Below are 71,680 nucleotides of genomic sequence, written 5' to 3'. Positions count from 1 at the left end.
CTCCATGTCCACACGGAGGCCCCAGGCGCCAGCTCGCTCCACAGACTGAGGGTGTGCAGGGAGTCTCTGTGCAGGGCATGGCATGCGGTTTCCAGGTGAGCAGTTGAGCTGGGAGAGGGGCAGCCCCTTCAGGGCACCCAAGGCTAATTTTAGCCTCTTACTTTAAGAAGGAAGGAAGGAATGAAGGGAGGGAGGGAAAGAGAAAGAAAGGAAGGAAGAAAGAAAGGAAAGAAGGAAGGAAGGAAGGAAGGAAAGAAGGAAGGAAGGAAGGAAGGAAGGAAGGAAGGAAAGAAGGAAGGAAGGAAGGAAGGAAGGAAGGAAGGAAGGAAGGAAGGAAGGAAGGAAGGAAGGAAGGAAGGAAGGAAGGAAGGAAGGAAGGAAGGAAGGAAGGAAGGAAGGAAGGAAGGAAGGAAAGAAGAAAGGAAGGAAGGAAGGAAGGAAGGAAGGAAGGAAGGAAGGAAGGAAGGAAGGAAGGAAGGAAGGAAGGAAAGGAAGGAAGAAAAGAAAAAAGAAAGAGAAGCAGAGGCCAGACAATAAACATTTTCAAAAGTATACAAAGGCCTATAGAAAAACATTCCCCAAAAAAGCAAAAATAAGCAAGCACATCTTTTTTTTTTTGGTGAGGCAATTGGGGTTAAGTGACTTGCCCAGGGTCACACAGCTAGTAAGTGTCTGAGGCCGGATTTGGACTCAGGTACTCCTCAATCCAGGGCCGATGCTTATCCACTGTGCCATCTAGCTGCCCCAAGCAAGCACATCTTGAAAGTCAGGAGTGAATTTTGTTCTGTCTTTCTTAAAAAGGAAGCAGCACAGGAGATTCGTCACACCTGAGATACTTCCTCATAAGGAGGACACTAGAAGTGCTTCCCTGGGTTCAGTGAGTCGGCAGCTACTCAAAACCATAATCTACAACGTGTTGACTTTTACCAGCTGGCAGATCTGTTCAACAAAGCTTTGGCAGGATGCTTGCAGTAAAAATATTATTTTAATGCCTACAACTTCATAATGGCATTTATTAGTACTGATTAATCATAATGAATTTATTTCAAAATAAAATCCTTTAATCAAGCAGCCTAGCAAGTAAAGTGAGATGAAAAGATCTTCCTCTGTGTCCGTGGGATATATCCTCCTATGGGTCACCATAGCTAACAATGGGAAAAGGGAGTGGAATAAGCTTTTTTTTTTGGCAGGGCAATGAGGGTTAACTGACTTGCCCAGGGTCACACAGCTAGTAAGTGTCAAGTGTCTGAAACCAGATTTGAACTCAGGTGCTCCTGAATCCAGGGCCAGGGTTTTATCCACTGCGCTACCTAGCTGCCCCCTGGAACCCCGGAATAAGCATTTATTAAGCTCCTCCATGTGCCGGGCACTGTGCTGTGTGTGTTACAGATATGATCTCATTTAATCCTCACAACAGCCCTGGAAGGTAGAGGCTATTATTATCCCCATTTTACAGATGAGGAAACTGAGGCAGACAAAAGATAAGTGACTTGCCCAGGCCGTCACAGCTAGTAAGTGTCTAAGGTTGGATTTGAAATCAGGTCTTTCTGAACTTAGTTCTAGCATCTATCTCTGTTGTATTGAACTCAATGACTTCTAAGGTCCCCTCAAACTCCAGATCTGTGATCTGTAGTCCTATGCACCTCACCTGTAACCAGGCCCCATCCCTTCACTATGCCCTCATCCTGCCACTGAGCTCACACACACACACACACACACACACCCTCACAGAGCCCCCATTCTCTTATTGAGTCCCTAACTTTTCACCGAGTCCCCCTCCACTCACTGAGCCCCGATATGCCTTCACTGAACTTTCGCTGGCACAATAAGCTCAGTACAGTAGATCAAAGGCAGTTAAGCACCCTAGCTTGTTCGCTTGCTGCTTGCATGGCATTGGACAGGTGACTTCATTCTCTAAGTATCAGTCTCTTCATCTGTAGAATGAGGGGGTTAGACCAGATCACCTCTCGGGCCCCTCCAGCCCTGTATCTGCATCTTCTCAGCTCTTACCCCCCACACCCATACACACATACCCGCACTGCACTGTCCAGGCCAGGGCAGAGGACACAGTAATCCTTCCCTCGAGAAACGCTAACTGGTTGACACAGGGACTGATAGGGCACTCGATACCTGCTGCAGAGAAACAAAGATGTCTAAGTGTATCAACATTTCCAGCCCCCAGAACTGGCCCCTGACTCACCACGGCCAAGGGCCTTGGCCAGTAGTGCCAGGATCTCTCCCAGGAAGTGAGGGGCAGAAGCAAAGCCAGGTCCCTAATCAGTTTTCACCTGATCCTTTTCTCAGGCTGCCCAGGGAAACTGGAGACCTTGAGAAGGTGTTGACAGGAGCAATAAGAAGTCACATGCCCCCTTCCCCTTGTTTCCTTGGCAGCAGGCCTCCAGTTTCAAATACAAATGCTCTGCTTGGTATTTTAAACCCTTCCAAACCTACTCCCCTCCTGTGTTTGTAGTCTTCTCACACCATAATCCCAACAGATACTCTTTGGTCCAGTGACACTAGTCTCTGCTATTCCATGAAAAAAAGACACATCTCTGGGCTCCAGGCATGTTCTCTGGCTATGTCCCATGTCTAGAATACTCTGCCTTCTCATCTCCACCTTCTGCCTTCCCTGGCTTTCTTCTAGTCCCAACTAAAATCTCATCTTGTCTTTATGGTACAACCAAGTAAACCATGACAGCCACAATTAATTCTACAATGTCTGGTGGTCTGTAGCACCCTCTATTGACAATATTATTTCTATTTCTGCCTCCACTGTTTTTCACATTTCTCTCCACCAAGATTTCCCCTTCTACTTTCTTGAATATATTTTCTTAATATATGTAGCACCCGAGGCATCTTGAACTTGGGACCCCCAGAAAAGCTGACCCAGGGTCAAGACACTCAAGATACTCAAAACCATTATTCAGAGACCCTCATCAGTGTATTTCCTTCTATTACTCAGCCAAAGGAAATAGTTCACCTCAAAACAAAGTCATTTAATGAAATAGGATTTTGTTTTAAAAGTAGAAGCAGGGGGCTGGGGGCAGCTAGGTGGTGCAGTGGATAAAGCACCGGCCCTGGATTCAGAAGGACCTGAGTTCAAATTTTACCTCAGACACTTGAGACTTACTAACTGTGTGACCCTGGGCAAGTCACTTAACCCTCATTGCCCTGCAGAAAGAAAGAAGGAAAGGAAGGAAGGAAGGAAGGAAGGAAGGAAGGAAGGAAGGAAGGAAAGAAAGAAAGAAAGAAAGAAAGAAAGAAAGAAAGAAAGAAAGAAAGAAAGAAAGAAAGAAAGAAAGAAAGAAAGAAAGAAAGAAAGAAAGAAAGAAAGAAAGAAAGAAAGTAGCACCAGAACATTTACTCCCATAGACTTGGGATACTGCAGTCAAGAAGACCAAAGTCCAGATCCAACTTCAGACACTTTACTAGGTCTTGGACCCTGGGTAAGTCATTGAACTTCTGTTTGCCTCGATTTCCTCATCTATTAAATGGAGATAACAATAGCATTTACCTCCCAGGGTTGTTACGAGAATCAAACAAGATAATAATCATGAAACATTTAGCAAAGTGCCTGGCACATAGTAAGCACTGTACAAATGTCATTGTCGTTGTCGTCATCACCACCACCACCACTATTATTATTATATACTCTCCCCATAATACATACAATGTCAATGAAAAGAGCAGACTGCTTCTGAACACTTGTATCCTAAGGAGGTTTCATCAGGAGCAAAAAGCCCTGGATGTTTGGAACAATCAGATGGTTAAAAAATAAACCAAGATATAATTAAATCAGCATGGTATGGCAGCTAGAAAAGCCACTGGGTTGAATGAAAGGACATAGCTTCCAGGAATAAGGAAATAAGAGTCTCACTCTGCCCTTATCAGATCTTATCTGTAGTAACGTATTCAGTTCTGGGTCATGGTTGTAGAAGGATATTGATAGTGCTGGAGCATGTCCAGAGGAGGGCAACTAAGTTGGCAAAGGGTCTTGACAATTGGTCGAAGCAACTGAGCATGATTAGCCTAGAGGAGAAATGAACTAAAGGACCACCATGTCTTGAAGCTCTGAACATCCCCCAGCTTTCATAATAGTCCTCCTCATACACTGTCCACAGTAACAGCAACATTGTGCCACGATCAGCCATGATATATGTAGCTCTACTCAGCAATACAATGATCCAAGACAATTCCCAAAGATTCATGATGAAAAAATGCTCTCCACATATAGAAAAAGAACTGTGAATTCTGAACGCAGATGGAAGCATGCTGTTTTCATGTTGTTTGGGTTTTTGTTTATTTCTTTCTTGTGGTTTTTCCCTTTTGTTCTGATTCTTCTTTCATAGCATGACTAATGTGGAAATGTTTAACGTGACTGTATTATATTACCTATATCATAGTGCTGTCTCAAGGAGGGGGGAGAAAGGGAAGGAGGGAGAAAAATCTAGAACTCAAAATCTTACAAAAATGAATATTGGGGGCAGCTAGGTGGTGCAATGGATAAAATACCAACCCTGGATTCAGGAGGACCTGAGTTCAAATTCGGCATCAGACACTTGACACTTTCTAGCTGTGTGACCCTGGGCAACTCATTTAACTCTCATTGTCCCGGGGAAAAAAAGGATGCTGAATTGTGTGATGATCAACTCTGATAAACCTAACTCTTCTCAGCAATACAACGATCCAAGACAATGCCAAAAGAATTATGGTGAAAAATGCTCTCCATATTCAGAAAAAGAACCATGGAGGCTGAATACAGACTGAAGCATACTATTTTCACTTTTGTTGTTACTTTTTTGTTATTGTTCTTGTTTATTCTTTCTTGTTTTTTTCCCTTTTGTTCTGATTAATGCGGAAATATGTTTAACATGATAGTAATGTATAGCCTATATAAAATTGCTTACTGGCCTCAGAAGGGGAGAGGGAAGGGAAGGTGGGAGAAAAATTTGGAACTCAAAAAATATCTTTACATGTAATTGAGAAAAATTTTTAAATTAAATGAAAAAAAAGAATGTTGAAAAACATCTTTACATGTAATTGAGGAGAAATAAGATACTTTTGAGTGAAAAAAGCTGGTTCTCTTTCACAGCCTGTGTCCTTGAAAACTGCGTTTCTTCACATTCACGTTTTTATCTGTTGTTAATAAATAAAAATTGTTTCCCTTCCCCATCAAGCTGTTCACACACAAAAAGGGCATCAATTTACATCCTTTACAAGGTTAGGGTTAGGGTCAGGGTTAGGGTTTGGGACAGAGCCCACATATGTTATCCCATTTGATCTTCAAAACTCCATGAATGAGGTACTATTATTATTCCCATTTCACAGATGAAGAAACTGAAGTTTAGAGAGGCTAAGGGGTCACACAACTGAAGATGTATCTAAAGCAGGATTTGAAGTTAGGCTTTTCTCACTCCAGTCCCAGCACTCTATCCACTGTACCACCTAGCTGCCTTTGAATAAGGCACATGCCCCTCAGAACTATTTACATCATGGTTCTTATTGCACAAAGTGGGGTGTGCAAGTGTTTGCACATAGTTGTTTTCATGTTCTTTCCCATTATACTGTGAGCTTCTTGAGGGCAGGGACTGTCTTTTTCCCTTTTTTATAAAAATCCCCAACACACACTTACTAGCTGTGTGACCCTGGGCAAGTCACTTAACCCCAATTGCCTCACTTTAAAAAAAAAAGGGGGGGGGTAGCTAGGTGGCACAGTGGATAAAGCACCAGCCCTGGATTCAGGAGTTCCTGAGTTCAAATCCGGCCTCAGACACTTGACACTTACTAGCTGTGTGACCCCAGGCAAGTCACTTAACCCCCATTGCCCCGCAAAAAAAAAAAAAAAAAAATTAAAAAAAAATCCCTAACACCAGCAGTGCCTACCCCATGGTACCTCTTTAATAAAGGCTAATTGACTGAGTGACTAACCAAGTCTCAGTGATTCTTAGAAGGAAAGTCAAATTTGCTTCTTGCATTGGGATCTCTGGTTCAGTGTTCTTTGTTACCCATGACCACCATTTTTGTTTGTTGGCTTTCTTCATTGTTGGGACTGGTTTCTTCTATTTTTTTCTCTTGTGAATATCTAGTATTCTTCTTCTTCTTACATCGTAGCTTCCCTTTATAGTATTCAACTTTGTAGATATGTATGGGTGGTTTTCCTCCCTTTTATCAATTTAAACCCCCTTAGTATATACACAAGACACAAGTGCTTTATCTACTGCAACACCTAGCTGCCCCCTGAAATCAACTTTTGATTGGCTGCTGAGCCTGATCTAAGAATACATACAAGGGGCAGCTAGGTGCCGCAGTAGATAAAGCACCGGCCCTGGATTCAGAGGGACCTGAGTTCAAGTCCAGCCTCAGACACTTGACACTAGCTGTGTGACCCTGGGCAAGTCACTTAACCCTCATTGCCCTGCAAAAAAAAAAAAAAAAGAAAGAAAGAAAGAAAGAAAGAAAGAAAGAAAGAAAGAAAGAAAGAAAGAAAGAAAGAAGGAAAGAAAGAAAAGAGTACATACAAAAGGCTCCCTTGGGGACAACTTGGTCCTTTTCCTTTTCTTAGTGTCCATTGAGAAGAACAAACATCTATGGGCCTCTTGGTGAAAGCCATTATATTTTGGGGGGGGGGGCATTATCTTTTTTTGTGTGTGTGAGGCAATTGGGGTTAAGTGACTTGCCCGGAGTCACACAGCTAGTAAGTGTTAAGTGTCTGAGGCTGAATTTGAACTCAGGTACTCCTGACTCCAGGGCCGGTGCTCTATCCACTGCACCATCTAGCTGCCCCAGCCATTATCTTTTTAAAAATATTTTTATAGTTATTTCAGTATAATTGGCTTTCTTTGTACTCCTAGGTATTTTGCTTCATGCATTTAAAAACTTTGTTCTGGAAAAAAAAAAACTTTATTCTGAGAAGGGATACATAGGCTTCACCAGGCTGTGGAGGAGGTCCATAGCACCAAAAAAAAAAAAAAAAAGTTAAGAAACTTTGATCTAATGGTAGTTAGGAAGTTAATTCCCCCTGTGGTCATCAGTTTCTTATCCAAGACTTTATAAACTATTGGCGATGCTTTCTAGGTTCGTTCTAGAAGTACAGTGTGTGTCCAAATGAATCACTGGAATCGGGCTGTCTTCTGTTTTGACAGGACTTGAAAGATTCTCTGTCACATCTTGGATACATGCCCAAGAAACAAGCAGACTGCTCTATTGTTGTTTTCAACAATTGGTAGACAAACAGCTGCCTCAATACTCATCAAGAGGGAGTCACTGCTATTCTTCTCTTCCTTGGACCTCTTAGTGGCTGATCTCTCATCAATGGCCCCTATGGAATTATGGTTATCACCCCTCAGAGGATGCACTGATGGTTTCTCCTCAGAGAATCCATCTCCTTCCTCTGAAGAGAGTCCAGCTCCCCGCCCTTGTAGAAGAGACTTACATTTGTTTCCAAGTGTTCGGCAGTCCTTCCCCTCCTCCCCTCTTCCTCTGCATCTTGTTTTTTATCCTCTAACTTTGTGACACAGGATTCACCTCTGCTTCCTCAGATCCCTTTTCCCCCCTTCATTTCCACACTAAAATCCTTCTGTGGTTTTGAAAGAACGATCTATTGCCCTGTTTTTGTTGTTTGTCTTTCATTTTCAGAGAGGGTCGTGTCTTGACATATGCATGAACTGGACTTAAGTGAGACACAGTCATCTGTTCTAGTCATCAAAGTCCAGTGGCAAAACAGAAAGTCAGGATGGCATCTTCCATGTCTGCCCAAGCTCTGAGCACTCCACAGTGCCTGCTTCAGTCACCTTCATGACCACTGGAGCAAACTGTTCTCGTCTGCCCGTTCTACCAGGGGAAGTCTTCACGGACAGGTTTGAGGACTATTGATTACCCTCAACCTAGTTTAGCCCATCTGTTGATATGCTTTACTGGGGTGTGACCTCTGTGCACACTGTAGCTTACTGGAGCCCCAAGTGAGGGTTGGGTGAAAGTGGACACCAAAGGTAGATGAGCAGCCCCAAGCCCCCACACCAGAGGTGTTAGCCCTCCTGAATACCCCATTCTCTTCTTCTTCTTTTTTTTTTAGCGAGGCAATTGGGGTTAAGTGACTTGCCCAGGGTCACACAGCTAGTAAGTGTTAAGTGTCTGAGACTGGATTTGAACTCAGGTACTCCTGACTCCAGGGCCAGTGCTCATCCACTGCGCCACCTAGCTGCCCCCCATTCTCTTCTTGTCCTTACAAACTTGGAGTATGGAGAAGTGTTCCTTGAGTCCCTCCAGTCAATTCTCTTCTAGGAGGGAGCCAAATTCACTGCACTCTGAGCACAGACAACAATCTCTTGGCTATGGTATGTGGCCATTACATAGAAACATCACAAGGTGAGTAAAGGTCTCTGGGAATTCTCCCTGTTCTTCATATATGCTAGAAGATGGATCCATAGACTTCATCTTTCTCGCTAGTACCTCCCCTGAAGAACTCAACTATTCACTCTGAATTTACCTTGTTCATTTTTTTTTTTTTGCGAGGCAATTGGGGCTAAGTGACTTGCCCAGGGTCACACAGCTAGTAAGTGTCAAGTGTCTGAGGCCCGATTTGAACTCAGGTACTCCTGAATCCAGGGCCGGTGCTTTATCCACTGCACCACCTAGCCACCCCCTACCTTGTTCATTTTTTTTTTTTTTTAGTGAGGCAATTGGGGTTAAGTGATTTGCCCAGGGTCACACAGCTAGTTAAGTGTTAAGTGTCTGAGGCTGGATTTGAACTCAGGTACTCCCGACTCCAAGGCCAGTGCTCTATCCACTGCACCACCTAGCTGCCCCTACCTTGTTCATTTTTAATTGGAATCTTCTTCCTTCTCCTCCTCTTCCTCTCTCTCCTTTTCCTCTTCCTCTCTCTCCTTTTCCTCTTCCTCTCTCTCCTTTTCCTCTTCCTCCCTCTCTTCCTCCTCCTCCTCCTTTCCATCTGTCTGCCTCTCCATCAAACTAAGTAATGACTTCCAATTGTTAGTCTTTTAAAAAAAAAACTTTGCTGTACCAATCTTTGTCTTCAGCTTTAGTTCTACTCTAATTTTCAAATTTCCTTTGTGATTCTTTTAGGCTTATTAATCTGTCAGTTTACAGGGTTTCTTTTTAAATGCACATTCTAATCATTACTCTTCTTTTTCTATTTCATTAATATATCTTTTCAGAGACATAAAGTCATCTTGATTTCACCCCCAAAACATGTACCATCATGTCTCACAAAGAGGTGGCATCCAAACTTGAAGGTCCGGTTCCAATGTTTTGCTTAAATATTTCCAAGAAAATGGATAGCACATGTTGGCAAGAAAAAAATGGACACACACCTTTTTTCCATTGAGTCCTGAGAAAAACCCCACTTGTATTCTGTACATATCTTGGGCTGGTGATAAGAGCTCCAGTTTAAGTAGGACTTCCCTGGGGATAACAGTCTTAACAGGAAATCTTAAAGGAAAGGTGCCATGATCAAGCTTCTGTTGGTCTCAGTGCTGGTGGCTGGAGGTAAAACTTATGCCTGGGAGGGAGCTGGGGAAGGAGAGAATGGAAGATTCAGTGTAGTATAGCAGAAAGCAAAATCATCAGAGACTTGAGAAGCCATTAGGTCCCGTGCCCTTATTTGACAGATGAGGAAACTGAGGTACAGGTTAAGTGACTTGCCCAGAGTCACACAGTAAGTATCTAAAATGGAATTTGAATCCAAGGGCAGCTGTTTATCCACTAATCCAGGATTGTCAGGATCCCTTTATACTATTAAAAATTAATGGGGGGGGGGCAGCTAGGTGGCGCAGTGGATAGAGCGCCGGCCCTGGAGTCAGGAGGACCTGAGTTCAAATCCAGCCTCAGACACTTGACACTTACTAGCTGTGTAACCCTGGGCAAGTCACTTAACCCTTGTTGCCCCGCAAAAAAAAAAAAATTAATGGGGATTTCTCCCCCTCCCAAAGAGCTTATGTGAGTTTTGTCCGTTGGTATTTACCACATTAGAAACTGAAACATCAATGAAATTATTATGAAAATAATTCTGAACTCGTTGACTTCCTTGAAAGAGACTCGAGGACCACACTTTGAGGACTTCTGTATATGCATGTGTGTATGTGTGCATACGTGCGTACATACATGTATATGCACATGCATGCGTACACATGCATGCATATGTACTATATACACACACACCAGGCTGCCTCCTTTATGCCCTGCTCTTACTTACAGATAAGGTACCTGAGTCCCAGAGAGGCAGTGACTTAACCCAGTTCAAACTGGTCAGGAGCAATAGAGCCAGAATTCAAACCAATTTCTCTGTCTCCAATTCCAGCATCCTTCCATTATACCATCCTGCCTTAGATGAGATTTGTAATCAGAAGTGACCTGGGTTCAGAACCCAGACTGGTTTTTACTGGCTGTGTAAACCTGAATAAATCACTTCTCCCCTCTTTGTGCCTTAGTTTCCCCCTCTGTAAAATGGAGATCATAATACGTGTACTACCTATGACGAAGGGTGAGGCGAGCCAAGTATTTGATTACTTTTAATTTGTTATAGGACTGTGAGCTATCATCATTCAGTCACTTTGTTCTGGGCTCTGGTCTTCCATATTCCTTATCGCCTGGGCCATCTCTTCTTTGTTATCTTCTCTTCCATGGTTCTCAGTCTCGTGGGGTATAAAGAAACTGGAGGGGGCAGCTAGGTGGCACAGTGGATAGAGCACTAGCCCTGGATTCAGGAGGACCTGAGTTCAAATCTGACTCAGACACTTGACACTTCCTAGCTGTGTGACCCTGGACAAGTCACTTAACCCTCATTGCCCCACCAAAAAAAAAAAAAAGAAAGAAAGAAAGAAACTGGAGAGGAGTTTCAAGGGATGGATGGGTATTGAGGCAGGGAGATGGTCAAGACAACCTCCCACAGTCCCCATTTGTCTATGTACTCTATCATTACAGGTCTGACATCGGGGCTAGGGTTAGATGATGTGGCTCTGTGGTTGGATGATATCTCATCTGTCCTTTTTAACTCTCTCTGTGTGTTTTAGTTCTAGGCTGTGGGGTCCCCACCTACCCACCCAACTTAAGCAGGGTAGTTGGAGGTGAAAATGTGCTGCCCAACAGTTGGCCCTGGCAGGTCAGTAATCCCCTCTCCCCAGCCCTAGCTGGAATTAAGGTTAGGCAGGATGGGTTCCCATCTAGGGTGGGTGGCAAGGGGTAGCTTTTGTGTACCTTTTTATAAATGCACATGTTATTAGTGTTACAAAATCCTTCTCTTACCAGGAATTATTATGTGATAAGACAGATCACTTGTGTTCCAAAAAGGCTTTGGTGTATAGTAATTGCATTCATTATTTAATTGGTTGGAGTGGGAAGCAAGATGCATAGGGAGATGGGAGATAGTTTGTCTTAAATTTAAGATACAATAATGCTGGGGCAGCTAGGTGGCACAGTGGATAGAGCACCGGCCCTGGAGTCAGGAGTACCTGAGTTCAAATCCAGCCTCAAACACTTAACGCTTACTAGTTGTGTGACCCTGGGCAAATCACTTAACCCCAATTGCCTCACTAAAAAAACAAAACAAAACAAAAAGATACAATAATGCTACATCATCACTTGTAAAAAAAAAATAGCTTCTTCTTGGCCTTCTCCAGCACCATTTTCCCAAAGTTCACTAAGTGCTCAGGGCTATTGCCTAGACCTACCTTGGTATAATCAGAGATACAATAGTTGGATGGGAAGCTTCTAGGTCCTACTTCACCTTGATCACTTGCAGGGGAGGAGGAGGGTAGAGTGAAGAGGGGAATGGGGAACCCACCGGCCCTTCCCATATAAACTTCTTGTTGTGCTGTGGGACGGCTCTTCCTGTCTCCAAGGGTAGCATTCTATCCACTGGTCACTCCCCCCATGTCCCCTGTCACTCCCTACCACCTTTAGAAATAGAGGAAGAGTATGCTGATCCAAACAAATGTCCAATAACTGCCATCTCCAGCTTTGCCTCCATCCTCACCAAATGATGCTGCCCCTTCCCTCCCAACCTTTCCCCAAATTTTAACCCCATGATGACTACAGAAGTCTCTGGAAGACAGGACACCAGAGTCCCATCGAGCAGATCACTGACTTCAAGGACTTTTTAATACAGAATTTCAGTCTGGTACCACTCTGGCTCCAGGGGTAAAAAGTTGATCCATGTCAACAGCCTAAGTCTTGGTCAGTCTGACCTGGGAAGCTGGCCACTGGATAATACTATTAAAGAAGGAAGCCTGTCCAAGGATCTCTGTACCCGGCTTTGGCCAACCTCTTTAGCTTAATTATAAGCCTTCATATATTCCTTTGCTCTTGAAGGCATGGTTATAAGCTTTAACCTCTGGATGTCACATTTTCTCTATATTTTCCTTTCTTGGAACCTTCCTTGAATTTCCCTGACCTGTTTTATAACCCCGTAAACAATCAGTAATTTCCAGATTGGACACTCAGGGTGGCCCCAGTGGTGCATGGAGTTCATATCTCTATATGTGTGTATGTGTGTATACCTTACATGATGTATATATCTTACTCTCTCTTCATATATATGTGTGTGGATGTATATGTGTGCATATATACATAAATACATATATACACATACATATATTACATTATATACACATATATTGCATTATATATACAATGCGTATATATATACATTATACATTTATACAATGTGTGAGATTCAAAATTGGATATATGGAGCATCAAACTCCCCCTTTAAACTTTTCCCTTTTGTATATATCTCCCCTACCACTAAGAAAAAGGAGCCTCCAAGCATTAATCTGTGAGGGATTAGTTTTTATTGCTTGGGAATTAATTAGACAACAAAAGGTGATACCAATTAGGGAAATAGGGAAGTAGAAATATAGATGAATGGCCTTAGATCTAAACTTAGTCTATTTTCCTTTATAAAACTCACCGAATCCCAAACTGCCCGCCAAGCTGCAAACCAGCACACCCAAAGCCGAACACCAACCACGTGTTTCTGAACTCCTCTCTCCCGCGCGTGCTGCCATGGCTAAGTTTAACAGCCAGAAAATGCCAACTTCCATTCTACCCTCACTTTTAAGTTCGTGTCCCAGAAGTTCCTGGCGTTCTCGAGTTTTCCTCCCAAAAGGGGAGGTCCTTCAAAAGCTGCTTCAGTAGCATGTGCAATCTCTCAAATGATTCAGCTAAAACTTCCGATATTAATCTTTACCACAAATAATTTTTACCACAAATGTAAGGTGGGATTAATTGAATAAATCCATCAAATCACCCCACCCCATTTAAAGTAATTGTCAGGAGTCCAATGCATTTATCAGGTGAAAACATAGCTTAACTGCTAACTAGGTAAGATCAAGACCTGGACACCATCTTGAATCAATGAAAGGCATGGCAGTTAGGTGCCCTGGGGAGTCTGCTCTGATTGAGTGAGGTCATGCCCTGAGGAGCTCCTATAAAAAGCAGAGTGAGTGTGGAAGAGAGGAGAGGTTTCCAGGGTCTGGCAGTGAAGAGGAAGGAGTGGAAAAGTCGCTAGCAGAACTGGCAGCACAGGGACAACTGGAGAAAGGGAGAGAAGGACTGAGCTGTTGCAGAGAAGGGAGAAATGAAGGGTCTTGGAACCAAATAAATGTTTCCTGAATGGAATGATTGATTAATTCCACAGAACCCAAAGTCACTAAAATGGCTGAGACTAGGGAGCCCCAACTCTCAGAGGGAAGGGGATATGATTCAGTAGGAGAAGAGAAGGAGAAAAGCAGATGGCACCACTCTGGTGTGGACCTTTATCTTCTCATATCTGGACTAATAGCCTACTGAGGGGCGTGCCTGCCTCAGGTCTCTCCCCACTCCACTGCTCCATTCAGCAGCCAGATTGCTTTTCCTAATGTGCAGGTCTGACCATGTCACTCCACTCCATACTCTGTAAACTCTGATGATTCCCTATCACCTCCAGGACCAAATATAAAAAGCTTCTTCTTGGGTCAGTTAGGTGGCACAGTGGATAGAGCACTGGCCCTGGATTCAGGAGGACCCGAGTTCAAATTCAGCCTCAGACCCCTAACACTTACTAGCTGTGTGACCCTGGGCAAGTCACTTAACCCCAATTGCCTCACACACACACACAAAAAAGCTTCTTCTTGGCATTCAAAGTTCTTCATAACCTACCACCCTCTTATTTTTCTGGTCTTCTAACACTTTACTCCCCAATAGGGACTCTTCAATCCTTTGGCACTGGCCTCCTGGATGTTCCCCTAACAAAAGGCTCCATCTCTTGGCTCTGGGCATTTTCTGTGGCTGTCTCTCACATCTGGAATGCTCTCCCTCCTCATGACTTCCCTGGATTCCCTCAAGTCCCAGCTGAGGTCCCTCCCATCTTCTATCGGAAGCCTTTCCCAACCTCTCTCCATCCTATTGTCTTCCCTCTGTTGATTATTTTCCATTTATCCAGCATATAGCTAGTTTGTACATTATTTGCACATTGTCTCCACTATTAGATAACAAGCTCCCTGAGGGCAAGCGCTATTTTTTGCTTGTTTTTGTACCCTAGCACTTAGCACAATGCTTGGCACATAGTAATGAATGTTTTATTGACTGACTGACTGACTGACTGACAGAGACCTAGATTTTCCAGGAGCTTTATTGTCTCCATTTTCTCCCCAGGTCTCTCTTCAGTACGATTACAATGGTGTGTGGAGACATACCTGTGGGGGATCCCTAATAGACAACAACTGGGTACTGACTGCTGCTCACTGCATCAGGTAACTGTTCTAGAATTCTATCCAACATAGGTCTCCCACCATTTCCAAACACTTATTTCTGGGGATTGGGACCAGAATGATCTAAACGTATTACCAGTGTGTCTAATTAAGCTCTTTAAAGGAATCTTGCAGATGGTTACTTGCCCAAAGTGAATTGAATTATGTTGTGGGAGGAAAAACAATTGCTATTTGCAACTTAGGGTACAAGTCAGTAAAAAGGCTTTCTTTCATTCAGAGTTCTAAGCCAAAACAGAAAGAAATATTAGTTGGTACATTGAGAAGGGAATCTCTATAGAGCAAGTAGGCTTCTGAATCCAAGCCATTTCTTCACCAAAATTGATTACATGCAAAAAAAAAAAAAACCCAAAACAAACAAACAAAAAACCATAGCTCCATGCTGGGTCCCCAACCAATTAGCCACTGGTCTTGGGGGACAGTTTGTGTTTTAGGAGAGATAGAGACTTCCTTATGTTAGTCATTGGCCTCAGGGGTCTGAGACAGGGCTGATTCTGTCTAGTTAGCTTCTTCTACAACCAGGAGTAGAGAAAGGCAAAACATAGAGTTAGATTGGACTACCCATTTACACTGAAATGGAGGCATATTATTAAATAGTATTACTCACATGTCAAGAAAGGGAAAATGTAATGTCCTCTGTCTGTCTCTCTGTCTCTGTCTCTCTGTGTCTCTGTGTCTCTTTCCCCACTTCCTTTTCTTCCCTCCTTCTTTCTCTTTCGCTCTCTCTCTGTCTCTCACTCTCTCTCCTCCCTCTTTCTGTCAGTCCAGCTCTGTGTCTCTGTGTCTCTGTCTGTCTCTGTCTCTGTCTCTCTCTCTCTCTCTCTCTCTCTCTCTCTCTCTCACACACACACACACACACACACACACATACACACTTCTCCACTAAAGTTCCCTTCCAACACTTCACCTTGATGTAGCCATGGCTTTGTGTTCTTAAAGGCTATGACAGTAGACCTACTTGGAACAGTCCTCCCAAGTTCTAGAGATTTCAAGTTCAGGTCCAAGAATGGACAGAGTGTCTGTCACCTGAAGGCCAGGCAAGGCTCAGCACCAGAGGATGGACCCATACAATAGAAGGGACTTTGGAAATCATCTATGGGACAGGGATGTTCTTAACCTTCTTTCTCTCCCAGACCCCTACAGAATTATGTTTTTAAAAGCACAAAATAGAGTACCGAAGATTCCAAAGTTAGGCTAAAATAGAGTTATCAGAAAGTTTTTAAAAAGAAGTTCATGGTCCCCAGGTCAAGAACCTCTGACTCCAGTCCATCCCCCTTAGTCTCCACAGATGGAAAAAGAGGCTACAAGAAGGGAATTGGCCTGGCCAAAGTCCCACAGCTAGCAAGTATCAAAGCCAGAATTCAAACTGAGCTCCTAAAGTCTGGATTGGGCACCCTTCCACTGCACCCTGACCTAAGTTTGAGGGATGTTTTTGAATCTGGGGACAGTCACTCCCCAAACCACTTTCTAGGGCAGTGCTTCTCACATGGTGTGACAAGGAACCAGGACACACCCCAAATTTCTTGTCTGTTTTACAATGAACCTTATTTTGTTTCTTGTTGCTCAGATACTTCAGCCATGCCTGACTTTTCATGACCCCATTTAGGATTCTTTTAGTAAAGATACTGGAGTGGTTTGCCATTTCCTGCCCCCAGTTCATTTGACAGATGAGGAAACTGAGGCAATCAGGGTGAAGTGACTTGCCCAGAGTCACACAGCTTGTGTCTGAGGCCAAATTTGAATTCAGGTTTTCCTGACTCCAGGCCCAGCTCTATCCAACGTGCCAGCTGCCTATATGTTGTTTCTTAGTAAGCATTAAAAAATAATAATTTTACAAGGTTCTACTACAAAAGGTTTGGCCAAAGTGTTTTCTGGTTTGGGGTAAGGAGTTGTATTTTGTTTTTAATCATGTTTTTAACCATATAGCAAAGTTTGAGAACCACTGAATGTAAAAGAGTTGGGAATTCCTGGATAACTATAACCACAAAAACACAGATCATTTCAATCTTTCCCAGAATCATTGAAGAAAACTCAGGGCAGGAGCCCACCCAATAGTATTTTGCAATAATTGCCACAAGGGGCAGCTAGGTGGCATAGTGGATAGAGCACCGGCCCTGGAGTCAGGAGGACCTGAGTTCAAATCCAGCCTCAGACACTTAATACTTACTAGTTGTGTGACCCTGGGCAAGTCACTTAACCCCAATTGCCTCACACACAAAAAAAAATTGCCACAAGCCCTATGCATACCTCTTGGAAACCTGTGAATGTCCAAGATGGGTCTCAGACATGAAATTGCAATGCTCATTCCCAGTCCTGATGACCATAAGTCCTGCAGAGCTGACCCTCTTCTCCTATCACTTCTCTGTTCCACAGCTCTTCTAGGACCTATCGGGTGCTGCTTGGAAGACAAAGCCTGTCCACTGATGAGGAAGGATCTCTTGCTGTCCGGGTTACCAAACTGGTGGTCCATGAGGACTGGAACCCTAACAAGCTTTCCAATGGGTACCTTAAGGGCATCTTCTCTACTTTGGGTTGAGTTGGGAGGAGGGAAGGGGTTCTTCTGGAAGGCAGTAAGGCTAAGAAAGAAACAACCAATCTTCTCTTGGGAAGAAGATGCCCTCTGGCCAGTGCCTTAATCTCCTAGGAATGGAACAGATGAACTCAGATGAGAATATACTTAGTGGGAATATTTGGTAAGGAATGCATGAAAATGTCTATAATAGGAACAGTGATAGTCCCACTAGACAAACCACAGATCATAAGTCACATCTACAGCCAAATTTTAGGAAGGACATTGACAACTGGGGCATGTTCAGATGAGGGTGACCGGACAGGGAGAATACTGGTTAGAAAGGAGGATTAGGATCATAGAATTTCAGAGTTGAGAGAGACCTCAGCAGACAACCAATTCCAATTGTGGGAAAACATCCCCTGTAGAATTTATCTGAGAAGTAATTTTCCATTTGCTTAATTTGGTACAAGGGTACGGGGGCAGCTAGGTGGTGCAGTGGATAAAGTCCCAGCCCTGGATTCAGGAGGACCTGAGTTCAAATCCAGCCTCAGACACTTGACACTGACTAGCTGTGTGACCCTGGGCAAGTCACTTAACCCCCATAGCCCTGCCCAAAAAAAAATGGTACAAGGATCACTTGGACTGGGAATGTTTAGTTTAGAAAAAATTGGGGGGAGATGTGATTACCGCCTCCAAATATTTGAAGCATTTAATAAATGCCTTATCTATAATGAAGGTCTGTCCCATGGAAGTCAGGCAACAAACATTTATTAAACCACTAATATGTGTCAGGAACTTGGCTAAATTCTAGGATTACAAAGAAAGGCAAAAAAAACCAAACAACAACAACAACAACAACAAAAAACAGTCCCTGCCCTCACAGAGCTCCTATTCTAATGGAGAAGACAAACAAACGTAAATAACTAGATTCCTATGAGATCTATACAGAATCAATGAAAAGTAATCTCAGTGGTGAAGACACTAGCAGCTGGGGAGGACAGGAAAAGGTTGCCTGCAGAAAATAGGACTTGTGCTGAGTCTGGAAGAAAGCCAGGGATTCTAAAGTAGGATAAAGGGGAGAGAGTGTGGATAGAATTGTAGATAATTCCACTTGGACTCATTGTAAGAAAATACTTCCTAACCCTGAGAACTCTCCCCAAATGGACTAAGTCCCTGTCCCTTAAAATCACAGTATCATAACCACAGAAAGGTAGAGATTAGAGTCCATCTAATACAAGTCTCTCATTTTACAGATGAGAAAACTGAGACATAGAGGGGTTAGTGATTTGTCCCCACAAGTAGAAAGTGACAGGGCTAGGATTAGAACTCAGGTCCTTTGACCCTTAGGTAAGAGTACGCTATGTCCAACAGTCTATCCTCTGTGATACACTGTCTCCTGTTGTGTTGAACTCCTGGTGGTTTAGAAATTTTCAGTGGTGTCAAACTCAAGTTGAAATAGATTCCTGCCAGTGTTATAGTGACTTAGAAAAAAGCTTTTGAAACAGTGAGTCATGACCCCACATAGGGTCAGATAACTGAATGTAGGGATTGTGAAAACAATTGTAAAAGGTTTCTGGATGCGCAACAGCATATATATACACATATATAATTATTATTAATTAGAAAACCACAAATTAATATTACCTATATGATACTATATTTTTAATTTTTTTCCCAGTTCCCAATTATTTCCCAATGTATTTCTCGATTACATTTTTTTTAAGTGAGGCAATTGGGGTTAAGTGACTTGCCCAGGGTCACATAGCTAGTAAGTCTTAAGTGTCTGAGGCCAGATTTGAACTCAGGTACTCCTGACTCCAGAGCTGGTGCTCTATCCACTGCACCACCTAGCTGCCCCCTCGATTACATTTTTTTTTTCTTCTCTCTCTCTTTTTTTTTTTTTTTTAGTGAGGCAATTGGGGTTAAGTGACTTGCCCAGGGCCACACAGCTAGTAAGTGTTAAGTGTCCAAGGCCGGATTTGAACCCAGGCACTCCTGACTCCAGGGCCGGTGCTCCATCCACTGTGCCACCTAGCTGCCCCTCCTCGATTACATTTTAATCTGGCTTGTGTTGCACTGGGGAATTTTGCTGGTCTGTATTCAGCATGGGAGTTTGACACCTCTGGATGACTTCCAAAGTCCCTTTGGGCTCTGATAGACTGTGATTCTCTAATGAGGAGTCCTTCCCCAAAGTAATCTAAGCAGGGAGGGACCCAAGGAAACCAGTGCTTTAGCCATGTTCATTTGGCCATGGGATGAAGGATAGATTTGAGAAGGAAGGGACAAGGGTCAAGGATAACTACTGATCTGATATCTCCAACTACCTTCCAAACATCCCCCTCTAAGGGCTTAGAGATCACCGTTACTCTAAACCCCACATTTCAATGGATCCGTGAGCTCATGTACATAGGCACTCACTTCAACAATACAGGTTGCACCCCATTGCTGCTTAACCATTTTGCGTGTGTGTGTGTGTGTGTGTGTGTGTGTGTGTGTGAGAGAGAGGGGGGGGGAGGGAGAGGGAGAGGGAGAGGGAGAGGGAGAGAGAGAGAGAGAGAGGGAGAGAGAGAGAGAGAGAGAGAGAGAGAGAGAGAGAGAGAGAGAGAGAGAGAGAGAGAGGGAGGGAGAGAGAGAGAATTTAAATGAGGTATGGCTTCATTAAACCATCCAGGATTAATGGAGAGGAGACAAGACTGGCTGTTGTCTGAGTTTTGTTGGGGTGAGCTCAGGTCAGAATGAGGAACGAACCTACCAAGAAGCCAATCTCTCCTCAGACTCTCTTTTCTCTCTCTATCATACCCAGGAATGACATCGCCCTGCTCAAACTGGCCAGCTCTGTCTCTCTGACTGATAAGATTCAGCTGGGCTGCCTGCCTCCTGCAGGCACAATCCTACCCAACAATTTTGTCTGCTACGTCACAGGCTGGGGACGACTGCAAAGTAAGTGGGAGCCCAGAAGTGACAGCAGGTTAAAGGGTCCGGGAGGGAAAGGAGGCAGTCCCCACCCAAGGCTCTCTCCCCACTCCATTGCTCGAGGCTGGCGAAAGGTAGCCGGGAGCAGAAGATGCTAAAATAAGGTTAGAGGAAGAGATCCCATGATTTAGAGAGTGTAGTGCCAATCCCCTGATTATAAAGGGCCAGAGAGGAGGAAGTTATTTCCTCACAGTCACCGAAGTCCTAGGTGGCAGGGGTGGGGTTTGAGCCCAGATTTTCTGATAACAAACCTAATGTCATTCTGTTAAACCACCTAGCCACAGATTGGAATTGAGAGCAGTCACTGAGCCTGGAACCCTGCAAAAGGTCTGAGGGTCCAGCAACCCTTCTCACTTTCCCCCTGGCTCTGGGCATCCCTGGGTCTTCTTCTGATAATGCAATTCTGGGGTCAGAAATGCAGGCCAACATTATTAGATAAGGAATAATTCTAGAAGGAAGACTACAGGATCTGAAACGGGAAGCAGGGATGTGCTGGTAAATGTTTAAAAGCTGACTCTCTGGGGAGGGGCAAGGCAGGGAGAACACCTTTTTATGTTTCCCCTGTAGTATTAATATCTTCTCCAGCACTTTCTTAAGTCTGGACAATTAACAAAACAATCAATCTAACACTGATTGGTAAGTGGCATTTGCTGATTGCCATGATATAAATGCTCACGTGGAAAATTAAACAATTGGCTCTCTGAAGCCAGCAGGAGCTGACCCAAGCACACTCTTGGCTGGAAATCACTTCAGAGGCCATTGGTTCAAACCCCAAGATTTTACAGATGAGGAAACAAGGCAGGGGAAGTGGAGTCAATGACCCAAAGTCAAGCAAGTTATAGATAACAGAATCAGAATTTGAACCTAAGTCCTTTTAACTCCAAATCCGGGTCTCTTCCCATTACACCTCAATACCTCCCCAGTTGAAATGATGTCCCTTGGGTTCACCTTGAATAAGTGTCTCCAGGGTCTAGGAAGAGAGATACAAATTTTATGCAAATTATTATTTGCCAGTGAAAGGTGGCATTGAAAGGTGAAATTGAAATCACATGTTAAGGCACTCTAAAATAATTTTCCCAGAGTCCCATAGTCTGTGTTTCTATGTCATCACCTCCTGAGGCTCATAATACCTGTGTGACCTTGGCCAATGCCCATGGGCCTCAGTTTTCTCATCTGTAAAATGAGAGGGATGGGGGCAGCTAGGTGGCACAGTAGATAGAGTACCGGCCCTAGAATCAGGAGGACCTGAGTTCAAATCTGACCTCAGACACTTGACACTTACTAGCTGTGTGACCCTGGGCAAGTCACTTAATCCTCATTGCCCCCCCCCAAAATGAGAGGGATGAACTCCAAGTTCATTTCTATCCCTAAATCTAGGCTCCTATGATTTTGAGAAAGATAATATGGACTCACATCCCTGCTTTGCCATATACTAGCTGTAACTGTAAAGGAGCCACTTCTCTTTGAGACTTGATTTCTCCATCTATAAAATAGATATAACAATATTTGCACTCTCTCCCTCATGGGGCAGTTGTAAGGAAAGAACTTTTCAAACCTTATGGTGCCACAGAAATGCAAACTACTAGTATTACAGTTAGCATTTTGTGACCTTCCAGAAAACTGTAGTGGAAACCTTTTCCTGACCCTGGGGATCCAAAGATCACTTGTCTCTCAGAAGATCTGGGTTCGAGTCCCATTCACCAGTTGGGTGACTTTAGTCAGGTTCCCCTCCTTCCCACAATTCCCTTGCCTTCCTCCTCTCCCTCCTCTTCTTCCTCTTTCTCTTCCTCCTCCTCCTCCTCCAATCATTTGATGCTTCCATAATTTCTAGAGCCCCACGTTTCTCACAAGATCACCTCCCCATTAACTAACTGTGTCTGTCTCTGGTCTCCCTCCAGCCAATGGAGCTCTCCCAGATATCTTACAGCAGGGTCGCTTACTAGTGGTAGATTATGCCACCTGCTCTCTCCCCACCTGGTGGGGCAGCTCCGTGAAAACCAACATGGTGTGTGCGGGTGGTGATGGAGTGATCTCCAGTTGCAATGTAAGTATGGAAACTGGGCAAATTTTCCCTCCCCATACATACCCCGTTTTCTGACCAGAAATGAGTTGTGCAGCCAAGGCCTCACTTGCTTCATTCCAGATGGATGAGAAACTGGCTGGCCAGGGGATTAGAACCTGGGTCCAAAGCCTCCTGGGTTCTTATTGACTATATGACCTGAAGCAACCTCCCTACGTTTGTTTCCTGTTTGAAAAATGAGGAAACTGGGGGCAGCTAGGTGGAGCAGTGGTTAGAGCACCGGCCCTGGATTCGGGAGGACCTGAGTTCAAATCTGGCCTCAGACACTTAACACTTACTAGCTGTGTGATCCTGGGCAAGTCACTTAACCCCAATTGCCTCACCCCCCCAAAAAAAAGACATCCCCCTCCCCAAAGACCCTTCATCCAACCTCATTGAACCCTTGTTTTCCCGCAGGGAGACTCTGGTGGCCCACTGAACTGCCAGGCAGCTGATGGTCACTGGGAAGTACATGGCATCGTTAGCTTTGGCTCATCGCTTGGCTGCAACTACTACCACAAACCTTCTGTATTCACCCGGGTCTCCAACTACAATGACTGGATCAGTAACGTAAGACCTTTCCTCCTGTTTCCCAGGGCTGGAGCCCAAATCCTCCTCTGCTTTCCTGGTATAGCATGAAGACACACTAGAAAGATGGGCACGTGAGGTCTTAAGAGAAGCCATCCTGCCTGGTGGTGAAGGAGCTCCTTCCTGAGAGACAGAAAGGAAACAAGTTATATAAAAGAACATTAGAGCTAGAAGAGATCCTAGATCACAGATTAGGAGAACTCAGAGGGACCCTGAAGTGAAACATTTGAGGACTGAAAAGAACCACAGGACATTGAACATGAAGGCTGAAAGGGACCACTAGAGGGTGTCAGAATTGGGAGGGCCCTTAGAACAGTGGATGTCAGAGCTGGGAGAGCCCTTAGAACACAGGATGTCAGAGCTGAGAGGGCCCTTAGAACACAGGATGTCAGAGCTTGGAGGACCCTTAGAACACAGGATGTCAGAGCTGGGAGAGCCCTTAGAACATAGGATGTCAGAGCTGGGAGGGCCCTTAGAACACTGGATATCAGAGCTGACAGGGTTCTTAGAACACAGAATGTTAGGGCTGGGAGTGTTCTTAGGACACAATGTTAGGGCTAATGGGGACTTCAAAATACAAAATGTGAGAACATAAACTATTAGAACATAGATCATAAAAAGTTAGTACAAAGAATATACCTTGAGAGAGGAGGAAAGGAATGAAATCCAATATGCAGGTTGTTCCCTTGGGCTGAGGACTCTCCAGACAGTGGCAGAAAAGTTCTGATTGTCGTTCCCCAGGATAGCCTCTGAACACATGACAGGGCAAACCCTAGCTTTTGAATATCAAGAGAATTCTTGATGGGGAAAGTCAAATCAAATCAAACTATTGAAGAACTGAAATAGCAGACCTAAACATGTAAGAAGCTTTCAGTGAAGGAAATGATATTACAAAGGCCAAGTTCGCCCCAAGAGAAGAGTTGGGAAAATGCACATCTCTCTACTCTTTGAAGGGGACCAGGGGTGTGGACAAGTGCATATTCTGGCAGACATGGTTGATGTATTGATTAGTTTTGTTGAACTGCTTTTTAAATCTTTTATTTACAACAAATGTCTCACAAAAAAGGGATATGAAAGAGAAGTGTTTGAAAATGAATGCTATACAATACCACTTTTAGGTCTTTTTCCCAAAGAAATCATGGAAAGGGGAAAGGGACCCACATGTACAAAAATATTTATAGCTGCTCTTTACGTGGTAGCAAGGAATTGGAAGTTGAGGGGGTGCCCATCAATTGGGGAATGTCTGGATAAGTTGTGGTATATGAATACAATGGAATACTATTGTGCTGTAAGAAATGATGAGCAGGAGGAGTTCAGAGAAACCTGGAGGGTCTTGCGTGGGCTGATGATGAGTGAGATGAGCAGAACCAGAACATTGTACACAGTATCATCAACATTGAGTGTTGACCTACTGTGATGGACTATATTCTTCTCACCAATGCAATGGTACAGAAGAATTCCAGGGAACTCGTGATAGAAGAGGATCTCCAAATCCAAGAAAAAGAAAAAAACTGCGGAGTATAGATGCTGAATGAACCATACTATTTCTTTTGTTTTTGGTGCTGTTGGTTTTTTTTCTATTTTGAGGTTTTTCATCATTGCTCTGATTTTTTCTCTTATAACAGGACTAATGCAGAAGTAGGATTAATGTTATTATGTGTATATATATGTGTGTGTATATCTATAGCTATAGCTATAGATATATAGATATATAGATATAACCTATATCAGATTACCTGCTTCTAGGAGAGGGGGGAGGGAGGGAGGGAGGGAGGGAGAAAAATCTGAAATTGTAAAGCTTGTATAAACAAAAGTTGAGAACTATCTTTACATGTAACGGAAAAAATAGAATACCTTATATGTAAAATTAAATTAAATTAAATTTTTTTAAAATAGTATAATATTAAAAAAAGAAAATGAAAGCTATAATTTAAATAAAACAAAATTAGATAAAAGTTTTTAAAAAATAATGATCTGGATGAGAATTTCCATGATTTAGATATTAAGGACACAATATGAAGAGTTAGTGAAAGCTGGAATTATTTCTTTCCTGCTCCCCCACCCTCTAAAAATATTAGAAATAGGGCAGCAGGGACAGCTAGGTGGCACAGTAGATAAAGCACTGGCCCTGGATTCAGGAGTACCTGAATTCAAATCCGGCCTCAGACACTTGACACTTACTAGCTGTGTGACCCTGGGCAAGTCACTTAACCCCCATTGCCCTGCAAAAAAAAAAACACCAAACAAACCACAAAACAGAAATAGGGCAGCTAGGTGGTGCAGTGGATAGAGCACCGGCCCTGAAGTCCGGAGTACCTGAGTTCAAATCTGGCCTCAGATACTTAACACTTACTAGCTGTGTGACCCTGGGCAAGTCACTTAACCCCAATTGCCTCACCCCAAAAAATAAATATAAATAAATAAAAATATTAGAAATGTTCAGAGTATAGTTGGGCCATCTGCTATTGGTAGACAAGTTTGTAGGGCAGAGAGGAAATTCTACAAAAGCCCCTTCCTACCTAAGCTGCTCTTTTCTATCTTCCACAGGTGATAGCAACAAACTAATCAGAGAAGCCTGGGAAATGGGTCCATTATAAAGGAAAAAGGAAATAAAATGGACGTAATGAGAAACAAGCTGACAGAGTTGGAGTGGTCTCTTAACCAACCATCATGTCCTTCCCCTCTGGGGACCCTTTAGGAAAGTGGGCCCTGTGGGTCACAGGCAACACTGAGGTGGTGCCCATGGTTTCTGACATGCTCCCCTTGTAGTCTGATTCCAACCTTAAAGAACACAGACCAACACTTAGGTCAGATGAAGCTTTTCAAGAAAAAAAAAATACATTAGACAGCCAATAGCCCAGGGGAGGAAGAACTCCCTGAACCTGGAGTCAGGAAGACCTGAGTTCAAGTCTGGCCTCACATACTTACTAGCTTCATGACCCTGGGCAGTTGTGTAACATCTTTCTGCCTCAGTTTCCTCAACTGTAAAGGGGGATAATAATATCACCTAACTCCTAGAGTCATTGTAGGGATCAAATGAGATATTATTTGTAAAGAGCTTAGTAAAGTATCTCCCACATGGTAGACACTATAGAAATACTACTCAGGGCAGCTAGGTGGCGCAGTGGATAAAGCACCGGCCCTGGATTCCGGAGTACCTGAGTTCAAATCTGACCTCAGACACTTGACACTAGCTGTGTGACCCTGGGCAAGTCACTTAACCCCCATTGCCCTGCAAAAAAAAAAGAAATACTACTGGTGGTGATGGTGATGGTGATGGTGATGGTGATGGTGATGGTGATGGTGATGATATTGACAGAGGAACAAGTAAAAAGAGTGCTGGGTCTAGAATCAAAGGACCTAGGTTTGAATCCCTGCTCTGTTTTGGGGTGAGCTTGGACACTCATTCTCACTAGGTTTTTGTTTCCTCCGTTATAAAATAAGAGGGTTGGCCTAGATGATCTCTGAGTTCCCTTTTTGCTCTGAATTCTTTGACCTAAGAGAAGACCTGGGTTCCAGAGCCCTGGGTTCTAGTCCCAGCTCCCATACTTACATGGCATGGAACACACAGCTAGCCAGGGTCAGAGGTTGGAATAGAGGGGTCAAGGGAGTGATGAGACAAAGTACTCCAGATAAATTGAGGAGGGAGAGAGAGCACTGGGGGGAGAGGGCGGCTCATAGAAGACCCAGACTGAAGCCCAAAGGAAAAAAATTCTAAAAGAAGGAGGTGAGCAGAGATGGATGACTTCATATCACTTCTTAAAATTTACTCTGGGGTTTCATGTAATGAAGGTTAATGGATGAAAGAGGAGGTATCAGGCAAGAAGATATGACAATTGAAAAAAACCTCAGACAGTTTCTGGGTAATTAATAATCAACTTCTTAATTAGACTAGTTAATAATTAATAAATTGATGGTCAGTGGTTTCTCTTGGCCATTAAAGACCTCCAATGGAGACATCGAATGCCTTAAATACCTTTGTAAAAGGTAATGCTCCAGGGGCAACTAGGTGGCGCAATGGATAGAGCACCGGCCCTGAATTCAGGAGTACCTGAGTTCAAATCCAGCCTCAGACGCTTGACATGTACTAGCTGTGTGACCCTGGGCAAGTCACTTAACCCCCATAGTCCCGCCAAAAAAAAAAAAAAAAAAGGTAATGCTCCAGGGGCAACTAGGTGGCGCAATGGATAGAGCACCAGCCTTGGAGTCAGGAGGACCTGAGTTCAAATCCAGCCTCAGATACTTGACACTTACTAGCTGTGTGACCCTGGGCAAGTCACTTAACCCCAATTGCCTCACCAAAAAAAAAGGGGGGGGGGGAATGCTCCTGACAAGTGAAAATCAACCCTGATGGATGGACATTTAATGAGGAAGTGACCTAGAGATCCTTGGCTCCTCATGCTGAAAACGTGGCTCGATGGTGAGACTCAGCCACCTCTAACAATCAGGACACGGAAATTCATCTCCATCCAGACAATTCTGGTTGTTTTCTCCTTCAAGAGCTGGTTCACACCAAACTCTAATGAATAAAAAATAAAATAAAATAAAAAATAAACTCTAATGAAGAGGTACAAGGACAGAAGATAAGAACTAGTCCAGACTGGTTATTGTTCACACTCTCAACAGAAGTAAGGTCTCCTAGTTGGGTCTGTACAAGATTTAAGAGCACGTTCCCCAAGGATTAGGGGTAATCTCAATCAGCCATTTCCTTCAGAGGCTGACCTTCCATAGGAGCTGGGCCTCAATGAAGAAACAGAGGAGAAAAGGCCTGGATCCTAATTTAATAATTTATTATTAATATAATAGAAAGATAATTTATCTCAAAGGTGAACAAAAGCCTAAAATGTACAAGATTAAGATCCAATCCCAACTTCAACAAGGACCTTGAGCAAATCATTTTCCATTCTTCACCTCAGTGTCCTCATCTATAAAATGGGAATAGTGGTCACATATCTTGTCCCCCAACTAGCCAGCCACACTGGAGGAGATATCAACATCCAAGGTGATCTCCTTATCCCTCTTTTCTCATCATTGGACCTACTGCTCCTGGGATTAAGGTCGCAGAGCCAATACCTCCCAAGGTCACACACATATGTTACCATACAGGGTATACAAACTATTTAGAATTGGCACTGGAGAAGGCATTTCAGGGCCTATTTCTAGGTTGGAAAGTCAAGGGACATTGCCCATAGGTATTTGCAGGCATGGAGAGGGGAGACTTTGAGGTGGGAAAGAAGCACTCATTCTCAATTAGTTTTTTGCATGTGTGTTGTTGTTTTTTGGGTTTGTTTGTTTTTGTGGGGAAATGAGGGTTAAGTGACTTGCCCAGGGTCACACAGCTAATAAGAGTCATGTGTCTGAGGCTGGATTTGAACTCAGGTCCTCCTGAATCCAGGACCCGTGCTTTATCCATTTCGCCACCTAGTTGCCACCCTCAGTTAATAAAAAACCTTTCAAGAGGAAATTAAACTAGCCAGGAATTGATTTGAATGTGTCCTTGCCAGACAAGGCATTAGACACACAAAAACAGAAAGGACAATGAATTAACTCATCAGAGAGAAGTAACAAGTCCTTACAAGGACTGGAACCTTCTTCGAAATCAGTAAACCAAGATGCACAGGTGTTTATACATACATATGTATGCATGCATACATGTGTATATACAAATATGTATATATATGATATAGAAATTATTGTATGTATGTGTATTATAAATATACATTAATTTATATATATATATATATGTCTATGCCTATATACACGGTGTCCCAAAAGTTTTAGTGTGGTTTTAAGCTTATTAAATTATTTGTTAGGTGAAAAGAAAGAAAGAAAGAAAGAAAGAAAGAAAGAAAGAAAGAAAGAAAGAAAGAAAGAAAGAAAGAAAGAAAGAAAGAAAGAAAGAAAGAAAGAAAGAAAGAAAGAAAGAAAGAAAGAAAGAAAGAAAGAAAGAAAGAAAGAAAGGAAGGAAGAAAGAAAGGAAGAAAGAAAGGAAGAAAGAAAGAAAGGAAGAAAGGAAGGAAGGAAGGAAGGAAGGAAGGAAGGAAGGAAGGAAGGAAGGAAGGAAGGAAGGAAGGAAGGAAGGAAGGAAGGAAGGAAGGAAGGAAGGAAGGAAGGAAGGAAGGAGGAAAGCTAGATCACAGTTTAAAAACTTTAATTACCACTGGGTCCAAGGCTGGGGCATTGCGTGCTCTCCCGCTCCAGTGGTAGGGGCCCTTTTCAAGGAACTCATCCAGTAAGTAGACTGGACCACGTTTAGTTCTTGGGGGAGCCTGGCTTCTACTGAGAGAACTTGGGCTCCTTTTCTCATACTCTTTCTCATACTTTTGCACTCCACCCTTCCAGCCAAGAGTCCTAAGTAAAAATTATGTAAAGTTTTGGCTTTCACTTTGTGTTAAGGGTCTTCCCAAAAGGAAGACTAAAAAGGTATTTGGTATACAATATGAATCAGGTATGGGACATGTATTTATTTCTGCCAGACAAAAGAAATGCCGAACACAAAAGATGTATTAATGCAAGCATGCATTAATAAAGAAAAACCATAAAAATATGATAACAGAACTACTGTTGTACTCTCCTGGGAAGTTAAGACTTATACATCAGAGGGGCAGCTAGGTAGTGGAGTGGATAAAGCACTGGCCCTGGATTCAGGAGGACCTGAATTCAAATCCGACCTCAGACACTTAACACTTACTAGCTGTGTGACCCTGGGCAAATCACGTAATCCTCATTGCCCTACACACACACACACACACACATGACTTGCACATCAGAATATGAAATAGTTTGTAGGAATGCTGAATCATTTTCTTACCTTTCACCTCAGCTTTACACTGTCCAAACAGTTCCTTCCAAATCCATGTCTTCTAGACCTGGAAGGCAGGCCATGCCTCCCCCCTGCCCCCATTAGTGGTCATCTTCTTCAGTGAAGAAATTTCCTCTGCCTTCCGTGAGCTCCAAACCAGAGAACCTCTCAAACTCACAAAGCTGCCTTCAAGCCTAGACACAGTCATCTTAAAATTAATTTTCAGTCACTCATGGTTTTTGAAGAAACACAGAAGAAACAACACGAGGTCCAAACTCAAACTCAACCAGACATGTTTTTCAACTGACTACACAGTGGGACTAAGGGCACCAGCCTGCTCACCCCTCACCCCGACAAGAAGCTTGAAGACTTTAGCCACATTTCAAAAATGAATATGAGAGCGTCTGATGGTGAGTCATCTCCATTTAAAGATTTAAGCATTCTTTAAGGGTCTACTATGTAACAGCCATGGTGTTAGGTTCAGGGGAAGCAATGACAAAAAGTGAACAGTAACTACTCTTAAAAAGTTTACAATCTAGCCTAGGGAGATAGCATGTACGTAATTTTGTTCAGTTGTTTTTCAGTTATATCCAACTCTTTGTGACCCCATTTGGGGTTTTCATGAGAAAGATACTGGAGTGGTTAGTCATTTCCTTCTCCAGTTCATTTTACTGATGAGGAAACTGAGGCAACCAGGGTGAAGTGACTTGCCCAGGGCCACTCAGCTAGTTAGTATCTGAGGTTGAATTTGAACTCAGTGTTCTATTTGCTATAACCTCTAGCCACCCTATGTACATATGTGGTAATATAAAACATAGATACAAGGTAATATGCAGACCCATTAAAAACCTCCTATTCAAATAAAAATATTTTTTTAAAAAATAGATATTTCTCTAGTTTAAAGTACTGTGAGGAAATGGGGATTGATCTCCTCTCAATAAGAATATAATAGTCGGGGCAGCTAGGTGGTACAGTGGATAGAGCACCGGCCCTGGAGTCAGGAGTACCTGAGTTCAAATCCGGCCTCAGACACTTAACACTTACTAGCTGTGTGACCCTGGGCAAGTCACTTCATCCCAATTGCCTCACTAAAAAAAAAAAAAAAAAAAAAGAATATAATAGTCACCATTCAAATTACACTCCTCCAGACCTGTTTGAGGAAAAAGGTCTCCTTCTCCTTCCCCCCTCCCCCAAACAAAATCACATGGTTCAGGGAAACCCTGAGCTGGTCACAATTAGGTCCTGAGCTATGTCCATATAAGAGAAGAATTGAAGAACTGTCCCTGTATCACCTCTCCTATTGACTAAGAAATACTGCTTTCTGATTAGCTAGTTTTTGCCCGTAGATTGTGACCTTTGAGTAATCAGACCAATGATGAAAAAGGGGAGGGGCCATTTTGCGTTAGGGATTAGGAGATAAAAGAAGGTCTGTGAGCCTCCATTTTTTGTCACTCACCAGACTTGAAACTGGGACTCTGACCCAGGCTCAAAAAAAAAAAAATCCATTGCTCTTTCCATCTGGCCATTCTTCCTTTCTTATTATTATGGGTGTGAACATAACAAAATTACCCAAATCAACCAAAGCTAGTCCTTAGTATTCAAAAACTTTTTTTCCCTCTAAAACAGTTTGCTTTTTTTTTTCTTTTTATTATCCCTTTGAAACAAACAAAAAATACCACTATGGTAAGAAAAGGGAGTTGGGAAACTAAAGAAAATAGTTCTCCACCTTAATGTTCTTACACTCCAATTTGGGCAAAGTAACCCTGTTTCCAGTAATTCGAAGGGAATGTAAGATTTCCATTCCCTCCTCGTACCCTCCCACTCCCTTTTAAGTACACATTGAAAATTCAGTCAGACTGAATTTATTCATAGATTACAAAAATGTTTCTTTCTGGGATTTTCCTTTAAAACACACACACACACACACACACACACATACACTGAGCTCTTTCATGGGTGGTAACAAAGCAAAGAGAAAAAGGGACCAGAGAGGTCCTGCTTCAAGTGGGGCTTCAGAAGAAAACCAAGGGGGCTGAGGGAGGGCAGAGAGCCAAAAGAATAGTGGGTGGGAGGGGGTTCAAGCATTCCTCTATTTTAGCAGCGAGCTGGGAAAAAGGCCAGTTTCAAGAGCAGAATGGTCATGGGGAGCCCTGCCCTTGGCATTAAAACTGAGCTACCCCTTTGGGGGGGGGGAAGGGCCCATTGCAGAGCGAGGATTTACAGCTGCTGATACCAACTGAATTCAGTTTTTGCCAATAAGTAAACTCTTCCAGTGTGTTTTCCTAAAATAATTAATATCCCTATAGTCTTAGAGTGTTTCAATAGTTGTCATGAAGGGGGCAGCAAGGTGGCTCAGTGGATAAAGCACCGGCCCTGGATTCAGGAGGACCTGAGTTCAAATCCAGCCTCAGACACTTGATACTTACTAGCTGTGTGACCCTGGGCAAGCCACTTAACCCTCATTGCCCCGCAAAAAAAAAAAAAAATTGTCATGAAGGGACACCAGATGGTTAGAAATGCTAAGAGAAAGAACCTTAGAAATCATCCAATGGAACCCCCTAATTTTCCAGAAAAGGAAATAGACTCAGAGAGGGGGAAGGGATTTGTTCAAGGTTACCTAACTAGAAAGGGAACTAGTTATTTATCAAATGCCTACTATGTGCCAGGCACTGTGTCTAGGACATAATTATCTCATTTGAGATAATAAGAAAAGGATCTTGTTTTATCTTCACATCAATGCTGGAAGATGCTACTATTATTCCCATTTTACAATAGAGGCAGACAGGGGTTAAGTGACTTGCCCAGACTCATACAGCTCATAAGTATCTGGGCCCAAATTTGAACTCAGTTCTATCCTGATTTCGGGTCTAGTGCTCTAACCACCATACCACCTAGCTGTCTCTAAACCAATAAAAGAACAGCTGGGATTAAAACCCAAAAGACAGGGGCGGCTAGATAGTGCAGTGGATAGAGCACCGGCCCTGGAGTCAGGAGGACCTGAATTCAAATCTGGCCTCAGACACTTAACACTTACTAGCTGTGTGACCCTGGGCAAGTCACTTAACCCCAATTGCCTCACTAAAAAACAAAACAAAAAAAACAAATCAAAAGACAATAAGTATCCTTTCCATGCACTTGCCTATGTGACAGAAAGGTTCATATTGGAACCAAAAGTGGCCTGGGTTTGATTCCTGCCTTTGATACTAGCCATATGAGCACTGAAAAGAACCCTAATCACTTTAAGCCTCAGTTCCCTTCTCTGTAAATGGAGATAACACCGGTGTAGTAGATTGGTGGAATAATGTAAGCCTTAAAGTGCTTTGGAGATGTTGGCTCTTTTTAGAGGCAGCTAAGTGGCGTGGTACAGTCAGGAAGACCTGAGTGGGTTCAGATGCTGCCTCCTGTATTTATTTATCAGCTGTGTACCTCTGGGCAATCCCATAACCTCTGCTCTGCCTCAGTTTTCTCAGCTGTAAATTGATGGTCCTTTGCAACTCTAACTCTACTCTCCTGTGATTAGCACAGTTTTAACGAACAGGTGGTAAGCACCTACGGTGATCCAAGTATTCTACTTACTAGATGCTGGGATACAGAGGCAAAAATTAAATAACCCCAGCCTTCAACAGTGAAGTGGTATCTACCCTTCACGCACCTTCTCTGTGGAGAGACAGCCTGTACACATATAAGTATATACAAAATCAGTACAGTTGGGGGCAGCTAGGTGGCAAAGTGGATAAAGAACCAGCCCTGGATTCAGGAAGACTTGAGTTCAAATTTGGCCTCAAACACTTGACACTTGCTAGTTGTGTGACCCTGGGCAAGTCACTTAACCCTCATTGCCCCGTCAACAACAACAACAAAATCAGTACAGTTGATTTCAAATGAGTGCCTACTGTTTGCCCAGCTCTGAGTGGTGATGGGGGGGGAGAAGGGGGAGGAAGAAAGTCATATAAAATGTATCCCTCCCCTTTTTTGTGGGGCAATAAGGGTTAAGTGACCTGCCCAGGGTCACATAGCTGGTAAATGTCAAGTGTCTGAGGCTGGATTTGAACTCAGGTCCTCCCGAATTCAGGGCCGGTATACACCGCGCCACCTAGCTGCCCCCTGATGCAGCCCTTTTCTCCAAGAGCTTATATATACATTTATGTTGCCATAGAAGGCATTCTTGGACCCCACAGTGGGTTGGTCTTGACCTTTGAGATTCTTTTCAACCCCAATATTCTATCATTCTTTCTCTATAGCTAATCACTACCTGTATACATGCCAAATCTTCTCAACGATATTGTAAAGCCTTTCCACAGCAGGACCATGCCCTGTGCTTCTTGTGTATCCAACCCATAGCACTGTGCTAGGCACATTGTTGTAACTCAGTGAATCTGTAAAACTATTTTTTATGGATGCCTTCTCTTCACAACATTTTGAGATAGCTAGTCTCCTTTCTCCCACCTCCATAGTGAGCCCTGCTCATAACAAAAGAACGGTAAAGAAAATCAAACAGTGACCCAGTCTGGCACCTTATGTAACATTTTGGGCTTTTTGTTTTGTTTTTCGTTTTGTTTATTCCCTTTGCTTACTTACTGTCAGTTGCGGGTGACTCACCCTCCCCGATGGAACCTTTATTTGTAATAAATAAATTGTTGAGCCATTTCATTTGCGTCTGATTCTTTGTGACCCCATTTGGAGTTTTCTTGGCAAAAATACTGGCGTAGTTGGTTTTCCAACAGTGGAAAGGCTGGGTAGTGCCTAGTTAGGGTTTTGGGGAAGGGACCTCAATTGTTTCCAAACAGCTACATGGTGCAGTAGATAGAGTGCCAGGCCTACAGTCAAAAAGACTCATCTTCCTGAGTTCAAATCCGGCCTCAGACACTTATTAGCTGTGTGATCCTGGGCAAATCACTTAACCCTCTTTGCCTCAATTTCTCATCTGTTAAATGAACTGGAGAATGAAATGGCTAACCAGTTCCCCTCTGCTCAGTATAACTTCCCTGTGTCATTAGAATTTGCGTTCTTTTTTTTAAGTATCAAAAGCTAGTTATTCTGGATGAAAATCTTTTCCTACAGATGACATAGTTGCTGGCCTCCTCCTCTGTCTCCTTCTAAAGTTGGCTTTGTTTTTACATCACTCTTTTTTTTTCTTTTTTCTTTTTTTTGGGGGGGGGGGTGAGGCAATTGGGGTTAAGTGACTTGCCCATGGTCACACAGCTAGTGTCAAGTGTTGAATTTGAACTCAAGTCCTCCTGAAGCCAGGGCCAGTGCTTTATCCACTACACCACCTAGTTGCCCCATTTACATCACTCTTCGGATGAGCTTCTGCTGCCCTGCCTTACTGAGCCTTCCTGGTAATCCAGGAAAAACCATAATTAACAGCCTTCTTCACTCTCCCTGCATTTCCTGGGGGCACCTGGGAGGTAGCCCCTCATCCTGGCTTACTCACCTCTATGGAAGAACTCTGTACCCTTTTTTTTTAAGTCAAAGTTGGCCAGAGATAATTTATTAATAAGCTTCCCTGTTTGGAGAGTGTTGCCTGTAGGCAGTGGCTCTTGCTACCTGGAATTCCTGATCACTCAAATGATTTCCCCTTACATTTTATAATTGTCCTAAAACAGAAGACAGCATGCTGTAACAGAGTGAAACAAACTGCATAGTGTAAACTCAGCTTTTGGGGGGGTGAATTTAAATAGAATAATAATAATGTTAATGTTGGCTCATCCTTAGGAGAAATATCTTCCTGAACTCCTTTTTAACTATGGGCCTTTCAATCTGGTCAAAGGTGAACAAAGAGATTCTTCTCTAGATTGGAATAAACCAGAGGTTATCAAACTTTTTGGTCTCAGGACCCCTTTACCCTCTTAAAATTATTGAAGAGCATCACCCAAAGAGCTTTTGTTGATGGGGGTTTGATCTCTCAAAATTTACCATATTAGAAATTAAAACAAATATTTGCTTATTAATACAGGTAAAAATAACAAAAAATACCCATTACATGTTTTCATAAATACATTTTAGTGAAAAATAACTATTTTTCAAAACAAAAAAAAGTAGTGAGATGAATGCATTGCTTTCATTGCTTTTCAGAGTTTTTCAAACCTCTTCAATGTCTTGCCTTAATAGAAGACAGCTGGACTCTCAGATTTTTTTTTTTCTGCATTCAGCCTCTTGGGTTATGTTGTTTTCATTGGAGTATTTCAGGAAAATGTGGCCTCACACAGGCACAGGGAAAAGAGAGGAGGATTTTAAGAGGTAAATGACATCCTAGCATCATCAGGAAAAGAATTTGGACCTTGCAGACCTCCTCAAAGGGTGTTGGGCACCTCCATGGGCCACTGACTCCCTCTTTGAGTTAAACAGGTTAAACAGACACTCCCACCTTGAATTAGGGCCCCATAAATAAGTCTGAGCCTCTTAGTTTTAGAGAATCCAGTTCCCTTCCTGGAACTGAATAAATCATTTCAAGGAAGACTGACGAGGTCTTTGATCCAAGGACTCCTGGGACTCTGGCACAATATTGTTTCTTCACGTTTCAGACCACAGCCGAGGCCTTGGCCTGTAAGCTCTTTAGGAATAGGGATTGTTCCATTCTTTGCATTTGTACCCCCAGGGCCTGGCACTGTGCCCAGCTTAATAAATTCTTTTGATTCGTATATTGGTTTACCTCTCTCTGTTCCCTGCTCAGTTATGCCAGGGTCATTTTGTTGCTATAACCGACCAGGGCCCTGAAGGAGGGATAGACGTATGTGTAGAGGTGCATCCTGGTGTTCTGGAAAGAGTGCTGGGCAAGCCCTTTGACCCAATGATACTGATGTTAGCTCTTGGTTTACCCCCCTTTTACACTGTATTTCTTTTGTACATATGTACAAAATGTACACTCTGTAGAGCAGCATGGGTAATGGAGAGGGAGCCAGCTTCTGAGCCTCAAAGAGCTGGGTTCAAATCCTGACTCAGATACTTCCTAGCTGTGTGATCCTAGGCAAGTGATGTCACCTCTTTTGGTCTGTTTCCTCCTCTGTAAAATGGGGTTGATAATAATGCTGAGAAGACCAAGTGAGATCCCTAGGGAAGGGGTTTTGCAAACACCTTTCCACACTGTGGATGCTGGTTAGCATAGCCACTCACTGAGCCATGGAGTCCAACCAAACCTGAACATGAATCCCTCTACAACATCCCTCCAAGGGGCTTCCCAGCCCTTCCCCAAAGGCCTCCAATGAGGGGGAGCCCTGGAAGCCCCACCTTCATGACCCAGATCCAGTTGTTAGGAAGTTCTTCCTGACATCCAATCAGAACTGACCTTTCACCCACTCTTCCCATCCACACTCCCCCCATGCTCTCAGAGGAGGGCTGAAGTATGTGGTGGGGTCACTTCCCCTGTGGGGCCCCAGTTGTCACATTTCTAAAACAGAGGCCTGGGCTGGATGGCATGCAAGGCCTATATATAAAGAGGGGCAGTAGTCCCTCATAGCGTCACTGTGGGAAAGTGCTTTGGAAACCATAAAGCTCCATAGAAGGAAGAATGAAGTGTTGTCTCTGTCATTGCTTCCTCAGGCCAGTCACATCCAGTTTCCCGGAGCCATCCACAGCACAGATGGAGCCTCCATCTCAGTGGAGAGGATTGTGAACAACTTCAGTGGGTCCAGATGCCCCAGCTTGGGAGGGAAGCCCAAGCTTTTCTTTATCCAGGCCTGCAGTGGGGGTAAGCACTCCCCCCATCTCCCTGTTCTTATCTTCCAGGACCAGGGGCATTGGAAGCACAGGCCAGCTAGCTGGCACAATGGCTAGAAAGCTGGGTCTGGAGTCAGGAAAACTCATCTTCCTGAGTTCAAATCTGGCCTCAAACACTTCCTAGCTGTGTGACCCTGGGTAAGTCACTTAACCCAGTTTGCCTCAGTTTCCTCATCTGTAAAATGAACTGGAAAAGGAAATGGTAAAAAACCCTCCAGCATCTCTGCCACGAAAATTCCAAATGGGGTCACACACACACAAAAAATCACAGATAACTGAACAACAACAAACATCTTAAGCATTTAGCCCCAGGAGGAGGCATTCAACTAATTTCATCCCTCCTAGCTCTCAAATCAATTCCACATGCTCCACCTCTCATCCCCATGCCTTTGCCCCAGCTCTCATCTGTGATCTGAATGTTCACCCTTCTCACCTGGACCTCTTTGAATCTCTGGCTTCCTTAAGGACTCAGCTGCTGGCCAGCATTGCTGGTCTACTTGACCATCTCTTTTCCTCATTTCCCGGTCTCTGTCATCTAAAGACATTTATCACATGTTTATTTCAGCAACAAGTGAAAACAAAAGTTTTCAAAGGGTCTCACAGGATTATCCGCTAGGTGCTGCAGCCAGTGATACTTACAAACACGCAGTGGCATTGTGTTAACTGGCTATTACATGCTCAGCACAGACTTAGGGAGTGACTTGTCCAAGGTCACACAGGTATTAAGCATCTAAGGCAAGAATTGAACCCAAGTCCTCTGATTCCAAAGCCTGTGCTCTCTATTATGTATGTCTTCAGTTGCAGTTCCTGTATTGGGAATTTGTACCAGGCCAGACTATGCCCCCTACTATAGGGATGGGGTATCAAGGACTATGTGGCCTCCTTTGCCACCTTAGCAAAGTGGGATGCTATGGTATCTCCCAATTCAGGCTAGATGTCACTGCCCTGGCACAACTCTAGATGGCGATGTGGTGGGGGTGGGGAGGCTGTATTCTGGTTCTGACTCTCCTTCTGTACTCCAGGGCTGGGAATCTATACAGACTCCTTTTGCAGTGCCAACCTTGGGGCAGCATCCATCCCTTGCTGCCATGCCCATCCAGGAGGCCCCCGACTTCACTTATGCCTCCTGAAACAGCCCTGACCAAGAGATTTGCTGGCTTCAAGTCAGGCACAGCTTGTACAAAAGAACTGACCTGGAAGATGAAACGTTGTGTTCTTGTGCCAGCTCCTCTCCATCCTGGGTTCTTTCCTTCCATTCCCCTTCCACAGTCTTGTGGTAGAGAATAAAAGTCAACTTATGTGAAAGCATCTTGAAATAAACCACAAAAAGTCCAAGTCGGGGGCAGCTAGGTGGCTCAGTGGATAAAGCACCAGCCCTGGATTCAGGAGGACCTGAGTTCAAATCCAGCCTCAGACACTTAACACTTACTAGCTGTGTAACCCTGGGCAAGTCACTTAACCCCAAATGCCTCACTAAAAAAAAAAAAGTCCAAGTCACTTCATTCTCTGGGCCTTAATTGTCTCACCTGTTAAATGGGGATGAGAACGCCCAGCTTGGACATATACAGAGATGTTCTAGGGATAAAACAAGATAACAGATATGAGGAAAAGCATTTGTGAAAGTTAGCATTGGCCATGCAAACCTGAGGAGGAGGCAAATACTGTTCAGTCCAAATAATAAACAAAGAATTAGAATTTATAGAAGAATTCTTTTTTTTTTTTATGAAAACTACAAACAGTAGAAAAAACAAGCCATTTCTAAAGTATTTTTTCAAGTTTTGAGATTTCCATTCTCTAGGATCTGGTAGCACCCGTCTTACTTATGGAGGAGTTAAGACTTCCTGGAGTGTCTGAAGCCCCCAATTCTAAAGACACCAAGTCACCCAGCTAGCCAGACACACTATGCTGGGCATTAACGTCCATGGTCCTTTTCTTCCTCCACTCCTTTTAATCTCTGGCTCTGCCCATCACTGGACCTACTGCTGCTGATGGGGCAAAGGCCAAGAAGCCACTATCTCCAATGGCTCCAGGATCAGTGACACATGTAACAAACCAAAGGAAGTTTTTCAGGGGGTGGTAGGAGAGGCCACCCATTCCTAGGCAGGAAAACCCAGAGCCCTTGCCTGCGGCCGCTTCCAAACAAAAAGAACAGTGTTTCAAGTAGGAGGAAAGAAAAGTCGTAGTCATCCTCACTTGGTTTTAAAGAAAAATCTTTTCCGGAGGAAATTAAAACAACCAGGAATCTGTTTGAATATCCCTTTGGCAGACACAGCATTAGACACCTGTGGAAAGACAAACACAAAGAGGACTGTGAACTAGCTTGAGGAGAGACAGGCCCTCACCAGGGTGGGGGACCTTTGTTAAATCAGTTCAAAATCAGCAACTGAGGCCCAAGTCTCACCTTTGACCCCTGACCCATACTGGCTACGTGACCCTGGGTAAGTCACTAACTTCTCAGTGGTTCTAAGGCCATTATCAGTTGCAAAAAAGTCCCAAATTGCATCGATGAAGGGAATTTCCTCATCAAGAGGAATGATATAACTAATAATAATGATATAACCAATAATATCACTGTGGGTCCTGTTCAAATTCAAAATATATTCTTTTTTTTGGCAGGGCAATGAGGGTTAAGTGAGTTGCCCAGGGTCACACAGCTAGTAAGTGTCAAGTGTCTGAGGCTGGATTTGAACTCAGGTCCTCCTGAATCCAGGGCCGGTACTTCAACCACTGCGCCACCTAGCTGCCCCTCAATATATATTCTTTACAAATATATGTATACAATATACACACATGTGGGCAGCTAGTTGGCACAGTGGATAAAGGGCTGGGCCTGGAATCAGGAAGCCCTGAGTTTAAATCTGGCCTCAAACACTAACTAGCTGTGTGTCCTGAGCTAATCACTGAACCTGTTTGCCTCAGTTTCCTCATCTGCAAAATGGGGATCACAATAGTGCCTACTTCCCACAGTTGTGAGGATCAAATGAAATATTTGTTTGTTTGTTTTTTTAGTGAGGCAATTTAACCCTAATTGACCCGAATTTGAACTCAGGTACTCCTGACTCCAGGGCCGGTGCTCTATCCACTGCGCCACCTAGCTGCCCCTATATGAAATATTTGTAAAGGACTTAGCACAGGGTCTGACAATGGTAGGCACTTAACTGCACATTCCAGTCCTTATCCCATTTTATTCAACACCTACTATGTGCAGAGTACATCCACAGACATCCTCCTCCAAGATCAAGGCATGGCATAATGGTGATCCTGGGTTCCCAATGCCTAGACCAACATTCATAATCAACTATAAATTATCTCAATGTGAAGGATCTTGTCAAGCTCGACACCGAATTTCTCCATCCTTTTGACTTCTATCACAGATGTTGTGCATTCAGTAAAATGATGTTCCTTATGCCTTTTGCATACACAGTGAAAACCAGAACTGACAAGTCCAGCATTCATCCACCCAAGAAGGAGAATCTATATGCCTTTCCTTCCATTTAGCTGTAAATTATTTATGTCTTCTGACTTCAGTACATTAACAAGAATGTGAACAATGACCCCTAAAAAATCCAGTTCTGATGATTGACATAGGAACAAAAATGCCACCCAAAGAAATCAAGAAAGCATTGCTACGAATTATGAAGTTGTGAACAAAACAAACAAACAAAAAAACAACAAAGACTTTTAGGGTCCTGGGAGGTCTTCATCAGTACTGCTGATGGAACAGCTGGCTAAGCTGATGATGTCTGAGAATGGAATTTGAATTTCTGGACCGAGGCTTAAAATATAGGAATAATAATAGTGACTTGGCTAGGAACGGCACAGCCATGAAAAGGGTTTATAACAGTATCTAAATAAGAGAGATATAGACTAAAAAGGGGTGGAGATGGCGAAAATGGCCCAAATAGAGCTGATGAGCCTGGTATCATGAACAGTAAAAGGTACAACCCAAGAATGACACTAAAAAAATCCAGATCTTCTATGTCAAAGAAAAGGCATGGAGGAAGAATTCAAGGACCAATAAACCAGTCAGCTTTGACTATATAGGAGAGGAAAGCACAGGATGTAATAATCTTAGGATCAGGAAGTCAGCTTGGCTTTCAACTATTCTCTACCCTTGTTTTGTAACACTTCCCTTCCTCCACTCCAATCCTTGCTTATTTTCCTATTGAATGTGATGTACTTCTTTTTTTTTAATTTATTTTTCAAAAATGTAATAAACTGGGGGCAGCTAGGTGGCGCAGTGGAGAAAGCACTGGCCCTGGATTCAGGAGGACCTGAGTTCAAATTCGGTCTCAGATACTTGACACTTACTAGCTGTGTGACCCTGGGCAAGTCACTTAACCCTCATTGCCCCACCCCCCAAAAAATGTAACAAACATTTTTATTTATAGTTTTGGGTTCCAATTTTTATCTCTCCTTTCCTCCCTCTATTCTCCCCTCCCTTAGGAGGCAAGCAATTGGATATGGGTTATACATGTACGATTATGTAAAACATTATCATATTTGTCATTTTGTACAAGAAAACTTGATTAAAAGGAAAAAAAATGAAAGAAAGTGAAAACTAGCATGCTTCAGTCTGTTCCATCAATATCAGTTCTTTCTTTGGAGGTGGATAGTATATTTCATAGATAGTCCTTTGGGATTGTCTAGGATCATTGTGTTATTGATTTGATGTACTTCTATGTGTGTCTATGTGTTTGTTCAATTCTCCTTTGTCAAGTTCAGATGGCAGTGAAGTCCCTAATATCAAAGAGCTCTAATATGCATGACATATAGGAAATTAACATGAATATTTAAGACCAAAAGCCCTTCCCCAAAGGGTATGAATAAATCAAAGGATATGAATAAATGATTTTCAAAAGAATTACAAAGTCCCAGCACCCATATGAAAGCCTAATAAAATAAGTAATAATAAGAAAAGTGCAAATTAAAACTGCTAAGAGGTTTTACTTCCCACACAGTAATTTGACAAAGAGGACAATCAGTGCAGGAGAGAATGTGGGAAGCTTTAGAACTCCCACCCAGGAGCAGCGGCTGAAGCTATTCGAATTGGTGAGTGATTAAGCAGAAACTCATGTAGCCCCATCCTAGCTAGCTGGCTCCGGGTTATGCTTCATATCTCATTCATGGCAGTCATCTTCTTGCTACCTGCAGAGACCATGGTCAGAGGGACTTAATAGACTAAGCTTTGGAACTTTCACCCTAGAGCTGAGTTATCCAGACTGGTGAGTGAGTGGGTCCCTGGACCTCCTCCCACCTTTCTGCACGGACCAGGCAGCAATGTTCCTTCCAAAAGGGGCTTTTACATTGTGAAATGATCAACTGTGATAGACTTAACTCTTCTCAGCAATACAATGATCCAAGATATTGCCAAAAGATTTATGGTAGAAAAAGCTCTCCACATTCAGAAAAAGAACTATGAGTCTGAATACAGATTTAAGCACACTATTTCCACTTTTTTTGTTGCTTTTTTGTTATTGTTCTTGTTTATTCCTTCTTGCTTTTTTTTTCCTTTTGTTCTGATTAATGTGGAAATATGTTTAATATGATAGTAATGTACAACCTATATCAAATTTCTTGCTGCCCTGAAAGGGAGGAGGGAAGGGAGGGTGGGAGAAAAATTTAGCACTCAAAAAAAATCTTTACATGTAATTAAGAAAAAGTAAAAAAAAAAAAAACAGAAAAAACAAACAAACAAAAAACAAAATGAGCTTTTAAGGAGCAGCTAGGTGGCACAGTGGTAGAATCAGGAGGACCTGAGTTCAAATATGACCTCAGACACTAGCTGTGTGTCTTAGGCAAGTCACTTAATCCTGACAGTCTCAAAAAAACCCAAAAACAAACAAAAAGGGGCAAGGGAGCCTTTAAAAGTTGCCAAGCAAGATGGTGGAGAAGAGGCTGTGACTCCCACAAGCTCCAGATAAACCCATCCACTCATGCCCAAATAATGTGGTAAAAAAAAACAAAACCCAGAACAGCCTAATGCACATAAGAACAGAGTGAGACTATTTCTCTGCAAAAGAGGACAATTCCGATCACCTACTGATCAGGCTGAACAGTTCAGCACGCAGTCCAAACCCAGCCAGGGACAGTGCTTCCAGCTCTTATCAGTCTTCAGCACCAGCAGCTTCTGAGGCTCTGATCATGGACTGGTGAGGGGGTTTGGCGGTAGGTCGGGGTGAAGTGGAAGCAGTATCTACTGGAGTTGGGGCAAAGCACCCTGGGTCTGAACCAGTGGGCTGAATTGAGTAGTGCTGTCCCAGTGGGGGAGGGACAAAAGCATGCCAAGCTTCCGACCATAGAGAATCAGAGTTCAATCAGACTTCTGTTTCCAGGTCAAAGAGAAAGCGGCCCTGATTACTCATAAGTCAGGCAGGCTGAGAAGAAGCCCAGTCACCCCCTGGGCCGCTCTGTAGCATGAACAGTGTGTCCTGGAAGCAGTGCTACACTTTAAGAAGGAGTAAAAAGCCAAGAAATAGTAAGCCAGGATGAGTAGGCAGAGAAAGCAGAAGACCATCAAAAACTTCTTTGGGGGAAAGGTAGACCACAAAGAACCTCAGAAGAAGAAGATAATAACAGGGTCAAAGCTCCAACATCCAAAGCTTCCAAGAAAAATATGAACTGGTCTCAGGCCATGGAAGCTCTCAAAAGGGACTTTGAAGAGAAAGTAGGAGAGATAGAACAAAGATGTAGAGAAAGAGAGGAAGGAATGGAAAGAGAAATGAGAGCAATGCAGGAGAGTCATGAGAAAAAAGTCAACAGTTTGAAAAGCCAAATGGAAAAGGAGATTAAAAAACTGTCTGATGAAAATAATTGCCTAAGAATTAGGATTGAACAAATGGAAGCTAGTGACCAAGACACAGTAAAGCAAATCCAATTGAATGAAAAAATAGAGGGCAATGTGAAATATCTCCTTGGAAAAACAGCTGACCTGGAAAATAAATCTAGGAGAGATAATTTGAAAATCATTGGACTACCTGAAAACCATGACTTAAACAAGATCTTAGACACCATCCTTCAAGAGATTGTGAGGGAAAATTGCCCTGATATTCTAGAAGCAGAAGCTAAAATAGAAATTGCAAGAATCCACTGATCACCTCCTGAAAGAGATCCCAAAAGGAAAACCTCCAGGAACATTATAGCCAAATTCCAGAACTCCCAGGTCAAGGAGAAAATATTGCAAGCAGCTAGAAAAAAGGAATTCAAATACTATGGAGCTCCAATAAGGATAAAGCAAGAGCTAGCAGATTCTACATTAAAGGACCAGAAGGCATGGAATATGATATTCCAGAGGGCAAAGGAACTGGGACTACAGCCAAAAATCATGTACCCAGCAAAACTAATCATCATCTTTCAGAGGAAAAAATGGAATTTCAATGAGAAAGAAGACTTTTAGGCATTTGTTATGAAAAGACCTGAACTGAATAGAAAATTTGACTTTCAAATACAAGACCCTGGAGAAGCATAAAAAGGTAAACAGGAAAAAGACTTCATGAGGGATATTAAAAGATCAAACTGTTTATATTCCTACATGGAAAGATAATACTTTGAACTCATAAGAACTATCTCAGTAAGGAATTCACAGAGGATACAGGTCTGAACTGAATATGAAGGGATGATATTTGTAAAGCATTTATGCTTTGTTCTTTGTGGGGCAGACAGGGTGGGGTATCTTATGTCTGGGGCCGGATTTGGGCTTGGGGCCTACTGGATCCAGGACTGGTGCATTGTCCACTGTGCCACCTAACTAACTCATGATGACGTCTTCAAAATAGGGTTGAGGTATGGGAGAAATAGACTGGGGGAGGGGGAAGGGGAGAGATGGTCTGGGGAGAGGTTATTCACATGAAGGAAACAAGAAAAAAGCTTATGGAGGGGAGGCGAAGAGGGGGAAGGAATAGGGGAGTGAGTGAACCTTAATATCATCAGAATTGGCTCAAAGAAGGACTAAAATACATACTGAACTAGGTATAGTAATATATTTTTGCCCTGAGGGAGGGGAGGGAGATAAGAGTGGGGGGAGAAGGAAAGGAGAGAAGGGCAGATTGGGGGAGACAGCATAAAAAGCAAAACACTTTCAAGGAAAGTGAAGATGTTCTGCATAACTGCACAAGTATGACATATTGAATTGCTTGATTTCATAGGGAGGATTGAGGAGGAAGGGAGGAAGAAAATTTAGAACACAGAATTAGCTCAAAGACCTTAAACTCATCAGAGTGGGCTCATGGAGGGAATAACATTTACACTCAATTGGGAGGAGTAGTCTATTTAACCCTACAGGAAAGTATGAGGGGAAGAGGATAAGGAAGGAAGGGTGAAAAAAAGGGAGTGCAGAGTAGGGGAGGGGACAGTCAGAAGTAAAACACTTTTGAGGAGGAATAGGGTAAAAGAAGATAGAAAATAGAGTAAATATCATGGGAAGGGAATAGAATGGAGGGAAATAGTTATGATGATTGATTATAATGGCAAAATGTATGGTACCTACTTTGCTGGGCTAATATGAAGAAAATTCTTTGTCAAGTTTAAGGTACTTTATACAGGTTATGATGAACAGGATACTATCAGAAAAACCTGGAAAGACCTACATGAACTGAAGCAGAGTGAAATGTACTGTATACAAAGTAACAGCAATAGTGTAAGATGATCTGCTGCGAAGCATGAGGTTATTTTCAGCAAGGCAATGATCCAATATAACCCTGAAGGACTTATGAAAATGGCAACCCATCTACAGAGAAAGAAGTGATAGTATCTGAAAACAGATGGAAACACTTTTTTTTTCCTCTTTGACAATTCCTCAATCTGAAGTTTTGGGGGTTTTTTGACTATTTTCTCTCACAACCTAGCTAATGTGGGAATGTTTTTCATGACTACTCATGTATAACTTATTTTGAAATGCTTGAGTTCTAGTGGGTGGGGGGTGGGAATGGAGGAGGAAGAGAAGTCAGAACACAATTTTTTTAATTGATGTTAAAATTTGTTTTTACATATATTTTGGAAAATAAAATTCTATTCAATAAGATTAAAAGTTGCCAAGCACTGCTCCATGGAGTCCCCAAGAAACTATCAATCTAATCCTAAAGTATCAAATTCAGCAGCAAAACTCCCAGAGTGGCCTTAATTTGCAGCTTTTTAACTGCAAATTAAGGGATCAGTTTCTATTTGAGTTTGACACCTCTGCTTTAGGCCATCATCGCAGGATTCTCCTCTCCCTCAAGCCCCCACCCATGAAACCCAGAGAAAATCAGACATTACCATGAGAAGAATACTCAGTAAATCTTCAGAATCCGCCCACACCTCCAAGACTCTATCCAGGGTCTCTATGTACCATGAACCATGCGCCTTATCTCTCCAGGAGACAAAACCTTAGGAGAAAAATGAACAGGCTGCATTATCTGGACTGTACCTAGGAAGCCCAGGCTAGCAGTACAAAACATGCCTTCAGCTGGGATCAAACAGATGTAGGGGAATGGAGGCAAGAGACCTTATTCAAACTCAGTATCTGGTGGTTTCCTATTTTAAGTCATTACTCTTGCTAAAGTTGGGACTAAGTACTGTTGTTTCTTTCCTGATGGATAACTAAATTATTATGAGTGCCCTCTAAATTTGGTGCCCTGGAACAGGACCCTGGCTGCCCCAACCTCATTACAATTATGTCTGTCTGTGGTATCCGAAGTTTTGACTTTAACTCAGCAAATCTCTGAGTATCACCTTCCCACTCTGAAGCTCAAGAGCTCAGAGGACCAGCCCAAGGGCTTCCTCCTTGTCCCAGACCAGTCTGCTCCCAAGGTGATCAGCTTTGTTCCAGCTTGATCTCAGAAGGGAGGACTAGGCCCAATGGCTGGAAGTTACACAGAGGGACATTTGGGCACAGTTTAAGAAGGGACTTCTTTTTTTTTTGGTGAGGCAATTGGGGTTAAGTGACTTGCTCAGGGTCACACAGCTAGTAAGTGTCAAGTGTCTGAGGCCGGATTTGAACTCAGGTCCTCCTGAATCCAGGGCCGGTGCTTTATCCACTACACCACCTAAGCCCCCTAAGGAGGGACTTCTGGCAAAGCTCTGTCAGAGCTGTTTATGAACAAAATGAATAGTGGTAGTGAGCTCCCCATCATTCGAGTAGAAACCGGATGATCACTTCTCAGGAGAGGCTGTTATGGAAAGGATCTGTGCTGCACATTATGTGACAGTGCAGAGAAGGAGAAATTTGCCTTTTGGAGATGAGGGCTTTGATCTCTTACTAGCTGAGTGGCCACAGGCCACTCACCTCTCTGAACCTCAGTTTCTTTATCAGTCATAACTGTGATCTTTACCTCTCAGGGTGAATGAGAAGGAAGCACTTTGCAGACCTTAAAATGTTATGGAAAACTGAGCTGAGGTTACTTTTATTCTTCCTCTCCCGTCCAGCTGTCCTCTTTAGGAATTCTCCCATCAAGCCCCCGTTCATCAAGAACCTCCTTGTCCTGTGAGATCCATCAGCCTTGGCACTTACACCTCAGCAGCATCCTCATTACCTTCTGCCCCTCTGATTGGAGGGTGGAACCAGGAGCTCCTCCCCAAACCTCCACTAAAGGAGGACACCCAGGCGAGCTGTCTCTTCATCCCCTACCCAGCTGCACTCCTTTGGATTTCTCCATCAGCCCCTGAGCACAGTTACTTTCTCCCACTCGCACCCATTGGTACTTGTTTCTTCACTTTACTTTTGTGTGTTGTGTTCCCCCATTAGATTCTAAGGGCAAGGATTGTCTTTCTTTTTCCTACTCATATCCTCAACACTTAGAACAGTACCTGGCACATAGTAAGCACTTAATAAACGAGGCAGCTAGGTGGCACAGTGGATAAAGTATTGGGCCTGGAGTCAGGAGGACCTGAGTTCAAATCCAGCCTCAGACACTTACTAGCTGTATAACCCTGAGCAAGTCACTTAACCCCATTTGCCTCAGTTTCCTCATCTGTAAAATGAGTTGAAGAAGGAAATGGCAAACCACTCCAGTATCTCTGCCAAGAAAACCCCAAATGGGGTCACAAAGAGTCAGACCCGATTGAAATATGACTGACTGAAATAAATGATTATTGATTGGTTGTCTGAGTGCAGTAAACACCTCTACGGTCCCTTCCTACTCTGATAGTCTAAGCTCTTTCCTCAAGTCCAGTTGGAAAGAGACAAGGGAAGAGGGAGATTTCTTCTAATGCTCTCTCACCAGGAAAGGTGGAATAGGACACCAAGATGTCACTGGGTGTCGGTAAGCTGGCCACAGCATCTGGCTGATCGAAGCTTTTTTGAAAAGGGTTGGCATCTGTCTCGGGGTTGCTGTAAGGAGACTTGGCCTCAGGGGTATCAAAAGACATCTGGAATCCACGGTCTCTCTGATCTGCAGGAAGCAAGAAGAAATAGCATCATGAAAAGTCAGCAGCAGGCAGTGGCACGTTGGTAATGTTTAAACACCAACTCCCTGAGAAAAAGAATGTGTGCCCATGACATACTTTGAAGCTTAATCTGTTTTCTCCACCACTTTCTTAGCTGTAAGCCATCAAAAAAACAATGAATCAAGCCCTAAAATGTAGCATTTGTCAAATAAATACTCATGCTGAAAATTTAGCCATCTGTGCTTGGGAGCCAATTCCAGCTGACTCTAGCACACCCATAGCTTCGATGTTCCTCTGAAAAGGAGTATTGGGGGCAGCTAGGTGGCACAGTGGATAGAGCACTGGCCCTGGAGTCAGGAGGACCTGAGTTCAAATCCTGCCTCAGACACTTAACATTTACTGGCTGTGTGACACTGGGCAGGTCACTTAACCCCAATTGCCTCACCAAAAAAAAAAAAAAGGAGCATCAAGGTAGCAAGGAATTAGAAATTGAGAGGTGCACATCAACTGGGGAATGGCTGAACTAGTTAGGGCATGTGCAGGAGAAGGAATACTATTGTGTTGTAAGAAGTGATGAAGGGGATGGTTTCAGAGAAAACTGGAAAGGTTTGTATGAACGAATGCAAAGTGAAGAGAGCAGAACCAGGTGAACAATTTAGAGGCAGCTTGAAAGCAAGTGGATAGAGCACTGGGCATAGAGTCAGGAAATTGTGAGTTCAAATCCTGCTTCAGACACTTACTTACTTAGCTGGGTGATTCTGGGCAAGTCACTTTACCACTGTCAGACTCAATTTCCTCAACTATAAAATGGGCATAAAAATAGCATCTACCTCCCAGAGTTGTTGCAAGAATGAAATAAGCCTCACACATACTAGGCACTTAATAAATGATTGCTTCCTTCCTTCCATTCTAAATATAAACGTTTTTATATTTAAGAGAGAAAAATGCCCAAACTAATAAAAGTCCCCTTGGATCTTTGAACATCTCTCTAACTCCAGTATCATGATGTCCCAATTTCATAGAATTCTTTTTTAAAAGCATATTTCAAGGCAGCTAGGTGGCATAGTGGATAAAGCACCAGCCCTGGATCCAGGAGGACCTGAGTTCAAATCCAGCCTCAGACACTTGACGCTTACTAGCTGTGTGACCCTGGGCAAGTCACTTAACCCTCACTGTCCTGCAAAAAAATAAATAAAATTTTAAAAAGATATATACTGTAAAAATATACTATAAATAATTTTTTTAAATATATACTATATTTCAGAGTCTCCACTGAGCAAGGGTCCAGGGTTTAGGGAGAAGTTCATTTTTTGCTTTATCAAATGGAGTAACAGTCACTTAACCTCTGACCCATCCTTGCATTATCATTTTTCCTAAAACCATTCAATCCCTTTCATTACTCCCTTCAACTTTTCTCTCCAGCTGGTCTCAAGTGAACGTGACTGATACTTCGCTACCTGAAATAATCAGAGAATTCTTCGTTCTCTTAGGTGCATTATTAATGATCCTAATCCCTTTGGGACACTCAGGAGACAGCCTCCTGCTTTTAGGTGGGTCAATCTAGATTAAAGTCATCTAGCAATGTGGTGCCCTGGAGAGAGCTCTTAACTTGGAATTAGGAAGACCAGAGTCCAAAGCTGGTCTCTGACACTTTCCCAACTAGGACAAGTGCTTTCACTTCTCTCACCCTCAGTTTCCCAATCTGAAAGATGGGGAAAATAATAGCAGTTCCCTCATGGGGTTATTGTGAGGACCAAGCTGTAGTTGCAAATTTCAAAGCACCTTATGGGATACTAGCCATCATCATCATCATGTCATGTCACCTCCCTGATTACTTCAGACAAAAGAGCTTCCCTCAGCTAATCGGGAAAGGCTAAAGAACAGCACGTTATTTAAAGGAAGACTGATGCGGTTTTGCTTTCCCATTACTCCAAAGCCTTCAGACACGCATACTATTAAAAATGCCTTCTCAGTATTTCTAAAAGAGGGAGTGGGTGGTTGAAAGGTTCGAATGCTGTGTTCAAGGGAAATGCCTGCTGAGTTGATGTGAGAGGAAGGAGAGAGAGGATCTGTTGATGCCTCTTCCTGGGGCTGGATGCTTATGATGCCCCTGGTCCTGGAAGATAAGAGCAGGGAGATGGGAGGAGTGCTTACCCCCACCACAGGCCTGGATAAAGAAAAGCTTGGGCTTCCCTCCCAAGCTGGGGCATCTGGACCCACTGAAGAGGTTCACAATCCTCTCCACTGAGATAGAGGCTCCATCTGTGCCGTGGATGGCTCCGGGAAACTGGATATGACTGGCCTGAGGAAGCAATGACAAAAACAACACCTCACTCCTCCTTCTACGGAGCTTTATGGTTTCCAAAGCACTTTCCCACAGTGACGCTATGAGGGACTACTGCCCCTGTTTATAGGTGGGGAAACAGAGGTTCTGAGAGGTTAAATGTCTTGCCTGTGGTCACAAGGGCTTACAAGGGGCTAAGACAGGATCTGAACCCAGGTCTCCTGGCTCCGGGTAGGGTGCCCTCTCCTCAAAGGCTGAGCTGCCTCTGAGAGAACAAGAGTTCTTGGCACTCAGCCCACAAGGGGCCAGGACTCTTGTGCCCTGTCAGGGGCTCCCAGAAGGGGAACCTCTCCTCTGTAGCTCAGGAGCAGTGCTGTCTGCCAGGGGCAGGGATGTGGACTTGTGCTGTGCCCATGGGGGAGGCTACCTGCTCTCCCTGTAGGAGGTGAAGCCCTCTCCAAGGGGAAGAGCTCCAGGGGCACAGGCCTGGAGCTGGAAGGGGCCTTGCATGCCATCCAGCCCAGGCCTCTGTTTTACAAATGAGACAACTGGGGCCCCACAGGGGAAGTGACCCCACCACATACTTCAGCCCTCCTCTGACAGCATGGGGGGAGTGTGGATGGAAAGAGTGGGTGAAAGGTCGTCAGGAAGAACTTCCTATCAACTGGAGCTGGGCCATGAAGTGGGGGGCTGCCGGGGCTCCCCCTTATTGGGGAACTTTGGGGAAGGAGTGTTTTTGTTTGTTTGTTTGTTTTGGTTTTTTTAGTGAGGTAATTGGGGTTAAGTGACTTGCCCAGGGTCACACAGCTAGTAAGTATTAAGTGTCTGAGGCCGGATTTGAACTCAGGTACTCCTGACTCCAGGGCCGGTGCTTTATCCACTGTGCCACCTAGCTGCCCCCAGAGGAGTGTTTTTACCTGACAGCCGTGAGACAGGATGACCACTGCACAGCAGTCCATGGCGCTGTGGTCCCTTGCGGCCAGCCTCTGCAAGGTGGCTCCCATTTCCTGTGGACAAGAAGGCCCCTGTAAGTCAAAAGGCCCTGGGCTACCTCAGACATCCCCCCGAATGACCCCCAGGCCCAGCTGTCAGGAGGAATAATCCAAAACAACCCAGAGTGGGACCAGGAACAAGGACAGGAATTTGGAGAGAGAACAAAACTGTGAGTGAAGCCCACTGGCCATCGGAACTATGCCCACCCCTGCTAGGACCTATGTGGATCTGATGGAAGCCTTCAACATGGCACCTGAAGAACTGCTTGCACCCTCGGTAGAGTGCCCTGGTTGGCATTTCATTCCTCACAACTTCTCCAGTCTAATGAGAGATTATTCCTCTCTGCTCTTCTGGGCCCACTTGGGGTTCTGTGCACACTACCATCTCCCATCACCAGGTCATTGCACAGGATGCCCCCCCATACCTGGAATGCCCTCTCATCACACTGTCCCATTCCTGCAATATGTGGCTTCCTTCAAGACTCAGCTCAAGTACCCCCTCCATCATGAGGCTTTCTCTACCCAACTACCACCACCGCCCACCAGATACCAGTGCCCTCCTTCAAGGTTGGTTACTTTTTTGCAGGTGTATACATCTTTTATATACCTATTCAAGTACCTTTTATCTTCCCCATTGGAATGTAAGCTCTTTGAGGTGAGGGGACTGTTTCACTTTTCTCTTTGTAAATCCAGCACCATGGCTGACACTTAGTTTGTTGTCATCATTTTTAAACACCAGCAGGGCATGATGTCTGGAAACAGTTTGTGGGGATGCATCTGGTTTAATTCAGCAAACATTTATTAACTCCTTCCCTGATTTCCCTACTCTCTTCCTTTTGTTTTTTAATTTAATTTAATTTTGCTGGGCAATGAAGGTTAAGTGACTTGCCCAGGGTCACACAGCTTGTAAGTGTCAAGTGTCTGAAGCCAGATTTGAATTCAGGGCCAGTGCTTTATCTACTGAGCCACCTAGCTACCCCCAACCCTTCCTAAAGGAAGATTTTGCAGAAGAGGTGGCCTCTGAGCCCAGCATGAATTCAGGAAGACAAGGTCTCTGATGGGCAGAGCCAGAATTTGGACTTAGGTCTTCCTGACTCCAAGCCCAGGGCCTCTATCCATTACTCCCAGGCTTACTTGCAGCTAGTTCCTACTATGGAGGTGACAGAAAAATAAAACACACAGTCTCTCTTCTCATTGGACCAGGGTCCTTATCCTAGACAGTCATTCCAGTCCTTCAGCCTTTGCTGGATTTTGTGTGTCTGACCTTGGCTAGAGAGAATAACAGTCAATGAGAAATTATGTGGGTTAGCCGCCCTGATCAGGCCCTGCCTCTCACCCTCCAAGGACATTACCCTTGCACTCAGATTCCACTCGACCTCCACGGCGAAATGCAGCGATTGGAAGCGTTTCTCCATCTTTTCACAGTCGATGTTGGAGCCTGTACGGACAGAGAGGCCCGAGGAAGCATGGAAGTCCACATTGTTGATGATGAGGCAGTAGCCGCATGGGTCTGAGTTTAGAGGATACACCTGTCCAGCCTGGAAGAGATGAAAGGTAAACCTGAGCCTGTCTGGGGCTCCCCAAAGAGAAAACATGCCTTGGGATGGGTCATTCTAACCAATCAGGGCTGCTATAGGAAGAATTACATGAACTGATACAGGATAAAGCAAGCAGAACCAGGACTATGACGATGTAAACAATAACAACAAAAAGAGCTAATATAAAAAAGTAAATTAACTTTAAATTTAAAATTAAATTTTTAAAACTTAACACTAATTATAATGACCCAGGTTAGTCCCCAAGAGGAAAGGTGTAAATGCACCTCAATCCTTTCTTTGTAAAGGTGGGGGACCATGTGCATGGAACACTGGTCAACTGTGCTAATTTTTTTTCTATTTTTTTTTTCAGGGCAATGAAGGTTAAGTGACTTGCCCAGGGTCACACAGCTAGTATGTGTCAAGTGTCTGAGGCCAAATTTGAACTCAGTTCCTCCTGAATCCAGGGCCGATGCTCTATCCACTGCGCCACCTAGCTTCCCCCCTTTATTTTTTATTATAAGGGATGCCTCTCAAGGGAGGGGTGGGACAGAGGACATATTTAAGAAAAGAGGGATGGAAGAGTGAAAGACATCAATATAATTTTACATGATGATCATGATAATAATAATAATAATGTCATCTTAGAGTAAGTTGGCTGCCTTTTCATTAGCCCTAAGGGGAAATGTCTGTGGGTAGGGATTGGTACAATGTTGATGAGGAACACAAAGGGGAAGGGGCTAATACTTAATGAAGACTCACCATACCAGTGTTTCTCCTACTTTTGGTCTCTGTGGGGCCCACAGCACCTGGGTGAGGCATCAAAGAAAACAGTACCCATGAACAAAGAGAACATGAATAGAAAGAATAATCCCTTATGCACTAACATATTCCCAGGAGGACCCTTTGAAAGAGAAAGAAGCTGGAAATAAATCCAACAAATCCAGAACCACAGAATCTCCAAGCAGGAAAGAACCCTAGGGGCTGTCCCCTCTAACCTGAAACTGGAAAAAAAAAGCATCCCCCAATCCAGTTTCTCCTGTTTACAGCTTGTTTGTACATAGTTGTTTGCATGTTGTTCCCCCCCCATTAGACTGAATTCATTACCGCATATGTATGCCTTTCTATGTATCCCCATGTGTAATTTAAAATTCTAAATGTGGGTTCTAATCTGTCCCCCTCAGTTTTGGAGGGAAACTGACTAAAATAAACGAGCTTAGGTTTTTTAAGGGTTTATTGAAAGACAGTAAAAGAAAGAGAAAGATTGAGAACAGAATTGCTACAACCTGGCCATCCTAGCTTTCCTTAACTCCCACTTCTGAAGTCCTCTGCCGCCACGCCAATCTCTCGCAGCCAAGCCAGTCCCCTCCCAGAAATGGGAGGTTCTTCAAGCTGATTGGCTAGTGTCATTCAAATTCGTTAAGTACCCTTAAGTACCAGCTAGAAGTCAGTCAGTAATCCATTCAAACAGTTTAATCTCCAGGTGGGATTCCTGAGTATCTGCTAAATCTCACCTATCACATTTCATTATCTTGACACACCCAGGGCTTGTCACAATGCCCAACACATTGTAGGTGCTATGTATTTATCACTTTGCACATATAACTACCCCTCCCAGTTCTGCACTCAGAGACCAAATGTAACATCTCTCCTCTGTCTCAAGCAGCATAGCCCTTCAAATACTTGAACACAGTCATCATATACATCACCACCTCCCCGTCACCCTGGCTGCCCTTCACTGGATCTGTTATCCTTCTTAAAACTTGCTGTGCCAGAGTGAGCACAATACTAAAGATGTGGTCACTGAACAAATTCATGGTCTAGGAATATAATGAAATATCACTGTGTCATAAGAAATAAATGAGCTATACTTACTAGCTGTGTGACCCTGGGCAAGTCACTTAACCTTCATTGCCCCGCCAAAAAAAAAAAAAAAAGAAAGGAATGAGCTGGAGGAGGAAATGACAAACCACTCCAGTATCTTTGCCAGGAAAACCCCAAACGGGGTCATGAAGAGCCAGACACGACTGAAAACCGAGTGAACAACAACATGAAATAGTGCAGATGAGGAATTCAGAGAAACTTGGGAAGGTCTATATGAATAGATAAAAGGCAAAGAAAACAGAACTAAATGAACAATAGGCATAATGGCCTATTACAAGACCTCCATGTAAATGAAGGCAGCAGGGAAAGACAATTTCAGTTCTATTGAAACCCACAATGGCTGACATTGACTCCAGGTGCCCGTCCTTCACTTCCTTTCTTTTAAGAAGTGGTAAATTTTTGTTAGAAGTCACAATTACCAAGTAGGAGAATGCAGAGGAATACATTTGGAAATAAAGGAGAAGTTTTTTTAAAAAAGATATCACTAAAATTTTTAATAATGTGATGCTGAGGGGCAGCTAGGTGGCACAGTGGATAGAGCACTGGCCCTGGAGTCAGGAGGACCTGAGTTCAAATCCGGCCTCAGACACTTAACACTTACTAGCTGTGTGACCCTGGGCAAGTCACTTAACCCCAATTGCCTCACCAAAAAAAAAAAAAACCAATTAAAAATAATGTGATGCTGTGCCCCAAAGAGATCAAAGAATGATGTTAAAAGCAGCTTTTTGTTGGGGATGGAAAGTGGGGAGGTCTCCATCAATTGAACAATGGTTGAACAAGTATGGTATAAGGATGTGATGGAATCCTATTGTGCTATAAAAAATGACAATGTGGATGGTTTCAGAAAAGCCTGGGAAGAATTGTATGAACTGATGCAAAGTGAAGCAAGCAGAACCAGGAGATTAATTTCTACAATAACAGCCATATCATAAAGATAATCAATCTGAAAGATTTATCAATGCAATGACCAACTAAAATTTCAGAGGACTCCTGAGAAAACACACCACCCACCTCCTGAAGGAGACCCTATGGAATTAAAAGGCAGGTTAAGGCACAGATTTTTGGACACTGCCAATGCCAGAATTTGTTTTGCATGACTACAGATGTTTGAAACTATTTGTTTTTTTCTTGCCTTGTGAATGATATGAAGTAGGAACTGAAGTGAGAACAAAAAACATCTTTAATGTGCTAGGTTCTGAAGTACAATATTTGGGGAACTAGGGGCAGCTAGGTGGTGCAGTGAATAGAGCACCGGCCCTGGATTCAGGAGGACCTGAGTTCAAATCTGGCCTTAGACACTTAATACTTACTAGCTGTGTGACCCTGGGCAAGTCACTTAACCCCAATTGCCTCACCAAAAAAAAATATTTGGGGAACTGGTTCTCTTCTTTGTTCCAATGTAATGCCCCCAAACTCTCAAAATAGTTCAGAATAGAGCTTTTCCTTGATGATAGAGTCATAATCAACCAGAAGCCTATTAAAATGTTTCTCATGCTTTGTGCAGCTTGAAGAGTGTTCAGAAAAATCTAATTATGTCTTCCCTTATTTGTTAGTAAAATCTCTCCTGTCTCATTTGACAGTTCTCAGTCTGGTTCCACTGGCACCAGTGGATGTCCAAGGTAGAATTAGAACCCAGTTCATCTACTTTCTAGCCCAGCACTCTTTCCAGGACACCAAGATACATTTTTACACATACATCTATCCTTCCTTCAGGGCCCTGGTCAGTTCTAGCAACAAAATGACCCTGGCATAACTGAGCAGGGAACAGAGAGAGGTAAACCAATATACAAATCAAAAGAATTTATTAAGCTGGGCACAGTGCCAGGCCCTGGGGGTACAAATGCAAAGAATGGAACAATCCCTATTCCTAAAGATCTTACAGGCCAAGGCCTCGGCTGTGGTCTGAAATGTGAAGAAACAATATTGTGCCAGAGTCCCAGGAGTCCTTGGATCAAAGACCTCGTCAGTCTTCCTTGAAATGATTTATTCAGTTCCAGGAAGGGAACTGGATTCTCTAAAACTAAGAGGCTCAGACTTATTTATGGGGCCCTAATTCAAGGTGGGAGTGTCTGTTTAACCTGTTTAACTCAAAGAGGGAGTCAGTGGCCCATGGAGGTGCCCAACACCCTTTGAGGAGGTCTGCAAGGTCCAAATTCTTTTCCTGATGATGCTAGGATGTCATTTACCTCTTAAAATCCTCCTCTCTTTTCCCTGTGCCTGTGTGAGGCCACATTTTCCTGAAATACTCCAATGAAAACAACATAACCCAAGAGGCTGAATGCAGAAAAAAAAAAATCTGAGAGTCCAGCTGTCTTCTATTAAGGCAAGACATTGAAGAGGTTTGAAAAACTCTGAAAAGCAATGAAAGCAATGCATTCATCTCACTACTTTTTTTGTTTTGAAAAATAGTTATTTTTCACTAAAATGTATTTATGAAAACATGTAATGGGTATTTTTTGTTATTTTTACCTGTATTAATAAGCAAATATTTGTTTTAATTTCTAATATGGTAAATTTTGAGAGATCAAACCCCCATCAATAAAAGCTCTTTGGGTGATGCTCTTCAATAATTTTAAGAGGGTAAAGGGGTCCTGAGACCAAAAAGTTTGATAACCTCTGGTTTATTCCAATCTAGAGAAGAATCTCTTTGTTCACCTTTGACCAGATTGAAAGGCCCATAGTTAAAAAGGAGTTCAGGAAGATATTTCTCCTAAGGATGAGCCAACATTAACATTATTATTATTCTATTTAAATTCACCCCCCCAAAAGCTGAGTTTACACTATGCAGTTTGTTTCACTCTGTTACAGCATGCTGTCTTCTGTTTTAGGACAATTATAAAATGTAAGGGGAAATCATTTGAGTGATCAGGAACTCCAGGTAGCAAGAGCCACTGCCTACAGGCAACACTCTCCAAACAGGGAAGCTTATTAATAAATTATCTCTGGCCAACTTTGACTTAAAAAAAAAAGGGTACAGAGTTCTTCCATAGAGGTGAGTAAGCCAGGATGAGGGGCTACCTCCCAGGTGCCCCCAGGAAATGCAGGGAGAGTGAAGAAGGCTGTTAATTATGGTTTTTCTTGGATTACCAGGCAGGCTCAGGAAGGCAGGAATGATGTAAAAACAAAGCCAACTTTAGAAGGAGGTAGAGGAGGAGGCCAGCAACTATGTCATCTGTAAGAAAAGATTTTCATCCAGAATAACTAGCTTTTGATAACTTTAAAAAAAAAAAAAAGAGCACACATTCTAACAGCACAGGGAAGTTATACTGAGCAGAGGGGAGAAGTGAGCTGTACATACCCTGTGCTACGTCTGATGCCCTTCGGTCTTCTTTTTTGTGGGTATGGGAGCCTGGAAGCGGTGGTCTCACGGGAAGCTTCCCAGCTGTAAAAGAAGCAGTTGAATCATTTCTGAAGAAAGCCTTATTTCTGAGATTCAAGGTTTCATTGACAATCTATGTTCCCCCCCCCATTTTTTGCATATTGAAATATTCATGTTTGTTAATTTCATACTAAAAAAAGGAAAATGTAATTTAAAAGCAAATATAGACCTTTTCCCCAGTCTACCCACCCATCCCCACACCCCAAAGCAGCATTGCACCAAGAAAACCACTGTGGTATATGAAAGGATAAAGGATCATAAGAAAAGAGACCAGGGGATGGGGGAGCAGCTAGGTGGTACAATGGATAAAGCACCAGCCTGGGATTCAGGAGGACCCAAGTTCAAATCCGACCTCAGACACTTGACGCTTACTTGCTGTGTGACCCTGAGCAAGTCACTTAACCCTCACTGCCCTTCCAAAAAAAAGGGGACCTCAGGGGGCATCAACCACCTTGTTTTACAAATGATAAAACTGAGGGGGCAGCTAGGTAGCACAGTGGATAGAGCACCAACCCCAGAGTCAGGAAGACCTGAGTTCAAATACAGCCTCAGACTTACTAGCAAGTCACTTCACCCCAATTGCCTTAAAATATAAAACTAAGGCCACTGAGGTAAAATGATTTATCTAAGGACACCGATCTAGTGATGTCAGATCAGAGGAGTGAACCCAGGTCGACACGAGAGTCAGTGTGCTCTGTACTGGAATCACTGATTTGTCAGGAACCAATAAAACTAAATAATTAAGCAAGAAAATAAATAAATGGATAAAGAGGATGGGGGATAGTAAGTGAGAAGGAGAAAGGGGGAATGAAGCAGAAAGCCCAAGAATGATGCAAGATGAAAGGGTTGGATCAAAGGATCCCTCCCAACTCTAAATCTTGTCCTGACATGAAAACCTGTCAGCATTTCAAAGCAAGTCTTGAGAGCTTAAACAAATGGGGAAGTAAAATGTGGGAGAAAAGGACAGAAAACCACCAACTTAAACTCCTGGGTTCTAATTCTGACAGGACAGGTTTCTTTGTTTTAAGTGAGACCAGCTATATTCAGATGATAAATCCTTTATCCCTTATCTAGCTCCCATTTTTCTCCAATAAGTATATGATTCTTTTTGTATAATCACCTGTGTTTTATAAATAGGCGTCTTTCTTTCCTTCATTCCACACAATTTTACTTTGAATAATGTTTAGCTTATGAATGCTACCCTAAGAATCCGTATATAAGGAGACTCTTGTCATGCTTGAGGCAGACTACTGTCCACCATGCAATCTCTCTTAGCTGGCTTAGCTACTTGCTTCACTCTTATTGTCTCTATAATGCTGACCCCAGCCTCAAAAACCCAAATGGGTAAATGGTGACTCTCTTGAGTCCCTAAAAAATTCCACTATGGCTTCAAGAACACTAGCCAACAAGCCCATGAGCATATAACAAGTGCTTCCTCTGTACTAAGACCCAGTGCTAAGATACTACCCTAACCCTTAATTCTTTTTTTTTTTTTAGTGAGGCAATGGGGGTTAAGTGACTTGCCCAGGGTCACACAGCTAATTAAGTGTTAAGTGTCTGAGGCCGGATTTGAACTCAGATACTCCTGAATCCAGGGCTGGTGCTTTATCCACTGCGCCACCTAGCCACCCTAACCCTTAATTCTTTAAGGATGCTGAGGGGATTGGATAGTCAAGTGAAGAAATGGGAGATGGTTAGACGGAAGAAGGTAAGATTTAAGAGAGATACCACACCTGTCTTCAAGGTTCTAAAGGGTTGCCATATGGATGAGGGACTAGGCTTGCTCTAATCTAGAACTTTTTAATAATAAGAACTGTCCCAAAGTAGAATGGACTCCCTTAAGGGGTAGGAAGTTCTCACCAAGGATCTTTGAGCAAAGGCTGGATAATTACTTGGCAGGTACCTGCGGAAGGCATTCTTTTTTTTGGTTGGGCAATGAGGGTTAAGTGACTTGCCCAAGGTCACACAGCTAGTAAGTGTCAAATGTCTGAGGCCGGATTTGAACTCAGGTCCTCCTGAATCCAGGGCTGCTGCTCTATCCACTGCGCCACCTAGCTGCCCCTGCAGAAGGCATTCTTAAAGAGGTTAGAGTATGTGGTCTATAAGGTCCCTTCCTACTATGAAGGGGAATAAGCATTTATATAGTACCTACTGTGTGCTGGAATTGTGCTCAGTATTTTTCAACTGCTATCTCATTGGATGCTCACAACAACCCTGAGAGATAGGCACTATTATTATTATTTTTCAGATGAGGAAATTGAGGCAAATAGAGGTCAGGTGACTTGCCCAGCATCATACAGCTATTTGAACTCAGCACTCCAAACCCAGTACTCTATCTATTGCACCACCTACATGCCTGAGATTCTGTGGATCTATGAAATTCATACAACATGGATGAGGGGAGCTAGGTGGCCAAGTAGATAGAGCACTGGCCCTGAAGTAAGCAAGAGCTGAGTTCAAATCTCACTTCAACACTTACTAGCTGTGTGACCCTGGGAAAGTCACTTAACCCCAACTGCCTTAAACATCTGGGGCCATCTCTAGTCATTCTGATATATATCTTACCACTGAACCCAGAAGGCTCTGGAGGAAAGAGTGAGGTTGGTGACTTTGCAAAGCCCTCCCTCATTTAAGTCATAGCATCACTTCCCAATGTCATGGTCCTCTCCGAGTATGATGCACAAATAAGGACAACAACATAGATGAGGGAAGTCAAACTAGATGGTTCTGAAGTTCCCACCAATTTTTAACATTTATGATTCTACACATTTGGTAAAACCACTGAAAGCTCAAAACCTAACTTCCTAAATGTGCCTCAGACTTGCAGCAAAACAAAGACAGATAACCTTAAAAGTGCTGAATGTCTATATAGTTATCCTATTCATCCTCTCTATACCCCAAGATCAAGAATATAAATTATATTAAATTCTGGATAACATCCCCATTTAAAGATAAGAAAACTAAGGTTGATCAAGGTTAAGTGACTGCCCAGGATCACACAGCTATATGAACTCAGGGCTTCCTAACTCCAGGTCCAGTGCTCTGCACTCTCAGGGAACCCAGGGTCCTAAACTAGTACTCCCTGATATTCATTAGTTGTACTAGCCCATGTTTCAATACTTACAAGTATTGTTTGGTGCCCCAGATGTGATCATTTCAACCGGTTTGATATCAATAGGGTCCAATTGCTGGGTTGTGTTACTTTCACGGAGGAGAGCTGCTAGAGCCAATTGGCCGGTGTCTTCCAGGCAGGAGATGAACAGAGGAAGGGCACGCTTCCCTCGTGTCTGAATATCTGTGATTAACTGCCTAGCCTGGTCTCTCCGAGTACCAGCCCTCTATGTGGAAAAATGCATAGAAAGGAGATGTTATCCACAGTTATCTGGTGAGTTACATCTTTTGTCCCTCTCCCAACTTGCCAGAATTGTGTAAACTGTATACATTGTTAGAAAAATATTAGCAATATTTTCTTTTCCCCCAATTATATGAAAAAACAATTTTTAATATTTTTTAAAGTTTTGGGTTCCAAATTCTATCCTTCCCCCCTTTCCCCTTTCCTCTCCCTGAGATGGTAAGCAATCTCATATAGGTTATACGTGTAGAATCATGTAAAACATTTCCATATTAGTCACTGTGTTCAATAAGACATGAACAAAACAGAAAGAAAGAAAGACATAGAAAGAGAGAGAGGGAGGGAGGGAGAGAGAGAATGAAAAATTCGTATGCTTCAGTGAGTATCAGACAACATCAGTTCTTTCTCTGGAAGGAAATAGCTTTTTCCATCATGAGTACTTTGGAATTTTCTTGGATTGTTGTATTGCTGAGAAGAACTAAGTCTATCACACTTGATCATCACACAATGTTGCTATTACTGTGTACCATGTTCTCCTGGTTCTGCTCACTTCATTCAGCATCAGTTCATTTAAGTCTTTCCAGGTTTTTCTGAAATCTGCCTGCTCATCATATCTTATAGCACAATAGTATTCCATTACATTCATACACCAAAACTTGTTCAGCCATTCCCCAATTGATGGGCATTCCCTCAAGTTCCAATTCTTAGTCATCACAAAAAGAGCTGCTATAAATATTTTTTGTACAAATAGGTTCTTTTCCCTTCTTTTTTTTTTTTTTTTTTGCGGGGCAATGGGGGTTAAGTGACTTGCCCAGGGTCACACAGCTAGTAAGTGTCAAGTGTCTGAGGCTGGATTTGAACTCAGGTACTCCTGAATCCAGGGCCGGTGCTTTATCCACTGTGCCACCTAGCCGCCCCTTCCCTTCTTTTTTTATCTCTTTGAGACACAAAGCTTTTCAAATATTATGTATATTATATATGTCACATATTTTATATGTGTGTAGATAGATAGCTAAAGAGAGATGATAAATGATAGATAGATAGATGGATGGATGGATGGATACATAAATAGATATAAAATGGCCCTTTGGGCATAGTTCCAAATTGCTTTCCAGATCAGTTCATAACTCCACTAACAGAACTGCAATGATTTGTCAAAGTATTATTTGTAAGTAGCCATTAGAAATGAACAGTTTTCAAAAGAAAAATGCAAATTAAAACAACTCTGAGGCTTTACCTGACCTCTATCAGACTGGCAAAGATAACAAGACCTTTACTATTTAGTGATAAACGTTGCAGAGGCTGTGGAACAACAAGTACATTAATGCATCATCAGTGGAATTATAAATTGGTCCAACCATTCTGAAAAACAATTTGGAATTATGCGGGGAAATGTCACTAATGATACACACTCTTTGACCCAGCAATACCACTAACAGGACTATTTCCCAAGGAAGTCAAGACAGAGGGAAAGGTATCATATACACAAAAATTATTTCTAGCAGCATTTTATAACATCAAAAAGACAAGAAGGAAACAAGAAGGGGAGCCAGTGCCTATCAATTGGGGGTCAGTTTAAGAAATTATAAATGTGGGGCAGCTAGGTGGTGCAGTGGATAGAGCACCGGCCCTGGAGTCAAGAGGACCTGAGTTCAAATCCAGCCTCAGACACTTAACACTTGCTAGCTGTGTGACCCTGGGCAAGTCACTTAACCCCAATTGCCTCACTAAAAAAAAAGAAGAAGAAGAAGAAATTATAAATGTAATAAATGAATGAAACATACAAATGTTATAGAATATTATTACACCATGGCACATATTGATTTATATGAATCACAGAGACTGGGGAAGACTTATATGAGCAAAGTAAGCAGAGTCAGGAGAATAATTCACAAAATAAACACAGTGAAATATAAGAAAACAACCCTGAAAGATTTCAGAAGGTCAACTGTCACATCAGGGAGCTTGAGAGTGGTGGATACTTCTTGACAACTGGTTCAGAAGTGAGGATGTAAGAAAGTATGAGAAATCTAGGATGTGAGTCTGGGTAACTGGGATCCAACCAGTTAAACATCAGAGGGGGAAAAAGAGGTTCAAAGGGATTAAATTCCTTTCCAATTGTCACAAGACTAATGTCCGAGGCAGGAACAAACCCTAGGTTTCTCCTAATTCCAAATTGCACCCAACAGCAACACAGCTTGGTACAGTAGAAAGGGCATTCATTTTATTTGGAGTTTGAATACCAGCTGTGTCCTTTCTCCCTCTCTGCGCCTCAGTTACTCTCTCTGTAAAATAAGCAGGTTATACTGGATGGTTTTGAAGGTCCCCTTCAGCCCCAAATCATGTGATCTCCCACCACATGGTGTCACATGACAAATAAGAAAGCAACCTAAGAGCATGGGGATATTAATAACTTTAGGGAAATACACATGAAGAGTTTATTTATGAAAAAAGAAAAAATCTCCAGGGCCAGATGGATTTATGAGTAAACTCTACCAAACATTTAAATAACAATGAAGTCTAATACTATATAATGTAACGATTGGAATGACGCCACCTGCTGGAGACTTACTGTAGAAGAGTTTCGCCCAAGAAGCGAAGGTCTTTGAGGGCAAGACCAGGAGTCTTTTCTTTGGCGTCAGGAAGTGACGCGGGCTAGTGGGAGGAGGAAGGAAGAGACTGGCGCTCGGTCTGGCTCTTTCCTGAGGACTCTGGCAGAGAAGGGAGCTAAAAATGTGCTTTCCCTTTAATAGATAGGAATCTAGGCCTTTCTCTCTCTCTTTATCAAATTCTTATTCTCCTTAATAAACGCTTAAAAGTCTAACTCTTGCTAAAGCTTATAATTTATTGGCAACCACTCATTAGATATTTTAGACAGACTAGCTAGAATTTTAGCCCTTAACAATAAGCTATTTGGAAAAATGGGCAAAGAAAGAGTCCTACCAAATTCCTTTTATGACACAAATATGGTGCTGATACCTAAACCAGGAAGAGCCAAAACAGAGAAAGAAAATTACAGACCAATTTCCCTAATTAATATTAATGCAAAAATGTTAAATAAAATATTAGCAAAGATATTACAGCAATTTACCACCAGGATAATACACTATGACCAGGTGGGATTTATACCAGGAATGCAGGGCTGGTTCAGTATAAATAAAACTATCAGCATAATTGATCACATCAATAACAAAACTAACCAAAATCCTCTGATTATGTCAATTCTGACAAAGTTTTTGACAAAATACAGCATCTATTCCTGTTAAAAACACTAAAGAACATAGAAATAAATGGAGTTTTCCTCAAAATGATAATTATTATCTATATAAAACCATCAGCGAGCATGAGATGTAATGGGGATAAGCTAGAAGCGTTCCCAGTAAGATTAGGGGTGAAATAAGGATACCCATTATTACCACTACTATTCAATATTGTACTAGAAATGTTAGCTTTAACAATAAGAAAAGAACAAGAAACTGAAGGAATTAGAATAGGCACAAGGAAACAAAACTATCACTCTTTGCAGATGATATGATGGTATACTAGAGAATCCTAGAGAAGTAACTAAAAAACTACTTGAAACAATAAGCAACTTTAGCAAAGTTGCAGGATATAAAATATACACACATAAATCATCAGCATTCTATATATGACCAACAAAGCTCAGCAAGAAGAGATAGAAAGGGAAATTACATTTTAAATAACTGTGGGGGGGGGGCGCAGCTAGGTGGTGCAGTGGATAAAGCACTGGCCCTCGATTCAGAAGGACATAAGTTCAAATCCAGCCTCAGACACTTGAAACTTACTAAGCTGTGTGACCCTGGGCAAGTCACTTAACCCTCATTGCCCTGACAAAAAATAAAATAAAATAACTGTAGGGGCAGCTAGGTGGCACAGTGGATAGAGCACTGGCCCTGGAGTCAGGAGGACCTGAGTTCAAAGCCAGCCTCAGACACTTAACACTTACTAGCTGTGTGACCTTGGGCAAGTCACTTAACACCAATTGCCTCACCAAAAAGAAAATTTTAAATAACTGTAGACAATATAAAATGTTTGGGAGTCTACCTGCCAAGACAAACCCAGGAATTATATGAACACAGCTACAAAACACTTTTCACAAATATAAAGTCAGATCTAAAAAACCGGGAAAATATAATTGCTCATGGGTAGGCCGAGCTAACATAATAAAAATGACAACTCTACCTAAATTAATTTACTTATTCAGTGCAATAACAATCAAACTACCAAAAAGTTATTTTATAGAGCTAGAAAAAATAATAACAAAATTCATCTGGAAGAACAAAAGGTCAAGAATATGAAAGGAACTAATGAAAAAATGCACAGGAAGGTGACCTGGCCCTACAAGATCTAGAACTATATTATAAAGCAGCAGTCATCAAAATTATTTAGTACTGACTAAGAAATAGAGTGGTGGATCAGTGGAATAGGTCAGGCACGGGAGACATAGTAATAAAGGACTATTGTAATCTACTGTTTGACAAACCCAAAGACTCCAGTTTCTGGGATAAGAACTCACTATTTGACAAAAACTGCTGGGAGAGCTGGAAAATAGTATGGCAAAAACTAGCCATAGACCAACATCTCACACCATATACCAAGATAAGGTCAAAATGGGTACCTGATCTAGACATAAAAGGTGATACCATAGGCAAATTAGGAGAGCCTATTCCTTAATAGTTTACCTGCCAAATCTATGGAGAGGGGAAGAATTTATGACCAAACAAGACAGAGAATATTTATGAAATGCAAAATGGTTCATTTTGATTACATTAAGTTAAAAAGGTTTTACACAAACAAAACCAATGCAAGCAAGATAAGAAGGAAAACAGAGGGGAAACTAGGTAGCATTGTGGATAAAGTACCGGCCCTGGATTCAGGAGGACCTGAGTTCAAATCCGGCCTCAGACACTTGACACTTACTAGCTGTGTGACCCTGGGCAAGTCATTTAACCCTCACTGCCCTGAAAAAAAAAAAAAAGGAAGGCAGAAAGCTGGGAAACAATTTTTACAGTCAGTATTTCTGATAAAGGCCTCATCTCTCAAATATATAAAAAACTTATAAATTTATAATAATACCAAGTCATTCCCCAATTGATACATGGTCAAAGGATATGAACAGGCAGTTTTCAGATTAAAAAATTAAAGCTATCTATAGTCATATGAAAAATGCTCTAAATCACTATTGATTAGAGAAATACAAATTGAAACAACTCTGAGGTATCACCGCACTTATCAGATAAGTGTAATAGAAAAGGAAAATGATAAATGTTGGAGAAAATGCGGGAAAATCGGAACACTAATGCATTGTTGGTGGAGTTGCAAACTGATCCAACCATTCTGGAGAGCAATTTAGAACTACACCCAAGGGTTATGAAACTGTATGCCCTTTGATCCAGCAATACCACTACAAGGTCTGTATCCCAAAGAGATCATGGGAAAAGGACCCACATGTACAAAAATATTTATAGCTGCTCTTTTTTGTGGTGGCAAGGAATTAGAAATTAAGGAGATATCCAACAATTTGGGAATGGCTGAACAAGTTGTGGTATATGAATGTGATGGAATACTATTGTGCTTAAAAAATGATGAGCAGGAAGATTTCAGAAAAAAAAAAACTGGAAAGACTTACATGAACTGATGCTGAGTGAAGTGAGCAGAACCAGGAGAATATTGTAGACAGTAACAGCAACATTGTGCTATGATCAACTGTGATAGACTTAGCTCTTCTCAGCAATACAGTGATCCAAGACTATTCCAAAATACTCGTGAGGGAAAATGCTCTCCACATCCAGGAAAAAGAACTATGGAATCTGAATGCAGATTGAGGCATACTATTTTCACTTTTTTGTTTTTTCTTTTTCATGGTTGTTCCCTTTTGTTATGATTCTTCTTTCACAGCATGACTAATATGGAACTATGTTTACTATTATTGTATATATGTAATATATCAGATTGCTTGCTGTCTCGGGAAGGAAGAGGAAAAATTTGAAAAAATTCAAAACTCAAAATCTTACAAAAATGAATGTTGAAAACTATCTTTACAAGTAGTTGGGAAAAAACAAAATACTACTAAGTGCAAAAAAAATTTTTAAGAGTTTATTTACTGGGGAGCAGCTAAGTGGTTCGGTGGATAAAGCACCAGCCCTGATTTCAGGAGGACCTGAGCTCAAATCTGTTCTCAGACACTTGACATTTACAAGCTGTGTGACCTTGGGCAAGTCACTTAACTCTCATTGCACCACAAAAAAAAAAAAAAAGGAAAAAAAAGAGTTTATTTACTGGTTAGTGTTAAAGCCACATTTTTGGAGGGAAAAAATGTTTTTGAATACTAAGGACTGCATTTGGTTGATTTGGGGAAAGCTTTTTCATATACACACCCTTAATCATAAGAAAGGCAGGATGGCCAAATGGAAAGAGCAGTGAACCTCAAGCCTGCATCAGAGTCCCAGCTTTAACCTTCCAGCCCTCTGAATAAGTCTTTATTTCTCTGGGTCTCAGTTTCCTTGTCTGTTAAATGATGGGCTTTGTCTCAAAGTGATGTGGACTGGAATTAGGGCTCAAACTGATTGTGAGTCGTCCCAAAAGAATTACAAGACTCAGTGACTCAGTTTCCCAAGTTTTATTGCAATACTGTGGGTGACCACAGGGAGAGAACCAAAATAGTGGAAAGGTCTCTCTCCAATAATGAAAGAAAAGACAGTTATATTTATAGTATGGAAAAATTGATTATCAGTCTCATTATAATAATCTCCACCTTGGGGAGGTACAGGGGAGGGCCTGTCCTTCTCATTATAATATTCTCCACCTAGGGGTGTTTCAGGGAGGGTTTATCTTAATTTGGAATTCCTGGGGTCCTAAACCAACCCCCGAAGCGGGTATCTTTTTCAGTGGAGGTGTGTTTTGGGGTTTACACACCATAAGGTGAATCTGGGTACAAATTTGGCCTTTTCTATGCATGTCTCTTTCTGATTCCCATGGCTAGTTTCAAAATATAATCATTTTTCTTTAGAATTTCTATAGACTTGTCAGGTGTCCACGGCCTAGCTCTCTCTGTTCCTGTTATGGACACTGATTTCTGTGGGTACAAGAACCTAGCATTTTGACTTGTATGTTATCCATTAAATGGGGTCTGACTCCCTTTTGGAGCTAATATCTGAATTAGAGCTTGGGTCTTGGGTTTTTCTATTAACCCCTTTTTGCCTCCTACATCATAAGTTCAGCTCTCAAACTTAGGATCCTAAGTGTCTTTTTCATCTAAGTCTCTTTCCTTATCCATAAAATAGGAATATCAGTAATTGTACTACCTACTCCACACAGTTTTGTGGAGAGTGCCTTAAACACCAAGAGTCATGAGGAACCCAGGAAGTCTGGGTCCTAGTAGGAGAGAAAAGGAGAAATGAGGTGAGACAGGAAAGGAACAAAATAAATGGGAAGTGTCTATTCCAGGCCTTGGGAGACCTAAGTTGGACAGGACTGAAGTAAGGCAGTGTGACAGGGGACTGGGAGTCAGTGTTCCCTCAGAAAGACCACTTCCTCTCTCTAAACCTGTTTCCTCCTATGTAACCTGAGGGCCTTAGACTACACCAGTGGTTCTTTTTTTTTTTTTTTCAGGGCAATGGGGTTAAGTGACTTGCCCAGGGTCACACAGCTAGTAAGTGTCAAGTGTCTGAGGCCACATTTGAACTCAGGTCCTCCTGAATCCAGGGCCGGTGCTTTATCCACTGCGCCACCTAGCTGCCCCTACACTAGTGGTTCTTAAAGTCTAGGGATCCCAGAGAGCCTTTCGGGGATCTATGAGATCAAAACTAATGTCATAATTATGCTAAGATGTTTTAATTTCTAATACATTAAACATCAATAGATATAACCCACATAAATAAAAACTCTTAAGGGAGTCCTAGATAATTTTTAAGACTGTAAAGGGGCCCTGAGGCCAAAAAGTTTAAGGACCACGAGACTACATAATCCCTAAAGGCATCATTCTGTGTTCTAAGGGCCCTCCCAGTTCTGACAGTCTGTGTTCTAAGTCCCTCCCACCTCTGAAATTCTGTGTTCTAAGTCCCTCTCAACTCATCATATTCCATTATATTCTAGGTTCTAAAGTCCTCGGAATTCTGTGTTCCAAAATGTCAGGTTCCAGGGTACTTCCCTGCTCTCAATTTTGCGTTCCAACACCCCATATTCCAAGTTCCTTCATAGCCCTCGGTTCTATGCCCCAACATCCGGTGTTCCAGGCTCCCTCCCAGCTCTTAGTTCTATGCCCCAACATGCTCCGTTCCAGGCTCCTCCTCAGTTCCGAGGCTTCCTGGAGGAGCCTAGGAAGGGGAGCCAAAGCTCCTCCCCACCTGGATGTCCTCAATCATGTCGCGAGTGAACAGCTCCCTGTCCAGCATCAGGTCCCACAGCGGCTCCACCTGCAGCTCCCTCACCAGGCGCAGGCGGTTCTGCTGGAAGAGCTCCCGATGAGCCTCCTCCATGGTGCTCCCCTCGCAAGGCCAGGGTTAGGGGGTCAGTCCGCTGACGCCGGGCACCAGCCCGCCTGCTTCCGGGTCTGGCCCCGCCTTGGGGGCGTCTGGACACCCCTGCTCCTCCCTAGCGGACACGAGTCCCCGCCTCCCCTTTGTAGGATTCCCGAAGCATCCCGCTTCCCCTTTTCTCACCTCTTCTTCTGGGAGCCCTCTGTACCCGCCCCCCGCCCAGTCGCCCACCTCCTCCTCCAGCCCGGCTGCGCCTCCCCTTCGATCCCTCTCTCCCCTTTACTGCCCCTTTCCCCCACGTCCTCACCCCTTCCTCTCTCCAACAGGATGGGCCGAGAGTCACGACTTCGGAAAATCTCTATTTTTGGTTTGAATTTAGCATCATACACAGTACATGTAGGAAATGAACTTACATTACGGTGTGAAAAATCAAATCTCGTAAATGGTGAGAAATAAAGAACAAATAATTTTCAAAAAGTCATTAAAACAGGGGGCAGCTAGGTGGCGCAGTGGATAAAGTACCAGCCCTAGATTCAGGAGGACCTGAGTTCAAATCCAGCCTCAGACACTTGACACTTACTAGCTGTGTGACCCTGGGCAAGTCACTTAACCCTCATTGCCCCGCAAAAAAAAAAAAAAAAGTTATTAAAACAGCAGAACCTTCGTGACTGTTGCCCCGCCCTGTCCTTCTCCTCCCTCCCGTCCTCTTCTGCCCTCCCTTTCTCTCCTCTTTCTCTCCTTGCCCCACACCAACTCTCCTTTTCCCTCTCCCCCGTTTATCCCTCCCCACCCTTTTTAAACTCTTTCCCCCATTCTCTTTTTCTCTCTCCTCTCTCCTTATCCTTCGTCTCTCTCTTCCCCGTCCCTCCTTCCTGCTCCCTCTCTCTCCCCCTCCCTCCGTTATCCTCCCTTCCTCTCTCCCTCCTTCCCTCTCTTTCCCTCCCTCCCTCTCTTTCCCCCCTCTTTCTCCCTCCCTCTCTCTC

The 71,680-nt window shown here is 42.9% G+C and overlaps 2 protein-coding genes across 2 annotated transcripts; one reads left to right on the top strand and one right to left on the bottom strand.

Annotated features, from left to right (window-relative positions):
• Positions 1–9,442: 9,442 nt before the first annotated feature.
• On the top strand, positions 9,443–25,528 carry CELA2A (chymotrypsin like elastase 2A). The gene is made up of 8 exons (XM_043996308.1): positions 9,443–9,504; positions 11,028–11,116; positions 14,650–14,747; positions 17,136–17,264; positions 20,078–20,214; positions 22,146–22,291; positions 22,724–22,876; positions 25,442–25,528. Exons 1-8 carry the CDS (start codon positions 9,465–9,467, stop codon positions 25,457–25,459), a joined length of 810 nt encoding a protein of 269 aa, XP_043852243.1. The 5' UTR covers positions 9,443–9,464; the 3' UTR covers positions 25,460–25,528.
• Positions 25,529–39,101: 13,573 nt separating this feature from the next.
• Positions 39,102–70,787, bottom strand: CASP9 (caspase 9). Its single transcript, XM_043995727.1, has 10 exons — positions 70,566–70,787; positions 61,972–62,185; positions 58,767–58,850; positions 54,347–54,393; positions 53,402–53,587; positions 51,975–52,064; positions 50,928–51,075; positions 48,608–48,778; positions 46,665–46,774; positions 39,102–39,694 (listed from the first exon to the last, which is right to left on the bottom strand). The coding sequence occupies exons 1-10, from the start codon at positions 70,695–70,697 to the stop codon at positions 39,602–39,604; spliced, it is 1,275 nt and encodes a 424-aa protein (XP_043851662.1). The 5' UTR covers positions 70,698–70,787; the 3' UTR covers positions 39,102–39,601.
• Between the last annotated feature and the right edge of the window lie 893 nt (positions 70,788–71,680).

The sequence above is a fragment of the Dromiciops gliroides genome, chromosome 3, assembly GCF_019393635.1.
Source record: "Dromiciops gliroides isolate mDroGli1 chromosome 3, mDroGli1.pri, whole genome shotgun sequence".
Taxonomy (NCBI): Eukaryota; Metazoa; Chordata; class Mammalia; order Microbiotheria; family Microbiotheriidae; genus Dromiciops; species Dromiciops gliroides.
The sequence above is the reverse complement of the archived record's forward strand: the minus strand, read 5'-3'. Positions and strand labels throughout refer to the sequence as shown.

What these genes read in the sequence shown, in the direction of transcription:
- CELA2A (XM_043996308.1), top strand. Translation starts at nt 9,465, where the DNA reads ATGATCAAGCTTCTGTTGGTCTCAGTGCTGGTGGCTGGAG. An exon ending in ACTGCTGCTCACTGCATCAG is followed by an intron (nt 14,748 to 17,135) that starts GTAACTGTTCTA and finishes TCTGTTCCACAG; the next exon opens with CTCTTCTAGGACCTATCGGG. An exon ending in AGGCTGGGGACGACTGCAAA is followed by an intron (nt 20,215 to 22,145) that starts GTAAGTGGGAGC and finishes GTCTCCCTCCAG; the next exon opens with CCAATGGAGCTCTCCCAGAT.
- CASP9 (XM_043995727.1), bottom strand. Translation starts at nt 70,697, where the DNA reads ATGGAGGAGGCTCATCGGGAGCTCTTCCAGCAGAACCGCCTGCGCCTG. An exon ending in TATCCAGGCCTGTGGTGGGG is followed by an intron (nt 48,779 to 50,927) that starts GTAAGCACTCCT and finishes TGCTTCCTGCAG; the next exon opens with ATCAGAGAGACCGTGGATTC. An exon ending in GTCCTATTCCACCTTTCCTG is followed by an intron (nt 46,775 to 48,607) that starts GTGAGAGAGCAT and finishes TTTTCTCCTAAG; the next exon opens with GTTTTGTCTCCTGGAGAGAT.